The sequence below is a fragment of the Mustelus asterias genome, chromosome 2 (genome assembly GCF_964213995.1).
Source record: "Mustelus asterias chromosome 2, sMusAst1.hap1.1, whole genome shotgun sequence".
NCBI lineage: Eukaryota > Metazoa > Chordata > Chondrichthyes > Carcharhiniformes > Triakidae > Mustelus > Mustelus asterias.
This window is the reverse complement of record NC_135802.1, coordinates 49,668,650-49,740,738: the sequence shown is the minus strand read 5'-3', so window position 1 is coordinate 49,740,738 and position 72,089 is coordinate 49,668,650. Positions and strand designations below refer to the sequence as shown.

Genomic DNA, 72,089 nt, shown 5'->3' with positions numbered 1-72,089 from the left:
AAAACCACAGCCACTACCATCTAGAAGGACAAGTGCAGCAGGTACCTGGGAACGCCACCACCTGGGGATTCCTCTCCAAGCCACTCACCATCCTGACTTGGAACTATATCGCTGTTCCCTCATTGTTACTGGGTTAAAATCCTGGAACTCCCTCCCTAACAGCACTGTAGGTGTACCTACACCTCAAGAACTGCAGCAGTTCAAGAAGGCAACTCACCACCACCTTCTCCACAGCAGCTAGGGATGGACAATAAACATTAGCCCAGCCAACGATGCTAACATCCCATAAATGTACAAACAACAATTAAAAGATGGGCTGCCCTTCTACAAAAACTGCTGGAAACTGAAGGGGGCAAAAATGGTATGGGAAAAAGGAATCAGAATTGTACTGAGTAACTAGCTCAAGCAGAGAATTGGAGAAAGCGCTGTAAAATGCTATGATAGTCTGGCTCAGAAAGGGGAGGCGATGGCCTAGTGATATTATCACAAGACTATTAATCCAGATACTCAGCTAATGTCCTGGGGACTCAGGTTCGAATCCCACCATGGTGGATGGTGGAATCTGAATTCACTAAATAATATCTAGAATTAAGAATCTGATGACCATGAAACCATTGCTGATTGTTGTAAAAACCCATCTGGTTCACTAATTCTTTAGGGAAGAAAATCTGCCGCCCTTACCTGGCCTGGCCTCCTTATGACTCCAGAGCCACAGCCGTGTAATTGATTCTCACCTGCCCTAGAAGGGCAACTAGGGATGGGCAATAAATGCTGGCCAGCCAGCGACACCCATGTCCCACAAATGAATTTTTAAAAAATGAATCCTTGCCTCACAGCTATTGTGAACTTCTGAAAATATTTATAAGCTTTATGCTGATGCAAAATCCATTACAGCAAATACAAAACATTGCAGATGCTGGAAATCTGAAATAAAAACAGCATTTGCAAAGAGAGAAAAAACTTTCATCAGAAGCAAACATCAGCTGAATGTATTACATTGAATAGACTTTAGAATGGATCTACATTATATTAAATTAATCTTTCTCTACACCCTAGTTATGGCTGTAACACTACATTCTGCACCCTCTTGTTTCCTTCTCTATGTATGCTTTGTCTGTATAGCACACAAGAAAAAATACTTTTCACTGTACACTAATACATGTGACAATAATAAATCAAATCAAATCAAAAATGATACATATCTCAATTTGAATATTTCCCCTTTCAAGATAACTGAAAAACAGATTTTCATAATGGCCCTAACTACTCTTTCGGCAAACAGTTTTCAGCTGTGATTTTAAAGCTAGATATCTATTCAATAAGATTTAGATCACATTTAACCATAGCTTTTTGACTAAGCAAGTACATCACACTGGGAGCTTTTTGAAACATTACCCCCCTTAAATGTGATTTGTTTAAATTCTTGAAGCAAGTGATCTTTTTTGAAGATGTGATGCTATTGAAGGTGTTCAACATCTTGCAGCAACTTTCTTTATGAGAATTCTCTGATCTGGCTCAAACTATCCAAGGACATTAATACAAAATAAAGGTATTGCATTAATTTAAATGATCAAAAAATTTGAGTTAATTGTGACAGCCGACAATTTTGTTGAAAATGGATTAAACTCGTTCATAAATTATCTCATATACAAAGAACAAAGACCAAAGAAAATTACAGCACAGAAACAGGCCCTTCGGCCCTCCAAGCCTGCACCGACTATGCTGCCGACTGAACTAAAGTCTCCTACCCTTCCGGGGACCACATCCCTCTATTCCCATCCTATTCATGTATTTGTCAAGATGCCCCTTAAAAGTCACTACCGTATCTGCTTCCACTACCTCCCCCGGCAACGAGTTCCAGGCACCCACTACTCTCTGTGTAAAAAATCTGCCTCATACATCTCCTTTAAACTTTGCCCCTTGAACCTTAAACCTGTGCCCCCTCGTAATTGACTCTTCAACCCTGGGAAAAAGCATCTGACTATCCACTCTGTCCATGCCCCTCATTATCTTGTAGACTTCTAATCAAGTCGCCCCTCAACCTTCATTGTTCCAGTGAAAACAAACCAAGTTTCTCCATAGCTAATGCCCTCCATGCCAGGCAACATCCTGGTAAATCTTTTCTGTACCCTCTCTAAAGCCTCCCTATCCTTCTGGTAGTGTGGCAACCAGAATTGAACACTATATTCCATGTGCGGCCTAACTAAGGTTCTATAAAGCTGGAACATGACTTGCCAATTTTTTAACTCAGTGCCCTGGCCGATGAAGGCAAGCATGCCGTATGCCTTTTTGACTACCTTCTCCACCGGCATTTCCACTTTCAGTGACCTGTGTACCTGTACACCCAGGTCCCTCTGCCTATCAATACTCTTAAGGGTTCTGCCATTTACTGTATATTTCCTAACTGTATTGGATCTTCCAAAATGCATTACCTCACATTTATCCAGATTAAACTCCATCTGCCATCTCTCCGCCCAAGTCTCCAACTGATCTATATCCTGCTGTATCCTCTGATGGTCCTCATTGCTATCCGCAAATCCACCAACCTTTGCGTCATCCGCAAACTTACTAATCAATCCAGTTACATTTTCCTCCAAATCATTTATATATATTACAAACAGCAAAGGTCCCAGCACTGATCCCTGAGGAACGCCACTTGTCACAGCCCTCCATTCAAAAACATACCCTTCCACTGCTACCCTGTGTCTTCTAATACCGAGCCAGTTCAGTATCCATCTTGCCAGCTCACCTCTGATCCCATGCGACTTCACCTTCTGCACCAGTCTGCCATGAGGGACCTTGTCAAAGGCCTTACTGAAGTCCATGTAGACAACATCCATTGCTCTACCCTCATCAATCATCTTCGTCACTTCCTCGCGAAACTCGATCCAGTTAGTGAGACACGACCTCCCCTTCACAAAACCATGTTGCCTCTCACTTATACATCCACTTATTTCCAAGTGGGAATAAATCCTGTCTCGAAGAATCCTCTCCAATAATTTCCCTACCACTGATGTAAGGCTCATAGGCCTGTAATTACCTGGATTATTCTTGCTACCTTTCTTAAGGAACAACATTGGTTGTTCTCCAATTCTCTGTGACCTCCCCTGTAGCCAGTGAGGATACAAAGATTTCTCTCAAGATCCGAGCAATTTTCTCCCTTGCCTCTCCTAGTATTCTGGGGTATATCCCATCAGGCCCTGGGGACTTGCCTATCTTACTGTTTCTCAAAACCCCAATACCTCCTCCTTTTTGATCTCAAAATGACTCAAACTATCTACACACCCTTTCCCAGACTCATCATCTATCAAGCCCTTCTCTTTGGTTAATACTGATGCAAAGTACTCATTTAATACCTCACCCATTTCCTCTGGCTCTATGCATAGATTCCCTTCCCTGTCCTTGAGTGGGCCAACCCTCTCCCTGGCTACTCTCTTGCTCTTTATATATGTATAAAAAGCCTTGGGATTTTCCTTAATCCTACTGGCCAATGATTTTTGGTGACCTCTTTTAGCCCTCCTTACTTCTTGCTTAAGTTTCTTTCTACTTTCCTTGTATTCCACACTTGCGTCGTGTGTTCCCAGCCTCCTACTCTTGACAAATGCTCCCTTTTTCTCTCTGACTAGGCTCACAATATCTCTCATTATCCAAGGTTGCCAAAACTTGCCATACTTATCCTTCATCCCTATAAGAATGTGCCGGTCCTGAACCCCTATCAACTTACACTTGAAAGCTTCCCACATGCCAGTTGCTGATTTGCCCTCAAACATCTGCCCCCAAACTACATTCTTCATTTCCTGCCTAATATTGTTGTAATTAGCCTTCCCCCAATTTAGTACCTTAACTTGAGGACTACACTTATCTTTATCCATCAGTACTTTGAAGCTTACTGAATTGTGGTCACTGTTCCCGAACTGCTCCCCTACTGAAACGTCAACCACCTGGCCAGGCTCATTCCCCAATACCAGGTCCAGTATGGCCCCTTCCCTAGTTGGCATATCTACATACTGTTTCAAGAAGCTCTCCTGGATGCTCCTTACAAATTATGCCCCATCCACGCCTTTAGCACTAAGTGAGTCCCAGTCAATATAGGGGAAGTTAAAATCTCCCACCACAACAACCCTATTACTTTTACACCTTGCCAAAATCTGCCTACATATCTGTTCCTCTATCTCCTGCTGGCAGTTGGGTGGCCTGTAATAAACCCCCAACATTGTGACTATGCTTTTCCTATTCCTGAGCTCTACCCATATTGCCTCGCTCTATGAGCGCTCTGAGGTGTCCTCCCTTTGATATTTACATATATTACATACATATGTGCATAAATAGTTCAGAGCATATTTCAATACATTAATACATCTAGAAACCTTCATAATATTTTCCCACTCTCTCTCACCTGTAAGCTAAATCATGTGACATTTTATTCTTGTATGACTGGAAGATGTTTAGGTCCAGCACAGCTCCTTCCCTTGTTGGACCTTCTACGTAAAGTTCTCCTATGCATATTTCAAGGAATCTACTCTATTCAAGCCCCTAACACTATGTATATCGTAGTTAATGTTGGGGAAGTTGAAATCACCTTATTGTTATGGTTTATACACACCTCCGCAAATTGTGCACATATTTGCTCTTCAACATCCCTCTGACTATCTGGGAGTCTATAATAAATGCCTAACAATGTGGCTGCCCTTTTTTTATTCCTAAGATCTACCCACAAAGCTTCATTTGATGCCCCCTCCAAGATATCATCTCTCCTTACTGCAGTAACTGATTCCTCAACTAATTACACAATGCCTCCTCCTCTTTTACCCACTCCCCTGTCTCGCCTGAAGATTCTATATCACAGAATGTTGAGTTGCCAATTGTGTCTTTCTTTCAACCATCTGTGATGGCCACTATATCACACTTCCATGCATCAATCATCACCCTAAACTCATCTGTTTTACCTGCAATACTTGTGGTGTTAAAGTAGAGGCCATCCAGCCTAGCCTTACTCCCTTGATACTTAATACAGCTGCACTCCCTCTGACTTGTTTGTTTTACTGTATGATTCTGTGCCCTTATTCTGCTAACAGTCCAGCAAAAGAGCAAAAATATCAAAGGCGGGATTCTCCAATCTTGTTCACCCCACTCAGCCAAAACCCCATTCACTGCAGTGGGACTGGAGAATCCCAGCTGCGGGCGAGGTTGGAGGTTCCCGGCACAAGCAAATAGTGAGATGCAATATTGGCCTTACCTACCTTAACCCTACCAGAAGTTTCCATTGAAGAGCTCAGCTCCACCATATTTCTCACATGAAGCATCCAAGGTTCTGATTTAATTTAATTTTATTCGTAATTTTTAATAGACGTTTTTCTGTTAAAACATTGGAATTGGTAGATGAAAAATGACTAACATCAATATAGTTTATCTTTTACCATTCTGGTAGATACCAATAATGGAGCTGTTGACTAAATATAACAATCAATCTCCATCAATTAGTCTACAACAGACCCAGAAATGACACCAGGAAATCTCCTGTTGCGGAGGACCTTGAGAACTAAAGGGTTCAGAATCATCTTTTTCCCTCTAAGCAAGCTACACTTACCAGGGACCAATTTTCCCTCAGAAGGTGGAACTCAGGTGTTGGGAACCTGAATTGACTTCCCACCTCTGACTCCAGATTACTAGGAAGCACAATTTTGCCGGCTCCAGACCATAATTAGCCTCGATATGGGTCTGTCAATGTTTATACAACCACTCTCAAGTATTTATAAACACATCAAAAAAGTTGGATTGCATCCAAGAGCCCATAAATCCTGCAAATAAACAGTTTGACCTTATAAAATCTCAGTAGATATATAAACTGAAAACATAACAGCAATCAAAAGTGCTTAAAAATTACTTACCTTTTAAAACTCTTCCTGCCTCAATGCAGCCAGTCTAAAACATGACAGTTGCTGAACCCAGCAGTCTCGCATAAAATCCAAATACCAAACTGTTATTTTCTGGAAGAAATGTATTTAATTTGTATTCAAATGTATCAATACTAGCTGCTTTCACCATCTCCTCTGGCAATCTGCTCCACTGATTAAAAATGCACTCACTGCAGATTATTTCTGCAGATTGGTTTTGAATTTACTCCCCTTCAGTTGCAAGCCACTATCCTCTGATTCTACTATCTATTTAAGCTGAAATACCTTCTCAGGGTCTACAATACCGAGTCCCAGTAGAATCCTAAAAGTTGAAATCAAATTACCTCTAACCTTCTCTTCCAATGAGATCATGCCCAAATTTACATAATCATGCGTCATATAATCCAATCCCTCCATCACCACATTTATTTTGTTTGCTGTCTCTTATATTATCTCAATAGTTGCAATATTGTTGTTGTACTGTGGTGTCAGGCACTGAACGTAGTATTCTAAGTGCAGCCCACCAATGATTTGTATTGTGGCAGAATTATTTCACTATTTTGGCTTATTTTTAAAAATTCTTTCATGACACAGACACAGCGTTGGGCGTTGTTCTTGTTGATTTACGAATGCACCATTGAACATCATCCAGGAACACAAACAGCCATTGGAAATGCTCTTAGTCATCTTCCTTTGCTAGAAATGGGTGTAATCCCTACACTGCCTGAGGAGATAAGGGGGGAGTTCTCCAGCTGCGCTGATCTAAAAGCCAGAAATTCCCGCTAACTGTCAATGGGATTTCACATTATCCGCAACCCGCCTGCTAAAATTCCAGTGGCGCATGGGATGGGAGAATTCTGGTCAAGAATAGCCATGAATCTTCTAGACATCTTGCCAGTATCAGCTCAACAGATTAAGTACTGGACTAACAGTGATCCATGGTTGTTGAAGGTGAAACAGATGATATAAGAAGATATTAAAGCAGATGACCAAAAGCTCAGCCCCAGAGTCTGTTTTAAAGATCATAGAGTTATAGGCCGGGATTCTCCCAAAAAATTCTAAGTGCCAAATTCACGTTAAAAACTGGAGTAACTCCCATTTGTTTTTTTTAGCAGGATTTTCAGAATGAATCTCCCACACCCTGAGCACTGCAGAGTGCCTCAGAAAGATTCACGCTGAAAATCAGTGGGCGGGGCCTATTCCCGCTGGAGATGTTGGCAATATAGCGCTGAGCGAGCCATTGCGCGTGCGCGGATCTGACATAGTGGAGATCTACACATGCCCCGCACTGCCAGCCTCCCGATTGTTGGCCAGTTCAATCGCTGGCCAGTCCTGCGACCCCACATCACTGGCCTTCACACCTCCCATCCCCCAGTCGCTGGCCTCCCGGATGATTCCGTGCCACCCCTAATGTCCCCTATCCCCACCCCAGCCAGCCCCGATATTCCCAACCACCCCCCCACCGGCAGCCCTAATCTCCTTGCACCCACCCCCCCTCCCCCCCACCACGGCAGTCCTCCCCCCCTCCACCCCGATGGCCAGCCCTGATCACTTCCTCCCTCCCTCTGCCCACAATCCCAACCGCAGAGTGGCAGCAAGACCTCCCCCATCCCCACCGATCTCCCCCCATAGGTCCCCAAAGACCCTGCTCCCTTCTGGCCCCACCTCCTTGGTACTGCCTGATGCCAGTGGGCATTGCCACTTTTCCCCTTGGGCAGTGCCAGGGAGCCAGGTTGACGCTGACAGGGAGCACCCCCTCATATCCGACCTCCTGGGGGAGGACTCAATGATCCCTCTTCCCTCCAGCGAGGTCGCTCTCCCCGTCAGTGGGGAGCTGTTGTAAACCTCGCTAGAGTGAACCATTCCTGCCGGGAGTGGGAGAGGCTAGCAGAGCCAGGCCCGCTAATTATATTAAAATGGCGATTATAATATTTAAATCAGCTCTGTGCCAATTTCCGGCGTGGAGCTGATGACGCCATAATTCCTGGGCCTGGAGACAGGCGGAGGCCCTGGCCGAGCGGGGAGCCCATTAAACGGCCTCTACTGATGTCTTCTAGCCCGTTGCACTGCTAGAGCAGTGCAGTGAACAGGGAGAATGACTGCCATAGAGTTTTACAACACTTCAGCGCATCATGTACATACCGGCCATCAAGCATCTATCTATTTGAATCCCATTTTCCAGCACTTGGTGCATAGCCTTGTATGCTCTGATTTTTCAAGTGCTCATCTAAATGCTTATTAAATGTTGTGAGGGTTCCCACCTCTACCACCCTTTCAGGCAGTGAGTTCCAGATTCCCACCACCACCTGGGAGAAAAGTTTTTTCCACGAATCCCCTCTAAATCTCCTGCCCCTTACCTTAAATCTATGCCCTGTATTTATTGACCCCTCTCTTAAAAGGAAAAATTCCTTCCTACCTATGTCCCTCGTAATTTTGTATATCTTGATCAGGATCCGTTCAGTCTGCTCTGCTCCAAGGAAAGCAACCCAAGCCTAACCAGCCTCCCTTCATAGCTGAAAGGCTCCAACTTGAATCTCCTCTGCACCCTCCAGCACAATCACATCCTTTCCATAGTGTGGCAACTAGAACTGCAACAGAACTCCAGCTGTGGCCTATACAGCTCCATCATAACCTCCCTGGCCTTATATTCTGCGCCTTGGTAAATAAAGATAAGTATCCCATATGCCTTCTTAACCATCTTATCTACCTGTCCTGCTGCCTTCAGGGATCTCTGGATATGCACCCAAAGGTCCCTCTGGTCCTCTGTACTTCCTAGTGTCCTACCGTTCATTGTAAATTCCCCTGCCTTTTTAGTTTTCTCAAAAAGCATCACCTCACACTTTTCAGGGTGAAATTCCATTTGCTATTGTTCTGCCCATCTGATCAACCCAACTGTATCATCCTGTAATCTCTAAGGCTTTCCTCCTTGCTATTTATCACATCCCGAATTTTTGTGTCATCTAAAAACTTGGCTGATCATACCTCCTACTTTCAGGTGTAGGTCATTAATGTGCACTACAAACAGCGAGTTACCCAGCACTGATCCCTGTGGTATACGACTGAACAAGATTTCCAGTCACAAAAATGACTTTCGACTTTCACCCTTTATCTCCTGCTAGTTTTGAATCCAATTTGCCAAATGGTTCTAGATCCTATGGGCTCTTACCTTCTTGACCAATCTTCAATGTGGGATCTTGTCAAAAGTCTTACTGAAGTCAAAGTAGATTATATTAACTGCATGGCTCTCCTCTACACACAAGTCACCTCCTCAACAAAGTGTCTTTCGGAGGAAAGCGGAGAGGTTTAGCGAGGGAATTCCAGACTTCAGGACCTTGACAGCAATTGTTAATTTAAAATTTAATATTCATTTGTTTTTGTTACTTACAGGTAACCCTCCATACCTTGGTGTGCATAACAATGAACCCATGGAAGTCCATGGGTGCCAACGCATGGAACCTGAAGAGAGAGGAATATGGGGCACAGGTGGATGTCTGGAGTTAGCTTGCAGATCAGCAATGATCTCATTGAATGGTGGAATAGGTTCAAGGGATTACTCCTGTATCTATATTTCCATATTCTATGCCATTTGTAACTGAGCATGGAAAAGAAACACAAAAAATAGTGGAAACAGGAAATGAATACACTTGAAAGCCCTTGAATATACTATTCTCCCAGTAATTCAATCACATTTGAACTAAAAAATCTATAATTCAAATTAAGCCGTCCAAATAATAGAGGAAATCTAATACTGGAAATTTAATCAGATAATTTGAATGATCTGACTAATGCAGAGGCATTCACAGTTTAGCTCTGAGCATAGCTTTCATTTGTTCAGTCACATGCCTATTTTTCCTAACCAATGTTTTCAGCTTTGGTTCAATGCTATCACGCAAATCACAGTCAGATTTCCATTGGCTCAAGCTCCACTCCACTTCGCACGTATTTCTCAGTTTGACACTTCACTGTTGTACTGAGAGAATAGTTTGCTGTTGAAAGTACCACCTTTCAGAAGTTAAATTGAGATTGAATATTTCTGTTCGGTCCGTGACATTAGAGAGCAAGTGAGTTTACCTACTGTGACCTTACGTTGACATACTTCGTTGCTTGTTGAAGTCTTCTGGGACATTGCAAGGCTAAGAAAATTTGGCATGTCCGCTATGACTCACCAACTTTTACAGATGCACAATAGAAAGCATTCTCTCTGGTTGTATCACAGCTTGGTATTGATCCTGCTCTGACCAAGACCGCAAAAAACTACAAAGGGTTGTGAACGTAGCCCAGTCCATCATGCAAACTAGCTTCTCATCTATTGACTCTGTCCACACTTCCCGCTGCCTTGGAAAAGCAGCCAGCATTATCAAGAATGCCACACACCCCAGACATAATCTCTTTCACCTTCTTCTGTTGGGACAAGATACAAAAGTCTGAAAACATGTACCAACTGACTCAAGAACAGTTTCTTCCCTGCTGCCATCAGACTTTTGAATGATCCTATCACATTTAAGCTGATCTTTCTCTACACGCTATCAGTAATTGCAACATTTTAGTCTTCATCCTATCCTTTCCTTCCCCCCATGTACTCTATGAATGGTATGTTTTGTCTGTATAGCTGGCAATACTTCTCACAGTATCCCAATACATGTGACAATAATAAGTCAATTCAATCAATTGAATTCAAAAGGAAATTATCTGGAACCTCTTTACATTTTGTAACACAAAATTTAAATTTCATCTGCCCCTTTCACCAGGAAGATTACTTCCTCCTGAAGTCTGTTGCTAGCTTCCTCTTTGCTACCTTTATGAGTTTTGTTATCAGCAAACAGTGAAATTATTCCCTGTTGCCAAAGTCCAGGCCATCAATATATTTTATTCATCTGGTTGAGTGGACAGCATGCTTGAGGGGCTAAATTACCTTCTGCTTTTCCTAATGTCCATATGTTCTTTAACAGTACTCCTTCTCTGTGGTGGCTCTAAGGGGGAAAATATTGTTCGCATAAGGTCAAGCAGTCCTGCACATACGTGGGCTGATTCTCCAGGCACAGACGGTGTCATGATGTTTGTCCAACAATCCTTATTGATATTATTGATGAAATTTATGTGGGCTGCACAGATAGTTGACCTGAGGTGCTGCCTAACCCAAGGAAATTGAATGTGCACTCTGCCACTTGGAGCTATGCTATTCAAACACATTTTCTGCCTGAATGCTTGAACATTTCTGACTTTCAGCATAAGTAATTGTGCACAAGATATCTGATGAGTGTACTGAGGAGTGTAAGTTCTAGGTATTATTTGAACTTAAATTCTAATTGTGTTCATTTGAGTCTTTAACCATTTAGGCAGCAGGAGGTAGTTCGGTTCAGTAACACAGGAAATCTTTAATAAGTTGTAGATGAATACTTATCTTACCAGCATGCTATGGCTCTCGCTTTCTGGTTCATCTTTGGATATAGATTGACATATGGTCTCTGTTCGCTCCCTGAAATTTCTGCTTCTCTGTGGACAGCAGGCTCTTGCTGTGTAACTTGGTCAGTGAAAGATTCTGCTTATTAATTCATTCCAAGCCACAATCCACAGCAGACTTCAGTGCTGCAGCTGGGATGTTGTTGGGGTCAGTAACATTTGCTGCGTCCAGTCACCTTATGATATCAGGTGAAGTGAATTGAATTGGTTCAACGCTGGCATATGTGATTAGGGAAACCTTAGGAGGCCAAGATGGGTTATCCATTTGACATATCTGGTTGTTGGTGGTTGCGAATGTTTCAGCTTTATTTTTGGGCTCGTACTCGGCTCCTTCATCATCGAGGATGGGGATGTTCGTGGAATCTCCTCCTCCCATCTGTTAGAACCATAGAATTCCTACAGCGTAGAAGGAGGCCATTCAATGACCATCCATAGGTTTTTTTTGTCCCTGTTTGGTCTGATACCATGAGACCTCATTTTGCTCGTGGAAGCCCAGGGCCATTCCCTCCCATTCTGCCCTTGAGACAAGACATATTAAAGGGTGATGAAAGAATCTTGAAAGTTGGTGGTTGGGATCATTTTGTGAGTATGACTCATCTGTGGGACAAAACCCCAGGATCTTAGTGAAGATGCTCCCAGGTTGACTGGGCTGAATGCATCTCTGTCATCCAAGAGGTGGATGAGGGTAAAGCGGTTGATGTGGTGTATATGGATTTCAGCAAAGCGTTTGATAAGGTTCCCCATGGTAAGCTTTTGCAGAAAATACGGACACATGGGATTGAGGGTGATTTACTGGTTTGGATCAGGAATTGGCTAGCTGTAAGAAAACAGAGGGTGGTGGTTGATGGGAAATATTCAAGGATCTGTTTTGGGGCCACTGCTGTTTGTCATTTTTATTAATGACCTGGATGAGGGCGTGGAAGGATGGATTAGTAAATGTGCGGATGACACTAAAGTCGGTGGATTTGTAGACAGTGCGGAGGGAAGTGGCAGGTTACAGAGGGACATAGATAAGCTGCAGAGCTGGGCTGAGAGGTGGCAAATGGAGTTTAATGCGGAAAAGTGTGAGGTGATTCACTTTGGAAGGAGTAACAGGAATACAGAGTACTGGGCTAATGGTAAGATACTTGGTAGTGTGGATGAACAGAGGGATCTGGGTGTCCATGTGCATAGATCCCTGAAAGTTGGCACCCAGGTTGATAGGGTTGTTAAGAAGGCGTACGGTGTGTTAGCTTTTATTGGTAGAGGGATTGAGTTTCGGAGCCAGGAGGTCATGCTGCAACTGTACAAAACTCTGGTGTGGCCGCATTTGGAGTATTGCATACAGTTCTGGTCGTAGCATTATAGGGAAGATGTGGAAGTGTTGGAAAGAGTGCAGAGGAGATTTACCAGGTTGTTGCCTGGTATGGTGGGAAAGGCTGAGGGGCTTGAGGTTGTTTTCGTTAGAGAGAAGGTTAAGAGGTGACTTAATAAAGGCATACAAGATGATCAGACGATTAGATAGGGTGGATAGTGAGAGCCTTTTTCCTCAGATGGTGTTGGCTAGCACGAGGGGACATAGCTTTAAATTGAGGGGTGAGAGATATAGGACAGATGTTAGAGGTAGATTCTTTACTCAGAGAGTAGTAAGGGCGTGGAATGCCCTGCCTGCAGCAGTAGTGGACTCGTCAACATTAAGAGCATTCAAATGGTTATTGGATAAACATGTGGATGATATTGGAATAGTGTAGATTAGAGGGGCTTTAGATTGGTTCCACTGGTCGGCGCAACATCGAGGGCCGAAGGGCCTGTACTGTGCTGTAGTGTTCTATGTTCTATGTTCTAAGTCAAAAGACTAGATTGGTGGTGCATTTGGCTTTGCGTGTGAATATAAACCATAGTCAGGAGCTATTAATATAGAACACACAGAGTCAATAGAAGGATTTAAGTATTAAAACCATTGTTTATTACAGCCTTGAAAGCATTTCTGTGTCATCTAACATTGTTTTATTTGGGGATGAGGTTACTTCCCATAATAGTAACGGCTAAGTCAATAAATGCAGGTTCAATTATAAAAGTAATTAATCTAACAAAAAGGTTTGTATTTTATTATTGAACTAATTTGTATTAAAATTTCCCCATATTGATCACAAATATTACATTTTCAGTATGACAGACATCAGTAAAAATAGTCCAATACAAAAAAATATCCATAAAAGTGATCATCTGTAAAACATTGCAAGTTCATAGCTGCAGTATTTGCCATTTAAAAAGATGCAGCACAGCTTTACTACATTAAAGGCACCTACAAATGAAAGTTACTTTCACAGTACATTGCATCTTAGAGAAATGTGTTTTCTATAAACATTTCTACATTGGCACAGAAATTATCACCACTTAATCAGTTTTGCATTGTTCAGACACTATCCACCTATAAGTGCTCAGCCTATGAAAAGATTTTAGCGACATTACAAAAAAATGGAAGATACTTAATATTTTAGAGTGGAAAACAGAATTATATATTAAAAATAAACTTTCTTCCAGTGGTAGTTTAAAGTGCTAATACATTAACAACCATCACTGAGTTCGAATTCCACACCAAGCTCCACTGAAGGTACAGATATCCACACAACAGAACTTAAAGCTGTACACTACTGCAAAATACCGTGCATTGGTTCAAATTCTGCTACAAAAAGAAAAATTCAATCCGATTGATTGACTAAATGTCTTTTGAGTATCCACTTAAAAATTGCAGAGTTTTCCCTTCAATATTGCCCAAGTATAAAAGACAATGGGAATCCCAAATGTTCATTGATAATGTCAGAAAAAAGGACAGAGCATAAAATTTGAGATAAAAATCATTTTCCCTAAAGATGGTATTAAACACAAGAAAAATTAAATATCAATATTTCTCAATATAGAAAGAGCAGAGCTGCCCTAATTCCCCAAAATAGCTACTTCTGGTAACGATTAAAGTCTCCGAATAAATCATTTCCTTTCTGGTCTTTCCACTCCAGTTATTACATTATTTTATGATCAAACATGTGTCAAACTTCAACATTGACGAGTAAAAAAGTTTTGTTTTCATTTGTATATACAGAGGATGATGCAATCTGATAACATTTGCAACATTTCAATGACCAGTATGCATGCTGACTTCTAAATATTTTAAAAGAAACACCTAAGTTGTCACAATTGTTGCATAGGAAGAAAGGCAATTCTCACAATACGAGAATGAAGCTTTCTATATTTAAACAATCCAATAAAAAACATTCAACAAAACAGAAACATGACAGAATGTGGGGCTTTTTTTAAAAAAAGTGCACTAAAGTTATAGGTATCACAATATGCAATTGCCAGATCCGCTCATTTGCACTATAGGATCATCAGTGATCTTCGGGTGCACAGTCCTGTCTTTCAGCAGTAGCTTCATTGTCCATGTCATCAGTGTTAAGAGTGGAATCAGTTTTATATTTTGACTTCCATTCCCATCCGCGTCGAATTCGACCTAATCTTTTCGCAAGGCATGGGGACAGAAATACTGTTTTGCACAGCAAAACTACAATGGGCAAGAAAACTGCGATTATAAATGTTGGAGGCGTGTACCAGACGAAGTACTTCAGCTCCACCCACTTTCTCCAGGCATACACCAGAGCATGAAGAGTACACAGGAATAATGCACAATATCCCATCTTTGACTGCAACATAGAGGATACAAAGTTATAAAGTGCTATTTAAAAGCCTTTTGACACAAATATCAATGAGCAAGTGTCACCAGTATGTAACACAAAACAGAAACACTGCTCCAAAGAGAATCATAATAAGAAAAACATCAGTTCCTAAAAATTCAATCTATATTACACAAAATAGCTAATATTCACACAAAGGGTTGTGAATCTGTGGAATTCCCTGCCCAGTGAAGCAGTTGAGGCTACCTCATTGAATGTTTTTAAGGCAAGGATAGATACATTTTTGAACAGTAAAGGAATTAAGGATTATGGTGAACGGGCAGGTAAGTGGGGCTGAGTTCACGAAAAGATCAGCCATGATCTTACTGAATGGCAGAGCAGGCTCGAGGGGCCAGATGGCCTACTCCTGCTCCTAGTTCTTATGTTCTTATTAGTTTTTACTTATTATATCAATTTGCATTGTTAAACCCATGAAGGTGCCCAAACACAACATGTGCACAATTATTTTGAGTAAGCAACTTTAGCAATTCAAACAGGGACCATAGAATCCCTACAGTGCAGAAGAAGGCCATTTGGTCCGTCGAGTCTGCACCAACTCTCTGACAGAGCATCTTACCCAGGCCCTATCCCACATATTTTCCCCACTAATCCCCCTACAAATATTGGGACACTAAGAGATGATTTAGGAGTGCCAATCCACCTAACCTGTAAATCTTTGGAGTGATGAGGAAACTGGAGCATCTGGAGGAAACCCAAGCAGACACGGGGAGATTGTGCAAACTCCACACAGTCACTCTGGCTGGAACTGAACCCGGGTCTCTATTGTTGTGAGGTAGCAGTGCTAACCACTGTGCCACCGTGCCGCGTATATAAAAACAGCCTACGTGATATTATCCAACAAGGCTTTTAATTGCACCCTGCCATAATTGACTCACATCCTACATCACACCTGATCTTGAACATCAATCATTTTTGCTCCAAATCTGCTGTCTTTCTCAGTTGGCCAACTTCTTCTACTCTGAGGAGGATACTTGGATCCCCTATCTCTTTGTAAATACACTTTTAATTGGAAACCCAGCAGAATGATGCATAGTCCAACTCATGCTCCTCACCCCATAGCTGTGGTGCTACACACGGATCATTTTGTACCTGTTAAAACGTACCTGTATACACTGGAATTCTCTCCAATTCAATGAATTGCTGACAGAAGGAACTGAAGTCACGGCCAATATGGCAAGAATTGCAAGGCCCAAAATTCCCAGTGAAACATAAATTTCCATTCTCCAGACATCATCCTCAATCCAGGCGGTTTCTTTGTTTTGTTTCACCTATTAGACCACGACAAAAACATCAATATGCCATAGTTAAAGCACAAACTGCTGGAAATACTCTGCGGGTCAAGCAGCAGCTGTGGGGAGAAATAGATCTGGGACGGGATTTTCCAACTGCGCTCACCCCAAAACCGGAAAGTCCCCCCGAGGTCAACAGACTTTTGCATGGTCTGCCCCTCGGCCCACTACGATTCCTGTGGCGGGCGGGACGGGAAAACTCCCCCCTTGATTTTTCATCTGTTTCGCTCCACAGATGCTGCCTGACCTGGTTCAGTATACCCAGATTTTCAGCAAAATTACTTGTAATTTAAAAAAAAATCAAAATTAAAAGTTTTTATTAAAATTTAAATTCCTTGTTCCATAGGATTGCAGGCTAGCTATATAAGCTCTTTCAAAGCAGTGTAATTATTCAATTCATGTTCTGTTAATGAGGGCAACTCCTGCCATAAATTTGGGATCTGAGTGCCACTTCTTAACCACAGACCATGAACTAATGCCATATGACAAAGGGCAGCCGAACGTTTTAATGTTGAGGACTTAAATAAAATGGCAACAAGTAAAACTTTTAATAACAACACATACATAGGGCCCTATTTTACCATTTTCATTCTAAGTGCTGGCGGACTTGAATCTGGGAGTGTTTCAGATCCAACTTTTCGACCCATTCTCCAGTGCCCCCATATGCACTCTGCCTGAAAAAACAGCAGCGATTCTGAATCGCGCTGCACAAGCCTGTGATCGGTGCCTCCAACTGCGCATGCACAGTAAAAAAAATACAAAAATGCTCCCCTGCCACAAGGCTCCCGGGCCAGATAATGCCTCCCCCTGGCCCCCGCAGACATTGCCCCACCTCCAGAACATTACTGACCCCCTTATCCCCCCACTACCCAGACCGATTGCCCCCCTTTCCCCCCACTGATCATACGCAGAGTGGCAGTGGACCCCCTCTTCCCCCTCACTGAGCAGAGGCAAACTGGCAGCAGACCCCCCTTCCCCCCACCGATCACATGCAGAGTGGTAGCGGACCCTTCCCTGCGCCCCCCCCCCCACCAATCTGAGTGGAGCCACCTGACCACCTCCCTGCCCCTCCCCCACTGATCTGAGTGGAGCCATTTGACCCACCTCCCTCTCCCCTCCCGATCTGATGGAGCCATCTGACCCTCCCCTCCCACTGATCTGAGTGGAGCCATCTAACCGACCTGGCCCTCCATGATCTGAGTCAGAGAGCCATCTGACCCACCTCCTTCCGCCCCCCCCCCCCCCTCCCTCCCTCCCTCCCCCGCCACCGCCACCGATCTGAGTCAGAGAGCCACCGGAAGCTCGGAACCTATCTCCTCAGAAGCTGGAGCGCCCGAATCAGACCGTTGCGGACCATGAGGGTGGTGGTGGATGGAAAATTTTCGGACTGGAGGCAGGTTGCTAGCGGAGTGCCGCAGGGATCGGTGCTTGGTCCTCTGCTCTTTGTGATTTTTATTAATGACTTAGAGGAGGGGGCTGAAGGGTGGATCAGTAAATTTGCTGATGACACCAAGATTGGTGGAGTAGTGGATGAGGTGGAGGGGTGTTGTAGGCTGCAAAGAGACATAGATAGGATGCAAAGCTGGGCTGAAAAATGGCAAATGAAGTTTAACCCTGATAAATGTGAGGTGATTCATTTTGGTAGGACTAATTTAAATGTGGATTACAGGGTCAAAGGTAGGGTTCTGAAGACTGTGGAGGAACAGAGAGATCTTGGGGTCCATATCCACAGATCTCTAAAGGTTGCCACTCAAGTGGATAGAGCTGTGAAGAAGGCATATAGTGTGTTAGCTTTTATTAACAGGGGGTTGGAGTTTAAGAGCCGTGGGGTTATGCTGCAACTGTACAGGACCTTGGTGAGACCGCATTTGGAATATTGCGTGCAGTTCTGGTCACCTCACTATAAGAAGGATGTGGAAGCGCTGGAAAGAGTGCAGAGGAGATTTACCAGGATGCTGCCTGGTTTGGAGTGTCGGTCTTATGAGGAAAGGTTGAGGGAGCTGGGGCTGTTCTCTCTGGAGCGGAGGAGATTGAGGGGAGACTTAATAGAGGTTTATAAAATGATGAAGGGGATAGATCGAGTGAACGTTCAAAGACTATTTCCTCGGGTGGATGGAGCTATTACGAGGGGGCATAACTATAGGGTTCATGGTGGGAGATATAGGAAGGATATCAGAGGTAGGTTCTTCACGCAGAGAGTGGTTGGGGTGTGGAATGGACTGCCTGCAGTGATAGTGGAGTCAGACACTTTAGGAACATTTAAGCGGTTATTGGATAGGCACATGGAGCACACCAGGATGGTAGGGAGTGGGATAGCTTGATCTTGGTTTCAGATGAAGGTCGGCACAACATCGTGGGCCGAAGGGCCTGTTCTGTGCTGTACTGTTCTATGTTCTATGTTCTATGTCTGTTTCACGCCGAATCTGGATGGGTGAACGCGGTGGTAAAGGGGAAATGCTGGTAAGTTTGGGCGTGCTGCCCAGTAAGTCAATTTAAATGCACACAAATGCATTTACATTGACGTCGCGCCCATTTCGGGCATGGTCCCAACAGCGGCCATTTTCAGCCCTTGGTAAAGGGGGAACGGGCACAGAGGTGGACTTGGATCATGCTACTTGCCTCACGCCCGACTTTACCAAGTTTTCGCGCCCAGAAACGGGTGCAACTTGATGGTAAAATCGGGCCCATCATGTCCAAAGACAAAGTAGATGAAAACTTTGTGCATTATTCCTCAAACTCTGCAATTCTGCTCATCAAGTAGTACACGGTACAAACGGTGTCATAGTGGTTAGCACTGCTTCCTCACAGCGCCAGGGAACCAGGTTCGATTCCCGGCTTGGGTCACTATTTGTGTGGAGTTTGCACATTTTCCCCTTGTCTACGTGGGTTTCCTCCCGGTGCTCTGGTTTCCTCCCACAGTCCAAAGATATGCTGGTTAGGTGCATTGGCCATGCTAAATTCTAGTACCCGAACAGGCGCCGGAGTGTGGTGACTGGGGGATTTTCTCAGTAACTTAATTGCAGTTGACTGTAGGCCTACTTGTGACTAATAAACTTATATTTCAACTGTATCAAATTGAAAACCTGCTTCAGTAAATTGAAAATCAATCAATGTGTGCCTCTAGCTTTCCAAAAATGCATTCTCAAGAGCCCCTGAATTGCAGAACCTAACACACCTTTTATATATTCATTAATAAACATGTCAAAACCTTCGCTGCTCCAAAGTGAATTACTTCAGGGTATGTAATGCACAGCTGACAGCAAAATAATAGCCCCACATGAAATAAAGTACTCTTAAAAAAACCCACAACGTGCCAGGGCCCTTCCTTCCCAAGTTTAATTGTAATCCTGAAGTTCAGAAGACAGTTAAACAATAAAGCTACATCCTTTGTGATTTGTTCGCCTGAAAATGAGTTTAGCATCAACTGTTAGATGAAATTTTTGCTTGTTGAAATTATTTAATGTGGACAGTTTAGAACTTGAGTTTGCTATATTAGTTCATAAGTATGCAGCTGTTACTTGGATCAGACTTTCATCAAAGTCACTTCAGCAACTCTTATCAGGCTTCTGGGCTCAACCGACAAGTATGAAAATCTGATAGTTGTCACAGTCAGGACGAGGACTATTGTAACGGAGAAAATTTATGGTTTTTTATGGGGATTTGAAAATCTAGCCCCAAATCTTTTCCAGTCACCTGTGCGTGTAGGGTTGGATGCAGGCATGCTTTGAAAATAGTGCACTCGCTTGAGTGGATGGTGGGGATCGGTCTTCTGATGCCTCCAGGATGTGCTGCAAATTTCAATGTGAGAGCTGGGGGAAGATCTAGCAACCTCCTCCCGCCACCGCCAGTTTAACTTGCCTTTAGACTTGTTGGTGAGTTTGTTCTTGGGCTGGAAAGGGACAGAATGGCATTTTCAAAGTTGAGAATGGGAATAGATCTAGGACATGTTAGTGCACAGATGGAGCCATTGTTGCTGCTGATTTGAAGCTTTAGGAATTAAGGAAAAGGGAAAGTCAAACTGGTTGGTTATTCAGGTGGTGGAACCCTCACTTAAGCAGGGCAGGAAAGTATCTGACAGCTGAGCATTTGGGCACTTGTTTGAATCATCAGGCCTTTGGCCCTTTTGCTCCTTTGCTCCATTTGCAAGATAGTGGCAAGTCCAGTCATAGCTACCATCTGCCTTTGAAAATCATGAGTTCAGGGCCAGTTCCTATCTCCAGGTAGAGCTAGTCCCGCTACTTGTGTACAACTTGTCTCCAGCCCGATTAGAAATTTTGCGGCACGGTGGCACAGCGGTTAGCACTGCTGCCTCACAGCTCCAAAGACCTGGGTTTGATTCCCGGCTTGGGTCACTCTCTCCGTGTCTGCATGGGTTTCCTCCGGGTACTCCGGTTTCCTCCCACAGTCCAGAGATGTGCAGGTTAGGTGGATTGGCCATGCTAAATTGCCCCTTAGTGTCAGGGGGACTAGCTAGGGTAAATGCAAGTGGTTATGGGGATAGGGCCTGGGTGGGATTGTGGTCGGAGCAGTCTCGATGGGCTGCATGGCCTCCTTCTGCACTGTAGGGATTCTATGATTCTATGAAAATAGCAGCATGCGAAATGATCCAGGGCAAAAACAGAAAATGTGGAAAATCTCAGCAGGCCTGACAGCATCTGAGGGGAGAGAAGAGAGTCAACATTTCAAGTCTGGACGACCCTTTGCCAGAGCCGCTGAAATGATCCAGGAGTTTGGTTCCTGACACTGGATTAAAAATCCTGTCCTTGATCTTTCTCTACTTATCAATGGAAAAGTAATCACTTGTAGCAGCTATGTTCATATTGTTTTCCACACTCCAATTTTATTCTTTAACTCATTTATTCAGTGGATCAATTTGTTGAAGTGTTTTACTTGGTTTGAATTTCCCCTGGTTACAATTACCAGCACTTCTAGTCCCTCCAGTGTACCATCCTGTATCCTGCTTATTTGTACCATCCTGTATCCTGCAAGAGCTTATTTGTACCGTGCACTATTTCATGCCTGCTATAGATCCTCACTTTTTAAAACTCAACAAGGTTAACTATTCCCTCCAATAAGAAGCATTTGTCTATCAGTGTTCTGATCAAGACTGGCCAAAGCATTGAAGTTCAGGGTTCAACTATCAGAACAGGAATCCAACAGCACTGGCAAGGAAGGACACTTGGGTGGGCACCCCATGTTAGGAAGGGGGTGAGCTCCAGAAACTTCTAAATTGATGGTGTGGTGGTATCACTCAGCTTGTTAATCTGAAACTATATCAAACATGGATCACACCAAATCATTCCATGTACTTGCTTGTTAATCACCAACGTAAATGCATTCTGCTATAAGAGGGGCTCAGCACAAATGTTATTCAAAGGGCCAACAACAACTTTCAGGTGAGCTGCCTTGACTGCTTCTGTTGAGTTCGTGGAAGTACTGTGTTGTGTCTTTGGTGGTTTTATTTTAAGAAGTGGTGCTTAAAATCAGGGAGGACTCAGTATTACTGCCTGAGATATGGGGGCTTTGGTTGCAGCATAGCAGTGAGATGGAGAGAGGCTGCACAGAGTGGAAACTTAATAAAGGGGAAGGAAGTGGAAGGTTCTACACAAAATGCCTTCGCCACTAATGGGTTTAAGGGAGCACTTTTCCTGCATACACCTGACCAAGGAACAGTTCCTGAGGCAACTCAAGTTCAATGGTGGTGATCAATAAACTGAATCACTGACTACAAACCAACCTGGAGCCTCACACCACGGTGGGGACAATCCTGCCAGCAGCCGGGAAAGTCACCGACACCTTAAATTTGTGTGTCAGGTCTTTGCAAGCAGGAGCGGGAGAGGTCTCCAACATTTTCTAATGCGCTGTTTGTTGCAGCATCTACTCCAGTTGAGAACAGTACAGTGTCATCCCGTTTCACCCTGCTGATCATCCTGAGTGAAAAGACTTTGGCAGAATTGCAGGAACCCTAACCTTGCAGAGCACCATCGATTGCATGCGGGTGGCTTGATAGATCCGACATGGCAATGGGGAGAGCTCCTGTAACCACTAAAGACTATCCTTTCCACTATCCAATAATAACAGCCAACCACAAGAACCTTCTCATTAATATCTTTATCCAAAAATACATCCAAGTACACAAACAGAAACAAACTATTCACCCTTCTGCCTCTCATGTAGTGCTACCTGTGGCTAGGGTATGGCTAGCTATCGATATTCGCTGGCGGAGTGGGAGTAAAGACTTCAAAGAGCTTTTAGGAGCCTGGCTTCTAACTAGACCATTTCAGCATGTGCAATTGCAGACTGGGCTGATTGGTTGAGAGGCAACATCAAAGGTAGGTAGCAGTCGGTACAGCACAAATGCTGCCACCCTCAGAGGACAGCAACTTCATGCTCCACAGTGCCAGTGCCACCCTTATAGGGCAGCTTCTCCACAATCCTAGAATGAACGTCATGTGGACTCAAAACATTACCTCCGTTTCTGTCTCTACAAATACTGGCAGACTTGCTGAGTTTTTCCAGCATTTTCTGTTTTTGTCCCATAATGCGAGTAATCTGTTGGAGGACAGATTGCTGGACTGTTGCTTGAGCCGGCAAGAGATTCACAGCCATGAAGGCAACAGTTGAACATGTGTGGCAGCAAGCATGGATCCCATGACCTCCATCGCAGCTCCCACTGAGAGGTCGTGTGGCCTCTGCCCAGGTTGCAGTGGAGGCTGAGACAGCAGCCCCCCCAATGAGCCATCCCAGTTAGATCTGCTAATGCTGTCAGCGAGTTGGCCACCACTCCACTCTAGAAAGCATGGTCTCCAAGGTCTGCACAACGTCTTCTACCATATTGGAGCTATATGCGCCTGCATACTTCTTGACAGTGACAGGAGGCAGTCTTGGGTGTCCACCGATGCATCAAGTGTCTCAATGTGCATGCTCAAGAATTTTCCTGGCAGCTAACCCATCAAAGTACTCCAATAAAAGCAAAATACTGCGGAGGCTGGAACTCTGAAATAAAAACAGAAAATGCTGGGAAAAACTCTGCAGGTCTGTCAGCATCTGTGGAGAAAAAAAGACTTAACGTTTCGAGTCTGCACTGTTATCTTCTCTCTCCACAGATGCTGACAGACCTGCAGAGTAGGTCCAGTGTTTTCTGTTTCCATCCAAGTGCTCATCTGAAAGTCATCCACAATTGCCCCTGGATTCATCCTACCACCCGGGCAAAGAGTACCTGCTAACAATTGATTATTTAAAAAGGTAGGAGAGAAGGAAATACTTGCATTTATATGGCACTTTATCACATCTCCGTACGTCCCACACCACTCCAAAATTCTATTAATTCATTACTTTTTTGAGTAGTACAGTAATAAAGATATCCATGCAATATTGAGTTGAATATATGATAGGTTGTGTCGAGCTATAAAATATTCATTAACTTCACAATTCAGCGTCCAATTGAACTTGGTCAAGAACAAAGCTAAGGATGATGACAGGTCACTTGGCTCAGTAGGTTCAATGTTTTACAGAAGCAGAAAAAATAATATCTGGATAGATTTCAAAGCTGTATGAGTGAATCCTCCAAACTAATGCACATTGCAAAAAACTGCATTTGAGATAAGGGACTGGTACAGATTAACCTGAAGTTAAACAACAAATTACAGTATTGCAGTGTACACAAGGAATTTTCTGGATACAGTATTGTTAATGATTTATTTGATGGTGGTAGTGGTTGGGACAATGTTATTGGAGCGATAATCATAGAATCGCTATAGTGTAGAAGGAGGCCATTTGGCCCATCGAGCCTGCACTGACCAAAATCCCACCCAGGCCCTATTCCCGTAATCCCACATATTTACCCTGCTGATCCCCCTGACACTAGGGTCAATTTAGCGTGGCCAATCAACCTAACCGCACATCTTTGGAATGTGGGAGGAAACTGGAGCACCCGGAGGAAATCCACGCAAACACGGGAGAATGTGCAAACTCCTCACAGTCAGTGACCAAGACCGGAATTAAACCCGGGTCCCTGGTGCTGTGGGGCAGCAGTGCTAACCACTGTGCTGCCCAAAAATGCATTGTAACCATATTTGAGTATGTCCAAAATATTCAAAAACCTGCAAATTAATACTGGAGTTGGAGATGAAGTGATAGTTTGCAAAGCTAAAAGAATTGCAGGTGAGTTTTCTGAGAACAGGTGTTTCTGAAAATGAGGCACACTGCAGCCCGGGAGCACAATTTAAAGATCTAAAGCAAGCTAATTTGAGAAGACTAGAACTAGGAAGAGAAACTGGGAAATAAACGACAAAGACATGAAAGCAGCAGGAAATGTTCAAAACAGAGATATAGAAACTTCAAGAGAAATATATATCTCTAAAACAACACGATGAATGAGTCAATAATTAAATGCCATGGATGAATAAAGAAATACGAGGAAAAATGGTAACTGAAATAAAAGAAAAACACCCTAAGTACATAGACAATAAAGAAAGTGACAGAACAGAATCCAGGCGGATTTTCTGGCCATGCTCGCCCCAATACCCGAAAACACACCCGAGGTCAATGGACCTTTGCATGGTTTGCCCCTCGTCTGCTATGATTCCCGTGGTGGGTGGGATGGGAATGTTTTTAACTTTAAGTATTATTGTCACAAGTAGACTTACATTAACACTGCGAAACTTCAGACTGGAGACTAGTTACCAGCGATGTACCACAAGGATCAGTGCTGGGTCCTCTACTATTTGTGATTTTTATAAATGACTTGGAGGAGGGGGCTGAAGGGTGGATCAGTAAATTTGCGGATGACACCAAGATTTGTGGAGTAGTGGATGAGGTGGAAGGCTGTTGTAGGCTGCAAAGAGACATTGATAGGATGCAGTGCTGGGCCGAAAAATGGCAGATGGAGTTTAACTCTGATAAGTGCGAGGTGATTCATTTTGGTAGGACAAATTTGAATGCGGATTACAGGGTCAAAGGTAGGGTTCTGAGGAATTTGGAGGAACAGAGAGATCTTGGGATTCATATCCACAGATCTCTGAAGGTTGCCACTCAAGTGGATAGAGCCGTGAAGAAGGCCTATAGTGTGTTAGCGTTTATTAACAGGGGGTTGGAGTTTAAGGGCCGTGGGGTTATGCTGCAACTGTACAGGACCTTGGTGAGACCACATTTGGAATATTGTGTGCAGTTCTGGTCACCTCACTATAAGGATGTGGAAGCACTGGAAAGAGTGCAAAGGAGATTTACCAGGATGCTGCCTGGTTTGGAGGGTAGGTCTTATGAGGAAAGGTTGAGGGAGCTAGGGCTTTTCTCTTTAGAGCGGAGGAGGTTGAGAGGCGACTTAATAGAAGTTTATAAGATGATGAGGAGGATAGATAGAGTGGACGTTCAGAGACTATTTCCTCGGGTGGATGTAGCTGTTACTAGGGGGCATAATTTTAAGGTTCATGGTGGGAGATATAGGAGGGATGTACGAGGTAGGTTCTTTACTCAGAGTGGTTGGGGTGTGGAATGGACTGCCTGCTGTGATAGTGGAGTCGGACACTTTAGGAACTTTCAAGCGGTTATTGGATAGGCACATGGAGCACACCAGAATGATAGGGAGTGGGATAGCTTGATCTTGGTTTCGGAAAAGGTTTGGCACAACATCGTGGGCCGAAGGGCCTGTACTGTGCTGTACTGCTCTATGTTCTAACTGTGAAAATCCCCTAGTTGCCACACTCCAGCGCCTGTTCGGGTGCACTGAGGGAGAATTTAGCATGGCCAATGCACCTAACCAGCACTTCTTTCGGACTGTGGGAGGAAACTGGTGCACCCGGAGTAAACCCACGCAGACATGGGGAGAACGTGCAGTCTCCGCACAGACAGTGACCCAATCCGGGAATCGAACCCAGGTCCCTGGCGCTGTGAGGCAGCAGTACTAACCACTGTGCCACCTATTGAAGCTATAGTTATAGCTATAGCAAACAGCTATTCTGTTCTTAATCTCTCTGGGTGGAAAGCTCACCCCAGAGAGATTAAGAACAGAATCAAAACATCAATTTGGAAAACCAAGAGAAATTAGAAAATGTAAATATCAAGGAATATATATTAAGAAAAGTAATAATAGACACACAGAAAAATCAGGATAGAACTAGTATACTAAACTCTCAGATAATGGCAGACATATTAAATATGTATTTGACTCAGTATTTACCAGGGAGATGAAGGAGGTAGCATGCTGTTGGAGGAAGGGATCAAAAAAAATATTTAAGATGGAAATGAGGGAGATATTTGATAAACCAAATCGAACTTAGGATAAAACCTTAGTCTGGATGGATTGCATCCACACACATTTAAAGTTAGGAAGTGATAGTAAAAGCACAATTCCATATATGCAAAAATTATTTAGAAAAAGGATGTATATTTGTATACTGAAAAAAGGAAATAAAGACCAAATGCAGGGAATGATAAACCAACTAGCTTAGTGTCAGTGGTAGGAAAGAAAGTTGAATTATTGCACAAAGATGTAATAAGAAAAATATTAAAGAGAAGGCAACAGGAGTAAATCATAATACTGTTTGATGTGTTGACAAATAGCTAAACCAAATGCTGAAGACAGATCGGAAAGTAAATTGTGAAGAGGAGAAGAAGGTTACACAGGAACAAAGATAGGTTAAGTGAGTGGGCAAAGATCTGGCAAACAGAGTATAGTGTGGGAAAATGTGGCAGGAAGAATAAAAAAGAAACTTATTATTTAAATGGCGAGAGATTACAGAGCTCTGAGGTTCAGAGGGATCTGGGTGTCCCAGTACATAAATCACAAAAGGCTAGTAGTACGTAGGTACAGGAAATAATTAGGAAAGCAAATAGAATGCTTTGTTTTATTGTGAGGAATGGATTTCAAAAGTAGGTAGGTTGTGCTTTAGTTGTACAGGGCACTAGTGAGACCACATCTGGAGTACTGTGTACAGTATTGGTCCCCTTACTAAGGAAAGATGTAAGTTTGTTGGAAGTATCAGAATCACAGAATCCTACAGTGCAGAAATGGCCTTTCGGCCCATCGAGTCTACACCGACGCATGAAAGGCCCTGATCTCCCCACCTGATCCCACTTGCCAGCACTTGGCCCATAGTCTTGAATGTTATGGTGTGGCAAGTACTCATCCAGGTACTTTTTAAAGAATGAGAGGCATCCCGCCTCCAACACCCTCCCACTCAGTGCATTCCAGACCGTCACCACCCTCTGAGTAAAACAGGTTTTCCTCAAATCCCCCCTAAACCTCCCATCCCTCACTTTTAACTTGTGTCCGCTCATAACTGATCCTTAAACTATGGGGAAGAGCTGCTCCCTATCCACCCTGTCCATGCCCCTCACAAATAGTTCAGAGAAGGCTTACTAGACTAATACCTGGAATGGGCAGGTTGGCTCATGAGGAAGGGTTGGACAGGTTATGCTTGTATTCACTGGAGTTTAGAAGAGTAAAAGGCGACTTAATTGAAACCCTTAAAATCCTGAGGGGTCTTGACAGGGTGTGGTGAGGATGTTTCCTCTTGTGGGTGAATCTAAACTTAGAGGTCACAGTTTAAAAATAAGGGGTAGCTCATTTAAGACAGAGATAAGGAGAATATTTTCCTCTCAAAGAGTTATGAGTCCTTGAATATTTTTAAGGCAGAGCAAGATAGATTATTGATTAACAAGGGTGCAAAAGGTAATCAGGGGTAGGCAGGAATGTGGGATTGAAGTTACAGTCAGATCGACCATGATATTATTGAATGGGAGAGCAGGCTTGAAGGGCCGATTGGCCGACTTCTGCTCCTAATTCATATGTTGAATAAGAGCAAGCAAAACTCAAAAATCCATTCAATCCCGGTACTGAGGGATCTATAAAATTAACAAATCACAGTGCAAAATATAAACAGGGATTTGGTTAATCAATGCTATAAATTCACAAACTGATTTTTAACCTGGGACTGGATCCACTTATGACCAATTAACATTATTAATAAAACAATGAGCAACATCATCATGCTTTTGGGGTAATCTGTTCTGATATTAAACTACCTACAAGAATTGGAAGTGGAAAGTATCTGGTTTATTGATGAACAAGGTATTTATTACACATAATTGAGACCAACGATTTTGGAAGAATGGGGAAACACAGCAAGGCCAAATACAAGAGTATCTCATATCTGGTTTTGCAAAAACCAGACTTGTCTGAAAAACCAAACATTTGCCATGCATCAATCTTAATCGAAAATAACTTACTTGGACAATTTGGCTATTGGACAATATTGACACAGTTATTCCCTTTGCTGTTTGTTGTACATTGGTCTATTTCTGCACTCAGTGTCTTGACCCTCCCAGCTTGACCCAAGTCACCTATGGTCTGACTACCCGCCCCCAAATCTGTTACAGCCTTGGTCCTGAGGTTGTGGATTTGGGACACTGTACCTGTATTGTTCTTTTGCATCTGGAACTGTGTTGAAATCCAATATCCTTTATTGACCAACACTGCTGTGTGAAATGACTGAACAGTTGTGGGCATAAATGGACAACTTCATTCATACAAGCATTAAGGATGCTTGGTAAAAAATTATGTTAGCACAGTAATCCCAGTCTTGTGAGACTGGGTGACATTTTTATTAATTTTTGACATTACTGGCTATCAAAAGCAGGAATGTGTTCTACTTCCCAGGAAAGCCCTTACCTTCATAAGCATGGGAATTTACAAAATAGAAACAGCATATAACAAAAATAATTATGCTAGCAGTCTTGCTTATCCTTACCTGTTGATATGCCCAGTTGAGTAATTTGTATCTGTAGGATCTTCTCATAGGATAGCACAGACTGAAGAATGCATGTAGCACAGCATAAAAGAAGCTGAGGAGTCCTAGTTGTTTCCGCACTAACATCCAGTGAGCTAGCCATTGAGGAAAACGTCTATATTTGGTACCATAATGGAGCTGGAAAGTGGCTGCCAAAATTCCTGGTAAATACACTAAAGCCAAAAGTGTAATGGCAACCACTGGCAGAACTTTGTTCATGACTAAAATGGGAATTTTATAAAATACATTTTTGTTTTCAGTGATATAGGGATGAATGATGTCCCTCAGTAAAGTATATGTGAAAACAACAATGGACAGCCCCCCAGCTAGCTTGACCGGAACGTGCCAGAATGGGAAAAGCTTCAGTTGTCTATCTAGCTGTGACGGATATTCAAAGTCATCAAAAGGTGGGTGATTCGGCAATGTCACATTTCCTTTCGCTAGCCTGGAATTCTATGACAAAAAATAGAGTTTGAATCAGTGAACAAATAGAACTACTTGATTTGCAAACACAGCATATTCCGTTACTTCATTCTACACGCATTGAACTTCAATAACTGGGCACATTCTACCCTCAGCTATCCACCTTGAAAAAACTATTCTTTACTGTAAAGCAGAAATACTCATTCCAAACATCACATGCTTCCTTCTACCTAATGCAACCTACAATTGCGAGTGATAGAATGGGGCAACCTTGGAGAGAAGTAGTCAATCAGAATATTCAATTTGATTTGATTTGATTTGTAATTGTCACATGTATTAACATACAGTGAAAAGTATTGTTTCTTGCACGCTATACAGACAAAGCATACCGCTCATAGAGAAGGAAACGAGAGAGTGCAGAATGTAGTGTTACAGTCATAGCTAGGGTGCAGAGAAAGACCAACTTAATACCAAGTGAGTCCATTCAAAAGTCTGACAGCAGCAGGGAAGAAGCTGTTCTTGAGTCGGTTGGTACGTGACCTCAGATTTTTGTACCTTTTTCCCGACGGAAGAAGGTGGAAGAGAGAATGTCCAGGGTGCGTGGGGTCCTTAATTATGCTGGTTGCTTTGCTGAGGCAGTGGGAAGTGTAGACAGAGTCAATGGATGGGAGGCCGGTTTGCGTGATGGACTGGGCTACATTCACAAACTTTTGTAGTTGCTTGTGGCCTTGGGCAGAGCAGGAGCTATGCCAAGCTGTGATACAACCAGAAAGAATGCTTTCTATGGTGCATCTGTAAAAGTTGGAGAGAGTCGCAGCTGACATGCCAAATTTCCTTAATCTTCTGAGAAAGTAGAGGCGTTGGTGGGCTTTCTTAACTACAACGTTGGCATGGGGGGGGACCAGGACAGGTTGTTGGTGATCTGGACACCTAAAAACTTGAAGCTCTCGACCCTTTTTACTTCGTCCCCATTGATGTAGACAGGGGCATGTTCTCCTTTACGCTTCCTGAAGTCGATGACAATCTCCTTCGTTTTGTTGACATTGAGGGAGAGATTATTGTTGCCGCACCAGTTCACCAGATTCTCTATCTCAGTCCTGTACTCTGTCTCATCATTGTTTGAAATCCGACCCACTATGGTGGTGTCATCAGCAAACTTGAAATTCGAATTGGAGGGGAATTTGGCCAGACAGTCATAGGTGTATAAGGAGTATAGTAGGGGGCTGAGAACACAGTTAATGCTAACAGTCAGAGTTGCTAAATATCCTAAAGTAATTTACATGGTTAAGGACATTACATGGATATTAAACTGATGAATGTTTGAAAGGAAATTTCCACTCAGCACACTTAAATATTAAATTACACAGAAAAAGGCTAAAGAATCTCCTTCATTGTTTCTGTACAACATATGCTCTCATCATCCTCCTCCCTAACAAATAAGCAATGAAAACAGAAGATGCTGGAGTTACTGAATAGGTCAGCCAACATCTGTGGTGAACGAGAAACATGTGGGGTGATTTTTGCACCTCTGTTCACTGGCGAGATCTTGTTTCCTGCTTCTCTATGTCCCTTGCCGATGACATAACGAGGTTCCCACCCACAGAGGGTGAGAACCTCGCTGTAATACATTTTAATGAATTACATTATTAGTGAGCCCCCCATTCCCCCCGCCACAACAGCCTTCCTCACTTATTATTCATAACTCATCGACAGGACATCACATCGGTGAGGTTTCCAATAGGTTTACAAAGGTGTGAATCAGTTAAGGGTATCCCCTTGGGGATGCAAAGGTCAGTATAGCCCCTGGGGGAGAAGGAATGGTGGCGCAGGTTGGCACTGCCAATTTCACCGTGCCAACCTGTCTGTGCCAGGGGGCAGTACCTGGGCAGACCCTCTGAGGAGCCCCATTGGTGGCTGGAGTGGGGGAGGGGGGGGCATTGCTTGTGCCGTGGTGGTGGGTGGGGGGGGTAACTGCCCACAATGTTTGTGAGGAGAGGTTCTCCATGTCCTTGGGGACGGTGGCATTTACTTTCTGTGCCGATCGGGGCACCTTTTAAAGATGGCACCCCGATCTCTGTGGAGCCGGCCTTGTCTGCTCTATCAGGCCTCAACCCGCCAGACTGACGGCGTAAACCCTGCTCACCGATTCTTTTTCTTCTGAGTGCCAAAAAATCCGGTCTAAAAATTTGGCGTATCTGGAGAGCTATACACTGGTTTTCAGTCAGACCTGACACCGAAAATATTTAGAAAAATTCCACCTAAGAGTTAGCAGGTGGAATTTTCCCATCCAGTCTATGGTGGGTTTTGTCGCAGGCTGGAGCGGAGAATCCAGCGGCAGCTAGAAAGTCAGAAACATGTCAGCATAATAACAATCTGCAGTTCTTCCAATGGCGGGTCAATTATCCTGCTGCCCGGTGCTGTGAATTAACATATCATGAATGCTCAGTAAAACAGCTGCTCACTGGAATCTCCTCACGCCTTTCAATCATGCATCATGCCAGCGGGAAATTACTTTGTTCTCAAGCCTATTTGAAAAGGAATAGCGTGCACAAGTCAAACCTCAGTTCACTTGTGACTTCAATGTGAGTGTAGCGTACATTGCCGAACCACCATAGGACACCGCAGTGCTGTAGTCCTCATGCAGGCCTCCACTTTCAGAGACTGACCATAGAATCTATTAAATCCCTACAGTGCAGAAGGAGGCCATTCGGCCCATCAAGTTTGCATCAACTCTCTGAAGAGCATCTCCAAAGGTCCATAGGTTTTTTATAGTCATAGAGGTTTACAGCGTGGAAACAGGCCCTTCGGCCCAACTTGTCCATGCCCCCCCTTTTTTTTTTTAAAACCCCCAAGCTAATCCCAATTGCCTGCATTTGGCCCATATCCCTCTATACCCATCGCACCCATGTAACTATCTAAATGCTTTTTAAAAGATAAAATTGTACCCGCCTCTACTACTACCTCTGGCAGCTTGTTCCAGACATTCACCACCCTCTGTGTGAAAAAATTGCCCCTCTGGACACTTTTGTATCTCTCTCCTCTCACCTTAAACCTATGCCCTCTAGTTTTAGACTCCCCTATCTTTGGGAAAAGATATTGACTATCTACCTTGTCTATGCCCCTCATTATTTTAGAGACCTCTATAAGGTCACCCCTCAGCCTCCTACGCTCCAGAGAAAAAAGTCCCAGTCTATTCAGCCTCTCCTTATAACTCAATCCATCAAGTCCCAGTAGCATCCGAGTAAATCTTTTCTGCACACTTTCTAGTTTAATAATATCCTTTCTATAATAGGGTGACCAGAATTGCACACAGTATTCCAAGCGTGGCCTTACCAATGTCTTGTACAACTTCAACAAGACGTCCCAACTCCTGTATTCAATGTTCTGACCGATGAAACCAAGCATGCCGAATGCCTTCTTCACCACTCTGTCCACCTGTGACTCCACTTTCAAGGAGCTATGAACATGTACCCCTAGATCTCTTTGTTCTGTAACTCTCCCCAACGCCCTACCATTAACTGAGTAAGTCCTGCCCTAGTTCAATCTACCAAAATGCATCACCTCGCATTTGTCTAAATTAAACTCCATCTGCCATTCGTCAGCCCACTGGCCCAATTGATCAAGATCCCGTTGCAATCCGAGATAACCTTCCTCACTGTCCACTATGCCACCTATCTTGGTGTCATCTGCAAACCTACTAACCATGCCCCCTATATTCTCATCCAAATCATTAATATAAATGACAAATAACAGTGGGCCCAGCACTGATCCCTGAGGCACACCGCTGGTCACAGGCCTCCAGTTTGAAAAACAACTCTTTACAACCACCCTCTGGCTTCTGTCAAGAAGCGAGTTTTGTATCCATTTAGATACCTCACCCTAGATCCCGTGAGATTTAACTTTATGCAACAACCTACCATGTGGTACCTTATCAAAGGCGTTGCTAAAGTCCATGTAGACAACATCAGCTGCACTGCCCTCATCTACCTTCTTGGTTACCCCTTCAAAAAACTCAATCAAATTTGTGAGACATGATTTTCCACTCACAAAGCCATGCTGACTGTCCCTAATCAGTCCTTGCGTCTCTAAATGCCTGTAGATCCTGTCTCTCAAAATACCTTCCAACAATTTACCCACCACAGATGTGAGGCTCACTGGCCTGTAGTTCCCAGGCTTTTCCCTGCAGCCCTTTTTAAACAAAGGCACAACATTTGCCACATTTCATTCAGAGCTTCACAATACTGGCGCCTAAATCCTTCTTGTCTTCAATGTTTCAATTCAGTGAGAAGGCAAAAGGACAAATGAATCCAGGGCTCAATGCTGCCTCTGTCAGAGTCCTAAAGCAAAGGAGGAGGTGCAATAGAGAGAAGAGATACCAAGTGAAGCTCCAGCAGCTGGCTCTGCCTGAGGGTAATGGTCAAAGGGAGAGATCCAGACAACAGAGGCGACTTGCTCGACTTATTGTAGAAAACTATCCCATTTACAGAATGAGAGACAGGCAAAGCCAGGCACGTCTGCACTTGTCCGATGATCTGGTACATCACATATGTAACACTCTTCATAAAGACCTGGTGTCCTGTGAGTTTGGAGGCTATCACCCACCAGTGATCACTGTGCTCAATTTCTTTCCTTCTGGGTCTTTCCAGGGCTCATTAGGGGACCTGTGCAACATCTCTCTGATCATAAAATAAAGGAGATCACAGATGCCCTATACGGGAAGACCCATCATTATGTCAGGTTTGCTCTGCCAGTTCAGGCTTCCCAAAAGGACAGGGTGCAATAGACAGCACGCATGTGGTTTCACGGGGTCTCTGGCAACAGTCCCTAATGTTTATAAACCACACGGGCTACCATTCCATCAATGTAGAACATACTGCACGTTTGTGCATGGTGTCCTGGAAGTTGCCATGATTCCTACATTCTGAATCACTCCCAGGTTCCTAAGATGTTCGAGGGGCCACTACATCTGCAGCGATGGGTGCTTGGGGATAAGGGATACCCACTGAAACGCTGGCTGCTGACACCAGTGTGTCACCCTGAGTCATTTCGAGGAGAGGTTTAACATTGCTCACAGCTCCACACACTCCCTTATGGAGCAGGTCATTGGGCTTCTGTAGATGCATTTCAGATGCTTGGACCATTCAGGTGGCTCACTGTAATACACTCCTGATAGGGTTTCACTCATAATCGCAGTGTGTTGTGCCCTTCACAATCTGGCAATGCAAATAGATCATGTGTTCCAGAAGGTGAACTGGAGGAGGCTGACAGCTCATTGGATGATGAAGATCTGGAGGTCCAGGAATCTTCAGAGGCTGCTGAGGATCAGTATAAGTGATCGCTTCTCGGCCTTTTGGCTAAAATCAAGTGTAGTATGGATTGGATGCTGTACTTGGTTGAGGTCATTAGGTTACATTGAAGCTTCATATGTTTCATATGAAGCAATTTTTAAAAGCGGCATATGGGCCTTTTGGCTAAGATGCAAATGAGCTCAAGTCTTGGATGAGGTGTTGCTTTGCTCCTCCAATCAGCTTGGCTCATGTAGATCAGGCCCAGGACAGGGCAATTTGGTCGCTTGCCCTGTCTTGTCAGCCTGGATCGGAAATGTCTCAACTTGTTGAGACTCTGAATTGGATTTGATTTGATTGAATTGGAAAAGTATGAAAAAAAATAAGTGCGATGATTCCATGCAGGAAGGAAGACATGCCTGTGACACTTTAACAGCTGACAGGTTCCAGGAAGAGTAAAGTTAAGTGAGGGGCAGATGGCCACATCTCTCCTGGTCCTCAATACCATTCCCTTTCATCGCAGGGGATGTCCAACCTCTCGCAGTGAGAATGAGTCCGGCATTCACACTTTCATGCTCTGGCCTCATGAATCGCCAATCCATGATCTCTGCTTCGTTCTGTGGTGTCGTGTGAATGCCCTCGTTCTGGGAACTGAGTCCTTGAGGAATGAGTGATGTGAAAGGAGACTTGACGCTTTCACCACCAGGCAATGATGCAAACCTTGCTGCGACCGAGATGAGAACCTGCCGAGGGATCTCCTCCTCCTGCACATGTCTTAATCTTCTGTCACTACCACTGAGGAGACACAAATACCGCTAGAATATCAGTGCTGATGAGCTGCCCTCACTCAATAGTGTTCCTTGTGAAAGAAGGGTTAGAAATACTTACATCTTATACTGCAAATAAAGACTGAAACACATCTCCCTGACATCACACAAGCTGTAGAGGCTGGGTAAACTGAGATTGACATCCCATGAATGTTAATCTCACAGTGGGACACTATCACTGACTGCGAGGATCGCTAAACCTCGACCTGAGAGGATTCCAATGTAGAAAATCACAACCCCTTCAGTTGATGAAAACATTCACATAACAATTAAATGTATTCACAAAACTGCAATTTCATTACAGTAATATGAGGCGGCACGATAGCACAGTGGTTAGCACTGCTGCTTCACAGTGCCAGGGATCCGGATTCGATTCCCGGCTTGGGTCACTATCTGTGTGGAGTTTGCACGTTCTCCCTGTGCCTGCATGGGTTTCCTCCGGGTGCTCTGGTTTCCTCCCACATTCTGAAAGACATGCTGGTTAGGTGCATTGACCCGAACAGGCGCCGGACTGTGGCGACTAGGGGAATTTCACAGTAACGTCATTGCAATGTTAATGTAAGCCTTACTTTTGATGAATAAATAAACTTTAATAGCATACACCCATGACCCAAAAGTAACATCAAAATTTCAAAACTTTTCTAACCCTCCCACTATGCCTGGGTGCAGTCCCAACATTCGCAGCCGAGGTGGATACAGCCTGCTGTAACTGCCATGCCCTGATATCTGTGATGACTTTGGTGAATGTCCTCTTGTGGCTCAAGGCCTGGAGGACCCCAGTCCTGATAATGATCTTTTGTTCAGGAACAGAAGTACCCCTGGCAGCCTGAGCAGTTGGAATGGGTGGGGTCACAGGCAGAGGGGACTGTGAGCAGCTGCACATGTGTCCTGAGAGGTGCCATCATTCGCAGTCAAAGAGCCATTTGAACCTAACGACCCAGTGATTAAAGCAAAAATAATGCAGGGTTTTGGAAATCTGAAATAGAAACATTAAACCCTGGAAGTTTTCAACAGGGCAGGCTAAAAGTGGAGAAGAAAATAGAATTAATATTTCAGGTTGATGACCTTACAGGTCAATGATCTTTCATCCAAAAGGACATAAATTGGTAGCATAGTGGTATTGTCACTGGAAGAGTAATCCAGAGACCCAGGGCAATACTCTGGGGACTTGTGGTTGATTCCCACCATAGCAGGTAATGAAATTTGAATCTAATAAATCTAGAATTTAAAAAAATAGTCTAATGATGACCATCAAACTATTGTTGATTGTTGTAAAAACCTATTTGATTAACAAATATCCTCCAGGGAAGGAAATCTGCCGTCCTTACCTGGTCTGGTCTGGCCTACATGTGACTCCAGATCCACAGCACTGTGTGGTTCTACTCTTAAAAGTCTTCTGAAATGGCCAATCAAGCCACTCAGTTAGGGATGGGCAACCAATGCTGGACCAGCCAGCGATGGTCACATCCCATTAATGAATAAAAAAACAAGTGACAAATTCTTGATTCCATCTCCTGCAAGAAATACGTGGCCATTACACTGTGCCTCCTCATGGCAGCAGTCAAGATCAGGAATTTAACTAACTGTGTTTGGGAATAGAAATATTTAGAACCAGTGTTTCACTAATCTACGCTATTGTCCAGTGGTGCTCAGAACATACTTTGCCTGTTGATCAATTAACTTTTCCCAATCTCTCATTAAAAATATTGTTTTTGTGACGTGCTAACAACATATTTGTGAAGTACAATAAATGTAATGTACCGAACAGTAGAAGATATGCCACCGAGGCACAAAGGAGACAATAGATCAGATGTCCAAAAGGTTGGACAAAGAGGTAGGTTTGAAGGAGCATCTTAAAAGGAGGAAAGTGAGGTAGCGAGGCGGGAAAACATTGTGAGGGAATTCCAGAGCTTAAGACTCAGATGTCTGAAGACATGGGCACCAATAGTGGAGTGATTAAAATCAGGGGAGCACAAGAGGTCAGAATTAGATGAGTGCAAATATCTCAGAGAATTGGGGAACTGGAAGAGATTACAGGTATAGGGAGAGCAAGGTCATACAAGAATTTGAGAGTCTGAAAATTAAGGCATTGCTTGACCAGGTGCCAATAGAGGGGGGTGAGCAGAGGGGTTAAAGGAGAACAGGATTTGGTGCAAGTCAAGATATGGACTGCAGAGTTTTGGATGACCTCAAGTTTACAGGGAGTGGAATGTGGGAGACCTGCCCAGAGCATGATGGAATACAGGAACAGAAATCTACCAGGAAGATTTCAAACATGGAATTTTGTGACGGTGACAAGGTCTTGAGAGAAAAGGGAGGTTGGAGATGAAACAACAATTTGCAAGGACTTCAGAATGAGGGATTTGATTTTTTTGAGATAATGGCAAATTCAGAGATAGAGAACTGCTAACAATATTGGTGGGGTATTGGGAATGGGTTTGACGGAGTGGGAGGTGGCTCTCTTAAGATGAGCTCTGAGAGGTCATGAGGGAAGATTAAAAGAGAGACTAGAGAAGTTTGCAACTTAGGGGCTAGGGCAGGGAGAGACACTAAAGGATGTTTGGTCAGTTGGGCTCGTGGAATGGAGGGAGGAAGTAGAGGCAGCTGATTGGATTGTCTCAATGTTAGTGACAAAGAAGTCCATGAACACCTTGCGCTTATTGTTGGAGCTGAGGATGAAGAAGATAGGGAAGGGAGCTTTAAGAAGATGGTTATCTTGAGAGAAAAGAAACCAGAGGTTATCTCAACATTTCAGGATGATCATGGAATAGAGAGTACTTTTAACAGACAAAAACAGGACCCAACAATGCTCTATGGGGTCCAGTCAGATGGCAATGGATGGGTAAATCAGTTGTCCATCAAGTATTCTAGTCACTTTACTTGGCCTGGCCAGAAAAAAATCAAGGTCTTTGGAGTACTGAAGGGATGTTAAAGATAGAAAATTATATTTTTCCATTTTATTCATTCCTTCCCTTCCCCCAGCTCTGCACTTGCTGAAAACCTGTGATATCACTAACATTTTCTCACTCTCCGCAGAGGTTGCCGTGCTTGCTGAGTATTACCATAAGACCATAAGACATAGGAGCGGAAGTAAGGCCATTCGGCCCATCGAGTCCACTCCACCATTCAATCATGGTTGATTTCAACTCCATTTACCCGCTCTCTCCCCATAGCCCTTAATTCCTCGAGAATTACCAGCACTTTTTGTTTCTTTTCAGAATTCCTTCATCATTTTGTCTTTAAGTTATTGCCAAAACTTGTTCCAGTGTGCCCCTGTCACACACCCAAAGCTTTGGTTTGGCAGATTTTACAAGATAACGAAAGATTGCTTGAATGCAGGTCAGGTTGTGCTCAAAAAATATCAACTGCTTTCAGGTGATTCAGAGGAGTTGGTCGACTGTACAACTTGACATTATTTATAGTCTCAGTAAGTAACTCAAAATTAACGCATTTACAACAGAGCACTATATTTTTCTTCTTCCCTCCTATTAAAATCATAACAGTTCAAATTAAGTTGCTCACTAGAATTAGACTTTTGGATGGAAACAGAATTAGCAAATTGTGGTTAAAAAGACAATTAGTAAATGGTAGTTAGTAAATAGTTAGTTAAACTGGCAGTACAATGGCACAGTGGTTAGCAATGCTGCCTCACAACGCCAGGGACTCTGGTTCGATTCCCAGCTTGAGTCACTGTCTGTGTGGAGTTTACATGTTCTCCCTATGTCTGTGTGGGTTTCCTCCAGGTGCTCCGGTTTCCTCCCTGAAAGACGTGCTGGTTAGGTGCATTGTCCATGCTAAATTCTTCCTCAGTAGTACCCGAACAGGTGCCAGACTGTGACAACTAGGGGATTTTCACAGTAACTTCATTACAGTGTTAATGTAAATCTACTTGTGACACTAATAAATAAACTAAACTAGTAAATATTAAATCATTAAAAACTGTTGCCACAGGCATCAGAGATGAGGTTTGGCAGGTTAAAGGGCTTTAGACCTCTTTAATTACAATGGGCAGGATTTTAAAACTTTTAAAAGTTTCCTTAAAAAATTTTTAAATACACATTTGCTACATTGCTATAAAAGTATCGATCATCCAGATCTTTTAAATTGTCAATAGTAGAAACTGTAAGGATTTATAACCACCATCTTTTGTAAATAAATATTGTGCAATTGAAAAAATAGATCAAACAGAAAGATTTGTTTCAAGCAATGTTTCCCTGGGGTTCAGCTGTTGCAGATTAATGGTTGTCTGAGCTCTCAGCCAAGCCTTACTATGGATCAGGTGGAGGAACATAGCTTGCCATGGCCGTGGCATAGGTGGACAAGGGCTGCTTTTTGTCAAAGTTATAACAAAAATAAAACAAAGTCCTAGAGTGCTGCAATAGGCCTTTTAATCAGCCCACCTCAGCATCCAGCAACCCTTGTAGCCGCTACCGAACTCTTTGCGGATGGGTCCACCCACCTTAGGAGCAAGTGCCTGGAAAGGTAGACCACTTACATCAGCCCTCTCCAGAACATAAGAACATAATAACTAGAAGCAGGAATAGGCCATCTGGCCCCTTGAGCCTGCCAATAAGATCATGGCTGATGTTTTCGTGGACTCAACTCCACTTACCTGCCCACTCACCATAACCCTTAATTCCTTTACTGTTCAAAAATTTATCTATTCTTGCCTTAAAAACATTCAATGAGGTAGCCTCAACTGCTTCACTGGGCAGGGAATTCCACAGATACACAACCCTTTGTGTGAAGAAGTTCTTCCTCAACTCAGTCCTAAATCTGCTTCCCCTTATTTTGAGGCCATGCCCCCTAATTCTAGTTTCATCTGCCAGTGGAAACAACTTCCCTGCTTCTATCTTATCTATTCCCTTCATAATTTTATATGTTTCTATAAGAACAGATGTTCTACCTTTCCATGCACTTTCTCCCAAGGTGGGTGGGCCAAGCTGAGGAATTTCCCGACTCCCGTCACATATAAAAAAGATAGGATCAAGAAAATCAACAAACATTCAACCATTTGGATTCATCAAATAAGATAGCAAGACAAGTTGACAAAGCTATTGAAATGCATATGGAATCTTAGTTTTATAAAATTTGCAGGTTAGGTGGATTGTTCATGCTAAATTACTCCTTAGTGTCCAAAAATGTGTAGGTTAGGTTGATTAGCCATGGTAATGTGGGAGGTTACAGGGATGGGGGGGTTGGCCTGAATAAGATGCTCTTTTGGAGAGTCAGTGCAGATTTGATGGGCCAAATCGCCTTGTTCTGCACTGTTGGGGTTCTATTTTTATAAACAGAGGAATAGACTTCAAAAGCAAGATGTTATGTTAACCCTCAAATCATCAGCTGGACCTCAGCTAGAGTATTGTCCCAGCTCTACAGTCGGCAGTAAAGGAATGACACTCACATTTACTATGCTGAAAGCTACCCACAGAACTTTCCTGGGCTTCTGAGCCAAGACTTAGATCAGATCCAGCACAGTGCCCCATCCAAGGGCACCTATGGTGTGCAAAAACAACAGCATGACTCTTTAACTAATCACTTAAGAGTCAGGAATCTAAAACAGGAGGTATGCATTATATTTAGAACATGTACAAAAATGGAAAGAAAGATAGGTTTAAGAAAGCAATAAAGTATTATTTTGTTCAACTCCAAAACCCGATGGAATGCGACTTCACATTGCCAAACCTGCCTCTTTGGCAGCATTGATGACTTACTCAAAAATCACATATGTGTGCTTAGTGGTTGTGGGTTGGTGTTGGGGGCGGGGGGGGGGGGGGGGGGGGTGTTGAGGTAGCAGGAGTGGGCAGTGGTCTGACAAAAAGTGTTTTTACACAGTATGTTAACAACTGGAGTTTACTGTTTGACAGCAGATTCACATTCAATAGTAAGTAATTTTTCAGAGGGAACTGGAAGGAGAAATAATTTGTATCATTAGTGACAGACAGCATGGTTTTGTAAGAGGGAGGTCGTGCCTTACAAATTTGGTGGAGTTTTTTGAGGAAGTGACAAAAACGGTTGATGAAGGAAGGGCCGTGGATGTCGTCTATATGGATTTCAGTAAGGCATTTGACAAAGTCCCACATGGCAGGTTGGTTAAGAAGGTTAAGGCTCATGGGATACAAGGAGAAGTGGCTAGATGGGTGGAGAACTGGCTTGGCCACAGGAGACAGAGGGTAGTGGTCGAAGGGTCTTTTTCCGGCTGGAGGTCTGTGACCAGTGGTGTTCCGCAGGGCTCTGTACTGGGACCTCTGCTATTTGTGATATATATATAAATGATTTGGAAGAAGGTGTAACTGGTGTAATCAGCAAGTTTGCGGATGACACGAAGATGGCTGGACTTGCGGATAGCGAAGAGCATTGTCGGGCAATACAGCAGGACATAGATAGGCTGGAAAATTGGGCGGAGAGGTGGCAGATGGAGTTTAATCCGGATAAATGCGAAGTGATGCATTTTGGAAGAAATAATGTAGGGAGGAGTTATACAATAAATGGCAGAGTCATCAGGAGTATAGAAACACAGAGGGACCTAGGTGTGCAAGTCCACAAATCCTTGAAGGTGGCAACACAGGTGGAGAAGGCGGTGAAGAAGGCATATGGTATGCTTGCCTTTATAGGACGGGGTATAGAGTATAAAAGCTGGAGTCTGATGATGCAGCTGTATAGAACGCTGGTTAGGCCACATTTGGAGTACTGCGACCAGTTCTGGTCGCCGCACTACCAGAAGGACGTGGAGGCGTTAGAGAGAGTGCAGAGAAGGTTTACCAGGATGTTGCCTGGTATGGAGGGTCTTAGCTATGAGGAGAGATTGGGTAGACTGGGGTTGTTCTCCTTGGAAAGACGGAGAATGAGGGGAGATCTAATAGAGGTGTACAAGATTATGAAGGGTATAGATAGGATGAACAGTGGGAAGCTTTTTCCCAGGTCGGAGGTGACAATCACGAGGGGTCACGGGCTCAAGCTGAGAGGGGCGAAGTATAACTCAGATATCAGAGGGACGTTTTTTTTTTACACAGAGGGTGGTGGGGGCCTGGAATGCGCTGCCAAGTAGGGTGGTGGAGGCAGGCACGCTGACATCGTTTAAGACTTACCTGGATAGTCACATGAGCAGCCTGGGAATGGAGGGATACAAACGATTGGTCTAGTTGGACCAAGGAGCGGCACAGGCTTGGAGGGCCGAAGGGCCTGTTTCCTGTGCTGTACTGTTCTTTGTTCTTGTTGATTATGGGAAAAAAGTGAGGAGCGGACTAATAATTAGTTAAAACAAAGCAGTTGTGGGCACAATGGCCTCCATCTATGCTCTGGGAATGTATAATTTTATGAAATAAGCTTATTAACATGGCATTTAAACTTTCTCCTTTTCTGCCAGTGATTTTTTAAATTAAGTACTTTGGCCGATTACACATTTAGTTCAATCTGTGGTAATTTTTAATTAACATTCGAATTTTCCTCTGCACTTCCAAATTCCTCTTTGGAAAGCATTGCTTCATTTAGTAGTGGTTTGAAATCCATGTTAAATTACTTCTTAAGAGAAAGACTGAGTGACAGCTTTGCATTCAATTAAGCAGCACCATTTCAGCAGGAACTTTGGTACAAAAAAGCTTTGCCAGTTGCCAGCTTTCTCTCCTGATTATCCCATTACAAGTTAAAAATGTGAGTAAAAATATTAATATTTTTAATGGTTTTCATAGAATCCCTACAGTGCAGAAGGAGGCCATTTGGCCTATTGAGCCTACACTGACAATAATCCCACCCAGGTCCAATCCCCATAACCCCATATATTTAGCCTCCTAATCGTCTTGACACTAAGGGGCAATTTAGCATGGCCAATCAACCTTACCTGCCCATCTTGGGAATATGGGAGGAACCCGACCACCAGACACGGGGAGAACGTGCAAACTCCACACAGACAGTCCCTGGCTGTGAGGCAGCAGTGCTAACCACTGTGTTGCCCCAAAAAAGGTAGCTTATTACAGTTCTTAAAAAGGAAAGGAAAAGCAGTCCTTACCACAGATAGAATAATATGGAGGTAAACATATGATTAGAATTTTAAAAAAGTTATCCATTTTAAAGCCACCACAAAACTGAGTGCTGGCTAGCATGCACATTTCATGAGGTTTAAAACCACTACATGAATATCCGAATTGAAAACATTCAATGTCTGGGCTTAAATGAGATATTTTACAGGGAACATATAAACATGCGGTTTAAACAAAGAATCTACATAAATACGGATGCGAGTGCCCCGTCTCAGTTTATACGTCATCCTCTGTCCAATCCTTCACCCAATTGTACTGCCAACTGGACCTTATGTGAGTCCAACATCCTCCCTTTCCTGAAAATTCCAATTCAAGTGTTGATCACTCCAGCTTTGAAGTTTATTTAAATGCCAGTTCAAAGTTTATGCTTTGGCCTATATCCACTGTTCTAATGGTCTTGGATTAATCAGAAGAAGTGGTGAGTGATCTGTACAGATGGTAAGGATTATGATCTTGGCAACTCAGGCTACACAAGTACCTAAAATCTACATTTATATGGCTCTTGTACGTCATTTTAAACTTTACAAACTATAGTCATCATTCTAGTTTCATTGAAAATTAATTTCTTCTGGCACATGAAACAGCAAAATAACAAAAAAGTGACCCCATTGCTCTCACAGCTTTTCACATAATACTTCACTCCCAATTTTATATTACCTATATGTTACATTAAGATTAAAAATATACCTTAAACATAGGGCAGCAGGGTAGCACAGTGGTTAGCACTGCTGCCTCATAGTGCCAGGTACCCGGGTTTGATTTCCACCTTGGGTAACTGTGAGGAGTTTTCACATTCTCCCGGTGTCTGCATGGGTTTCCTCCAGGTGCTCCAGCTTCCTCCCACGCTCCAAAGATGTGCAGGTTAGGTTAATTGGCCATGCTAAATTGCCCCTTATTGTCCAAAGATGTGTAGGTTAGATGGATTGGCCATGAGAAGTGTGTCGGGTCATGGAGATAGAAGGGGTGAGTGGGGGTGGGGTGGGGTGGGGTGGGGTGGAGGTTGCTGGGAGGGATGCTCTTTCAGAGAGTAGGTGCAGACTGGATGGGTTGATGGCCTCTATTTTGCACTGGATGGATTCTATGTTCTTTATATTAAAAGCTGTTCTTACAAAGATTTGCATAATTTCTCACATAATCATGATTGCATCAGAAGCACGGGGTGGGGGGGAATTACTACATGCAGAAGAATCAACAGGACCTAAAGTAGGGTCATGGCTTTTCAGCGCCAGTGACAGTATCATGGTGTCGGCATGGTGACGCAGTGGTTAGCACTCCTGCCTCACAGCACCAGGGGCCCAGGTTCAATTCCAACCTTCAATGACAGTCTGAGTGGAGCTTGCAAGTTCTCCCCGTGTCTGCATGGATTTCCTCTGGGTGCTCCAGTTTCCTCCCACAGTCCAAAGATGTGTGGTATGTACACTATGACTCTCACCAACTTTTACAGATTCATCATAGAAAGCATTCTTTCTGGTTGTAGCACAGCTTGGTATGGCACCTGCTCTGCCCAAGACTGCAAGAAACTACAAAGGATTGCGAACGAAGCTCAGTCCATCACTCAAACCAGCCTCCCACCCATTGGCACTATCTACACTTCCCACTGCGTCATAAAAAGCAGCCAGCATAATTAAGGACCCCACGCACCCCGGCCATACTCTCTCCCACCTTCTTCCTTCGGGACAAAGATACAAAATTCTGAGGACATGTACCAACCAACTCAAGAACAGCTTCTTTTTTCCCGGCTGCCATCAGACTTTTGAATGGACCTACCTCGCATTAAGTTGATCTTTCTCTACACCCTAGCTATGACCGTAATACTACATTCTGCATTCTCTCCTTTCCTTTTCTATGAATGTTTTGTCTGTTTAGCTCACAAGAAACAATACTTTTCACTGTATACCAATACATGTGACAATAATAAATCAAATCAAAATGTGCAGGTTAGGTGGACTGGCCATGCTAAACTGCCCCTTAGCGTTCCAAGATTTGTAGGTTAGGTGGATTAATGGGGGAAATACGTAGAATTAGGGGGATAGGGCCTGGGTAAGATGCTCTGTCAGGGAGTCGGTGCAGATTCCATGGGCCGCATGGCCTCCTTTTACACTGCAGTGAATCTATGACCAGTCTGCAGTTATTTGGCTGTGAAGGTTTAAATGCATACGCTTTCTGCTACTATAAATGAGGCTTAGAACCCTTAACATTTCTCAAAACACTTACACTGTATCATTAGAGAATTTGGAAATTTTAAACAAAATGATAATTATTGCTATGGAAAAGGATAAACGCTCCCTTGTCAGTAATCTTCATAATGACCTGTTCAAATCATGTCACAAGAGATTTTTGCATAGAAATGTAAAACAACTCAGTAAACAGTACTTCTTTAAAAAAACTTTTTTTTTACCATTTTCACGTTATTTACGCCACTTGTTGACAGTTCCATTGCACATATTTCATCCCCATTATTGCGCGTGGGATAGGCACTCTCTATATCCATCAGGAGTCACTGTTAGTACCTGGAACAAACAGCAAAATAATATGCGGAAATAAAAACAGAAAATGCTGGATAAACTCAGCAGGTCTGTGGAGGGAAACAGAATTAACATTCCGAGTCTAAAATGATCCTTCTAAAGATTAGAATTCTGCTACTGCCCATAAAGAATGTACAATACCGGAATTCTAGCACAAATCTAAACCTAGAATAAACTTTTTCAAAGGGCACGACCTTAGCCAAAATAGGAGAAACAACAGCACAAATATAACATTAAAACAAGTCAAGGTTAAATATTTGTATACAGTTTAATATCCAATACAAGTGGAGAGTGGCTAGAAGCAACACTACCACCAGCCGGACCATCCGCACCGACTCTCCCATTCATGGGTCTACCCCGACTTGTTTCCTTTTAAGCTGCAGCTATTCAGACCAATGCGCTGCTTCGGGCAATTCACGTTGCAACCTCCAGGCACAAACTAGCGGCGAAAGTTAGTGCAGGGACCAGGGAAGCATTTAATGAGTGGAAAGCTGCTGCCCCGCACCTCCTAAACTGCTGTGAGCCCAGATCATGGAGGCGATGGTCTGGTGAAGGGCACCTGAACAAGTCGCTGCTTCCTCACCTGGTGGTCATATGCCCCGTGCCCGTTCCCGCTGCCACTTCACCCGGCTGGCCCGCCACTCACTCTCTGCAAACACCGCCCCCTCAGCATTTTGATTGGTCCCGAGATCCTGTCAATAACACCCACCCTCCTGGGGTACGTCACTCATTCAGTGTGACAGTGCAAATTGCAACACCAACCAATGGTGACAGGTTTAAATCAAATACTTAAAAGAGCTAATAAGTGCTCTCCTTCTGAGTGGATCCACAACCGTAAAAAAAACACACACCGAGGCTAACTTAAATCGAATAAAATAGCATTTCCAGATGTGATAATGCACACCAGTCCCCTCAGTGCTCAGTGGAGTGAAACATGAGTCCACGTTGCAGACGGGGGATGACACCAAACTACTTTCACTGGAATAACTGATATCTAGCAACAGAAAGTTGAGCTATTGACACTGCCAAAACTAAATGTGATCACACTTAAGGAAGGTTTGAATTAAGAATTCAATATCCTTCAGGGTTTTGATAAATTAATCCCTGAGAAATTGTTTAACAAGTTCCCAATAACAATAATGAGAGAGCAGAGAAATAGGGCACATATCTCAGGAAACAACTCTTAAGTTTGTACAAAGCACTGACCTTGCCCTATCTGGAATGTTGTGTATAATTCTAGTCACTGTATTGTGAAAAAGACACCCAGGTATGGGAGCTGGTAAATTATGCAATTGGGTTATGATGAGAATATGGCAATTTTTAGACTGGAGAATAAAGATTCAGGATAATCTGATAGAGGTATTCATTTATCTTAAAGATCGTAGACAAGGCGGAAGTCAGAATTCAAGATACTTACAAATTCTATAGCAAGAGGACATAACTCCAAACTGTTAAGATGGAGAGTGACAAAGTTTCCATTTAATTACTTTATAGAAGGTGGAAAATGATATGATAATTCTTTGACAGAAGGCTCATTGACTAGACTGTATTGGTCTTTTCCAGTCCTGGACTCCTTCATTCAGAAGGGGAGGGTGAATAAACAGGTTTACACGGAGGATGGTGTCAATTTGGAATAGACCTCACAGGGGAGCAATCATGCTGAAAATAGTGACCATTTTAAGAGTTGGAGAGACATTTGATGGAAGACCAATTAAGGAAAGTTGTGAAATGCACGTTCTGTTTATGCACTCAGGGAGTCAACCAGATTGTTCATTATGTTCCAGTGTTCAGTAGAATGATCTGGTGCCCAGAACTGAACAGTAGCACAATGGTAATGTTAGTGCTTTAATTCTTTAGATATGCAAGTTCAAATCCTACTACATTGAGGGGTTAAATTGACATTTAACTGCCCTCTAAAATGGTCTAGCAAACATGTTGTATCAGACTTCTACAGAAAAAAGCACCGTGGGTGTACCTACATCACATGGACTCCAGTGGTTCAATTTTCAAGGGCAGTTAGGGATGGGCAATAAATCACATCCCAAGAGCAAATTAAAAAATAGCTGTATTTTAAAGTTACATTCGCCTAATTAAATAAATCTGGAATAAAAGTGTCTACCAACAATAGTGACCCATGGTCATGGAGATAATCACAGAACAGATGGGAAACTGTTCAATCTACACTGCCTCATCCAAAACCAAAATCATTTCAGCCTCAGCCATTGAGCTTCAGAATACAGATGATGCTTGTGTGTGTGCTCACTCAGAAACTGAGCTCCAATTCATTGTCAACTCCTTTCACAAATACCCAGAAAACATAGGTTCTCATTCAACCAGCTCCCACAGCAAAATACCCATTGAGTAAGATCACCGACAAGATCCTAGAAAATGTAGACTATTTTCTGTACCTTGGGAGCCTCCTCTTAATGAAGGCAGACATAGACAACAAAATTCATCACCACCTGCATGGGTTTCCTCTGGGTGCTCCGGTTTCCTCCCACAGTCCAAAGATGTGTGGGTTAGGTTGGTTGGCTATGCTAAATTGACCATAGTGTCAGAAGGACTCGCAGGGTAAATATGAGGGGTTATGGGAATAGGGCCTGGGTGGGATTGTGGTCAGTACAGACTCGGTGGGCCAAATGGCCTCCCTCTGCACTGTATGGATTCTATCACCTCCATTGTGACAGCAAATGTCATGGTTTACTGGGCAGCTTCTATACGCTTCATAGACTTGGACAATCTACAGCAGGCACCTCAAAGCATTGTAGAAGTACCCACAGTGGTGCTTTTGCAGCATTCTCCAAATCCAATGGAAAGAAAGGTGATCCAACTGCTGTGTCCTCTCCCAAGCCAACATGCCCAACATCAAGGCGCGAATCACTCATGATCAGCAACATGTCATTCATATCCCTGACACCGGACTCCTGAAGCAACTGGTCTACTCTAAACTCGCTATGAGACTCCCAATAGGACAGCGGATATATTTTAGGGATGTTCTCAAAGCATCCCTGGAGAGATCAAAACTGCCAGCTGACTCATGGGAGTCCCTGGCCTGTGACCAACCAAAATGGAGAAAGTTTATTCAGGAAGGCACCAAACACACATGGAGAAACTTTGTTGGGCATACACAGAATTTAAACCCAGACATCGAAGAGCATGCACAAGCCTCCAAAACTTCAACTGCTCGACACTTCAAGCATCACCTGCTCCACATGTGTCAGTCTGCAAACTGCATAATTGGACTTCTCAGTCACATCAGAACTCATCAAATTGCAGTGGAAGCAAATTATCACTGACACTGGTGGACTGCCTAAGAAAATATGTGGCTCCAGACCCAGAGCAATTGGATTGACTCTTAATTCCCCTTTGCAATGGTTTAAAAAGCCACTCAATTGTCACCGCCTCCTTTTCAAGGGCAATAAATGTTGGTTTTGCAAGTGATACTCTCACCTCATGACTGATAATAAATCAAATAAAAAACAAAAATTAAGCAAGGGTTATGGCCAAAATTAAACACATAATAAAATAATGTAATTAAAAAATGCTTCTCATTATAGTAACTGTCACAGAGCCAAATGTATGCCTGACCTTATGTTATCTGCTATTGCAGTCAGTATATAACGTAATTACTTGGATTTCACAAAGAAGCTATTCATTCAATTTCATAACTTGAGGCTGCCATTTCTGAAAAGAAATTATGTTTTATTGTCATTTCTCCTGAAGGTTAATCATATCATAATTATTTTGCATCTTAATTCATATGTGCCTCTTCAAAATTAGGGTTGAATCAAAATTAACAGGGAAACCATTGACCAATACTATCACGTTTCATCTGTAAAAATCATAAATCAGGTCCTTTTCTTCCAAGGTAGGGTAATACAATTAAGGATAAGATGTTTCTAAATTAGTAATAAAATGTCAAGTTTAAGAAATGGGGGAGGGTAAATCTGTAAATCTTTTTAAAGACTCTTAATCATTTGTAATTTAAAAATATAATAGATTTATTACACATTTCAGGTTTGCTTAGATATCACTCAAGTTAGTTTGAACAGTCTCTGCCTTAAGCAGACACATGCTCCTCATGATCAGAATTTTACTTTTACTCTCTAATGTTCAGACCATTGCCTCTCAAGGATGAGAGACAAATGGGGATATAGTACAAAGAAAAGTTAGGATGATTAAAAATGGCAAAAAAAGCAAACCTAAAGGCTTTGTATCTTAATGCACGAAGCGTTCAGAATAAGGTAGACGAACTGATGGCGCAAATCGAACTAAATGGATATTGTGCCATTGTGTATATTTAAGGCAGAGATAGATAGATTTTTGATCAGTAAGGGAATCAAGGGTTACAGGAAAAGGGCAGGAATGTGGACGTGAGGAATATTGGATAACCTATGATTCTATTGAATGGCGGAGCAGGCTTGAGGGGCTGAATGGACTACTGCTCCTGCACCTTATGATTTTATGGGGTAGGGGGTAACATATTAGCTTGGATAGAGGATTGGTTAGCTAACAGGAAACAGAGGATAGGGGCAAATGGGTCATTTTTGGGTTGGCAAAATGTAATGAGTTGAGTGCCACAGGGACTGGTGTTAGGGCCTCAACTGTTTACAATTTATATCAATGACTTGGATGAAGGGACCAAATTTATGTTTGCTAAATTCGCCGATGACACTGTAAAGGGAAAAATACAAGGGGGGCACACTTTAAAATGGCAATACAAGAAAGCACACTCTAAAATGGCTGCCTGGCACATAACGGGTTAACTGGGAAAGAGGCCAGAAAAGCAGACACAGGCTCCCGCTGTTCAGAAATCATGTCAAGTCAAAACCTAACAGACAAGCCATTTCCAAATTACAGACAGTGACTCACAGCAAACAAACACCTCAGGAAGCCAAGCCAAGGGTCAAAACATCTTTTAAGATAAGGAAAACCCGAAACAAAGAGATTAACGTTAGAGGAACGCGGGAAATATGAATGCGAGGGAACCGATTAGCACCTGAACGAAACGAAACTAGCCATTGATAGATATAGACATAAGGAGATGTACCCATTCATAAAATGCTAAATGTCTATACCTGTTTGTACTTATGTAAACATGAGGAAATGTACCCATTCATAAAATGTTAAATACTTGTACTCACTTGAACGATGTGATAATGTTCGAATCACCGGTTTACCCATTGTGTAAAGGGTATAAAAATGAACCGCTCCCGACATACTAGTGAGAAAAGGTGTTCTACGAACATGTGCCTTATCTCCCGGAGCTCCGTTTAATAAATTGTATTTTCTGAATCTCGAAGTCTGACTACTAGTGGATTTTTCCCACAACAACACAAAGATAGGTAGGAAAGAGGCCATAAGAGGAGACTTCAAAGGGGCATAGATAATGTAGTTCTGTAAGGTCTGTTAAATCAACGACTGCATGAGGGAATTTCAACAAATGGGAGATTTATGAATAAACATACAAACTCTCATTAATACGCCTACTCTGCCTGAAGTCTCAGGTAATTCTGCCAAGCTCCACCCCATTTCACTCCAAGTGACCACAGCTCGGCCTACATTCTCCCCATTTAATTTGGGTGTCCGGTGGTGTGAGAAGTAACAGTGTACGCATATAACTATGTACAACTAAGTACGTGCAAACAGAACAATGAGTTTACAGAAGAGTACAACAGTCTGTACAAACAATGAAACACCAGTTTGGCTCTTGCAGTTGGTGCATAGTCTGTTGGGTCCATTTGTGCACTTGAACAATAGAACTCCAAATTGGCTCTTGCAACTAGTGCATAGCCCATCGTGTGTCCATTGAGTGCTCTCCTCCCGCTTCTTTCAGAATAAGTTGGTGGAATGGCAGAAGTTCAATGGACAGAATGACTTTAGTCAGTCCAGACAGTTTAAGATGTGAGAAAGTCCCAATGCCGCACGTTGGGCTTGCTCAAGCATTCAGAATGTGTATAGAGACCAACAGGTGTAGCTGGGACTGTTCTATTGTTAATATGCGTGTTGTGGTGGGCAAGAAAGGCACATCGCTCGTGTGGTGTGAAGGTCTTGGACATGTTACGCAGAACTCCAATGGCATCCAGGTTGTGTGAGGTGTGTGGGGCCTGAGGTCCAGGAAAAGTGGTCAATCTGAGTGATCAGCTGCTGGTGGTGGCCCGGCTACTGGCAACAGGTGACGGCGATTGTGTATATACTGGTCACCATTGGAAGCCATCATGTAGCTGTTGGGCTGTAGGGCCTTGTTGTTGATCACTGCTAAAAGATCATAGCCTTGTGTGGCCTGCAAAGAGACTTCTGGTCTGGTGCTTAAAAAGTTTATTTATTAGTCACAAGTAGGCTTATACTAACACTGCAGTGAATTTACTGTGAAAATCCCCTAGTCTCAGCACTCTGGTGCCTATTTGGGTACACTGAGGGAGAATTTAGCATGGCCAATGCACCTAACCAGCATGTCTTTCGGACTGTGGGAGGAAACCGGAGCACCTGGAGGAAGTCCACACAGGCACAGATAGAATGTGTAAACTTGGCACAATCACCCAAGCCGGGAATTGAACCTGGGTCCCTGGCGCTGTGAGGCAGCAGTACTAACCAGATAGAGGACCTATTGCATGGATATGTTTGTCATAGTATGTCTTATTATTTACTATGTGCTGTAACAGTGCTTCATGTATGTTGGGTACAAGTTCTGGTGCAACATTGCCTTGGAGGTTAGAATTATGGTCCTGGTGCTTCTAGGGAAAATCTGTTGAGTTGACAAGGGCAGTCCCTGTTGGGGAAGATTACGCAGGCTTAGAATTGTAGCATGGGAATCAGTGTTACCCCGTGCACACTTTTCTAGAAGATGTTTGGTCCAACATACAGCTCTCTCAGGGAGCCCATTGGACTGTGAAAATAGACGGCTGCTTGTTACGTGATGAAAATCCTAAGTGGAAGCAAAGATACGGAATTCGGAAGAAGCAAATATTTAAAGGTACAAGGTCAATACATAGTCTGACAATACCACCTATTTTCACCATGGCTGCCATTGCCGAAATCCAATCTGTGGCCTCTTCCACTTGGGGAATTATGCCCATTTCTGTCATCTGATGCAGCTCATTGATAACCTTCTCTTTCATCGCAATTGGTAACCTTGGTACACATATTGTTGGTGAACAAGTCGTCTAGCCTCATGTGGTATGTAACAGGTAGCTTGCTGATTGACAGTCAAAAGTTTCACTGCAGCTTATCATCTCTGGGGCTTGAAGTTGCACAGCGTGGGCTTCTGGGCAAAGTTGAATGACCCCTAACGAGATGCAATCCTGGAGTCCCGGTAGTGGCTTGAGATTTTGGGCCACAATGTGGGAGTTGACGTTTCCCTATATGCAGTGAAGTGTGGCCATGGCCTCAGTGGTGATTGTCTGTCCACTGTTAACCACAAGGTCGGACTGCTCGTTGGGCTCCAGTGTTGCCTCCATTACTCACAGTTTGTTTCTGGATAGAACATTGCACTTTGCCCTTGCGTCAATTTTGACTTTTAACTTGGCATTGGTTGAGATTATCTGTAGTGAACATTTCTCCTTTTTGAGTGGCCAATTCCACACCTTTGCAATATAGCATGGATGATTGCATTGATGATGACATGGTCATTTCATTCTGATGACACTGTAACTCATTGATCCCAGTTGCACACCTGTCCATGGGATAGCAACTGGCATGGGTAAGTGCTGGCATAGGAGTCTGCAGCATTTGGCGAAATGATTCCACTTGCCACAGTGATTCCACTTTTTTCCAAAGGTGAAACATTGTTCCCTGTTTGAAGGGTGCTGGTTGCTGCAGTTAGTGTAGGGTGCCCCCTGAACTAAAAATACTTTTGTGTCCTGCCGAAATGGTGCTGTTTCCCACCAAAATTAGTTATGCAATGTTCTTCAGTTGCGCACACAGGCTGCTGGCTGCCGCAGTTGAAGCAGCTCCCCCCTGTACTGCACATACTTCTGCTTCCCTCCTAAACCGTGCTGTTTTTTAAATTCATTCGTGGGACATGGGCATCGCTGCCTGACCAGCATTTATTGCTCACCTCTAGTTGCTGTGGCTCTGGAGTTGCATGTAGGTCAGACCAGGTAAGGACGGTAGATTTCCTTCCCTAAAGGACATTAGTAAACCAGAGGGTTTTTCCGACAATCAACAATGATATCATGGTCATCAGTAGATTCTTAATTCTAGATATTTTTTATTGAATTCAAATTACACCATCTGCCGTGGCGGGATTCAAATCCGGGTCTCCAGAACATTAGCTGAGTTTCTAGATTAATAGTCTAGCGATAATACCACTAGGCCATCATCTCCTGTCTCCTGCTTGAATTCTCTGTTCAATCACTTGGAACGCTTGTTTGTAAGACACATTTCTAAAGCAGACTGTAAAGTCAGATCCTCTGTCTCAGTAGCTGTTTTGGGAGTACATTGTTCTCTATGCCCCCTACCAACCGATCTCTAACTAATTTGTTAGTAAATGCTCCAAATACACATTTTTCTGCTAAGATCTGTAATGTGTCTAGATAGGATTGGATTGATGAAACAGTTTCTGCTTATTCCTAGAATATGTGGAGGTCTAAAATTATGTTTTTAAGTAGGAGCGTATTTATTTGAATTTCTGTAGAATAATTGCAGGGTCCACTTTATGTTCTTCTAAATTTAATTTAAACAATCTAAATTTTGTGACTGCTTGAGACCTGCTAAGTTCAGCAGAGTATAAGCTTGTACCTTTTTGGTTTTTTCAGACAGCGCTGCGCCACAGAGGATGATCCATTCCTGCTTCAATCTGTCCAACTTGAACACCATGTTCTCATCAAAGACAAGTGGGTCAATGTTTCAAAGTCCCTGTGCCAGACTGCCAGCCCTGACACCATGTAGTTCCGCGTGGTCCATGAAATCAACCTCTCCACAAGGGACTTTAAAATAAACAGGAGATTTATTAACTAAACATACAAACTCTCACTAACACACTTACTCTGCCCGAGGTCCCGGATAAAAGAGCATAAAATGTTATAGATTGCCTGGACAGTTTGTTGCTTTGGCTCCCATTTTATAACTGGGTGCAAAGAATCTACAGATACAGCAGTTGCGCCACTGTGAAATGTATGTGAAGTTTGCCAATTCTGTCGCAAAGCTAATGGGGAGGCTGTTATGAGGATTGAATCAACTGAGTTAACTTTTCATCATGTTCCTGTATCTAGTGTGGAGTTGAGATCGACAAGGGTTCCTTCCTCTGAAAGTTATTCAGCAGTCTATTTCCGAGATGCATGTATATAGGACAGAATCAAGCGATGTAGTTACAGAACAGGCTTTTCGTGACTCACACATGAATAACTGACACTGGGCAAGCAACAATGGTTAACTACCCAGTTGTATGACAGGGAGTCAATGAGAGCATGAGAGAAAAATTGGAGGAGATAATTGTTAAGAGTAAAGGTCAGCCTTACAAGATCAAATTCCACATTCAATAAAAACATCTGTATACTGCAATTTTTCACCATAGTTACTTAAGATCAGATTCCATTTCTTCTTTCCCATAGCATGATCATTTGCAATTGTGTGACTGAGTGAATAGAAGTTCCATGATTATATAACACCTCTATTTATTAAGTAAAGGAGAATGAGAAACTTCTTTAGTAACTCGCAGAGAGAGCATCATGGAAGGATCAAGCAATGTAAACATAGTGCAGGAGCAGAGAAAGTAAGTGAGCATCGCAAAACAACCAGGGTAAAAGAGTGAATATGTGTGTTGCAAGAGGGCTGGGATAAATAAAACAAATAAACTTAAATAAATGGGGATGTGGTGGAGGAAGATTGGAAATGCAGTAGTGATAGGGGAACAGACAAGTGTTTCTGTGGCCTCAGATGTGATTCAAAGATGGTGTGTTGCCTCCCTTGTGCCAGGGTCCAGGATGTCACTGAGCAGCTATGATTGGCATTCTTGGGGTCTTCCAACTGCTTTTGGAAAACAGCAGTCAGGGGGCTGTTGGGTCTTGTGAGAGCCTAGACGGAATGAAGGAAACTAAAAGAAGGAAAAGAAAGGAAAAGTAAAGAAAGCAAAGAAGGAAAAGAAAGGAAAAGAAAACAAAACAAAGAAAAGAATGAAAAGAAAAGAAAGAAAAAGGAGAGGAAGGAAGGAAGGCAGGAAGGAAGGAAGGCTGGAAGGAAGGAAGGAATGAAGGAAGGAGCAAACAATCAAACAAATAAGTTTAAAAAAGGCTCTTGCTGCCTTCTTGCAACTTCCAATCTGAGAGACACCCAGGCATGAGGCCAGCTTTTAAGCAGATGAGTTCCCTTGAGCGAAGACATAGGTAATTGTGGAAAAAGCTGTAAGAACGGCCCCATCTGTCCCATTACCATGGCCCCTGCAGTTGTTTCAAGTGTAAGGCTAAGACTGTCTGGGATCTTACTTAAATCTGATCTCCTACCCAGTCGGGTGGTGAAGAGGCAGCAGTGCTTTGAGGCTCTAGGCTGATTTGAATTTGGCAGCTGAAGGGTACATGACGAACAGGTGCTCTGATCCAACTTGCTGCACTTCAGCCTCTGGAATAATGACAGAAGCCAGAAGTAAGTGATTACTTACTTCAGCTTCTTCAGGAGGAGGGGGAGGGGGCAGGTATGGAGAGTGCGATGCCGAGGTGGGTAAAGGCTAGGTTGGGGGCAGTTCGCAGAATTTTAGTCAAACCAGGAGAATACGCCTGCTTCTTCTGCCTTCACATAATTTTTTTAATGATCTGACTGTTTCTTAAGTAAAGTAAAAAATAAAGTAAAGTTTATTTATTAGTCACAAGTAAGGCTTATATTAACTCTGCAATGAAGTTACTGTGAACTTCCCCTAGTTGCCACAGTCTGGCGCCTGTTCGCGTCAATAAGTCTAACCAGCATGTCTTTCAGATTGTGGGAGGAAACCAGAGCACCCGGAGGAAATCTACGCAGACACGGGGAGAACGTGCAAACTCCACACAGACAGTGACCCAAGCCAGAAATTGAACCTGGGTCTCTGGCGCTGTGAAGTAGCAGTGCTAACCACTGTGCCACCATGCCGTCCATCTTCATCAGATTCTTCATCAGATCTCCAGTACTCACAGGGAGCTTTGCAAGCTCCATTCATGTACCCTTTAAAATTGCAATCAATATCCTAACCGCCTCAGTAAGACCCCGATTTGTGTGAGTGAAAGCACTATTTCTCTCAGGCGGGTGCTTTGGCCACCCAATGATAGGCCTCTGAAAAAGTTACAGCTGGTCGTTTATCAGTGTTAAGGGGATGGATGGTAAGGTTTTTGTTTGTTTATTGATTAGTGTCACACATAGGCTTACATTAACACTGCAATGAAGTTAATGTGAAAATCTCCCAGTTGCCATACTCCGATGCCTGTTTGGGTACACTGATGGAGAATTTAGTATGGCCAATCTTTTGGGCTGTGGGAAGAAACTGGAGCACCCAGAGGAAACCCACGCAGACACGGGGAAAACATGCAGACTCCGCAGAGACAGTCACCCAAGCCGGGAATTGAACCCAGGTCCCTGGCACTGCGAAGCAGCAGTGCTACCTACTGTGCCACACTGCTGCCCAATTTTGATCCTATTTATACACCCTTATCTCCAAATAACAATAATTTTCCCAAATGAAGATGCCATGCCATGTGTAAGGAAACCCAGAAAATCCCAAGTCAACATCAGACGTTTGTGTTTCACCATTACAGATTTCCTCTATGGTTTCCTTATTTCCCAGGATTTTTAAAGAATTTATAACGTATGTTATTGCATGTAATCTAATACATAATAAAATATTATTTTTTAAACTTGTACAAAGGGTTAGAAGTAATTTCGCAAAGTCATCCAATTCAACAGTCAGATAGCGTTTTTAAAAAGTGTTGCTTTGTCTGCTAAATTATTGGCCTTCTCCATGCCAACAGCACCACCATCTGTTCTTGAGCAGAATAGAAGTAATTGGATTCAAATTATTGCCAATGTCAGGTAGCAGAATGTTCCAGCAGGACATACTCTAATGAAAGAGAAAGGTGAGAAAATGAAAAAAAAAACAGAGCAGAATATAATACAAGAATACACAACACATTCCCACATGGAATGGAATGGCTCAGAAATATTCAAGAGACAGGCAAGCTGTGAAGCTGAGGTATTGCCACAGGTAGGTTTGAGGTTTTGTCTAATTGACAAGGTTGAGATTGGCCAAAACTGATCCATGCCCCTCTGCTATCTTGGTACAGAATAAGATCTCAATGCATCTTTAATTATGTTAGGTCAATGGCAACTTGATGCGCCTATTTTCAAGGCATCCAGGTAGTGAATGCCTCTGGATTCATCGAAAGGTGTTTCTGTTTTCCAGCGGGTCTCTGACTTTGTGCATTTATAGTAAGGGTCTGTCTTTCTCCCTTAAGTGCTAGCGAAGAATCAGAGTAGGCAAGTTTTACAGATGAGCGCCTCTGTGAATATTGTTGCTTCAGTGGTTGGGACAGGTGTATAAACCAAGAGAATAACCTTTGTGTTTAACCAACACAGAACTATTCCCGGCAACCTCTTAGATGTTTGACATGTGTGATATGGGTGGCACAGTGGTTCGCACTGCTGCCTTACAGCGCCAGGGACCCGGGTTCGATTCCAGCCTTGGGTGACTGTCTGTGGGGAGTTTGCATGTTCTCCTCGTGTCTGCATGGGTTTACTCTGGGTGCTCCGGTTTCCTCCCACACTCCAAAGATGTGCGGGTTAAGTTGATTGGCCATGTTAAATTGACCCTTAGTGTCGGGGGGCGGGGTTATTGGGTAAAATACTTGTGAAAACAGGGATGGGCCTCGGTTGGATTGTTGTCGGTGCAGGCTCAATGGGCTGAATGGCCTCCTCCTGCATGGTAGGGATTCTATGGTCCTACAGTTAGCTGGAAAAAGGGTATCTTCATTGCACTAACTCCAGTGGAAGCTGTTTTAAAATATCCATGGATTTCAGTGTTTGTACAGTAATTGGATTAAGACCAGACAAATATTATTACTTATCTGAGACACCGTTATTCAGCAATCTTTTGAAAAATAGATGAAACTGGGAGGAACGGTAGCACAGTGGTTAGCACTGCTGCCTCACAGTGTCAGGGATCTGGGTTTGATTCCTGGCTTGGGTCACTGTTCGTGTGAAATTTGCACATTCTCCCCGTGTCTGCGTGGGTTTCCTCCGGGTGCTCCGGTTTCCTCCCACAGTTCAAAGATGTGCAAGTTAGGTGGATTGGCCATGCTAAATTGCCCCTTAGTGTCAGGGGGACTAGTTAGGGTAAATGCATGGGGTTATGGGGATAGGGCCTGGATGGAATTGTGGTCAGTGCAGACTTGATGGGCTGAATGGCCTCCTCTCTATTCTAAGACAGGAAAGGCTCACACCTGGTGAGAATGGTGATGTGGATTATAACCAAAAACTACGAGTATAGCCACTCCAGCAGTTGTCTCCAGTAGACAGCCTATTCAATCTAAATAAAAATCAATAAAAGATGGTGTAAAGTAAAATAATGGTATGAATTGTTTGGTGCCTTATGGTGTCCACCAGTTGGCTCAGGAGGTGAGCAGATTGCAGGACCTCCTTGTGGACCTTCTGCTGGGTCTAGATGAAGAGACCATTCACTGGCAGGATGGTGTGATGTGCAGGATTCACAGAGTGTTGTCAGGGTACCAATAGACAAGGTTCATTAGATGGCCATTGGTATGCCTGAAGCCTTCCATGACCAGTGGATTCTGCATGATGCCCATTGTATTATTAATTAAAAAACAGAATATGATTTAGTTCAGTTTTTATTTTGCATTCATCTTAGTTTGAATAGATATTTGTACTAATGGTCTATCAATGGAGGCTTCCATGTGAGGGAGCTACTTGTGTTGATGCTTTTAGCCTGGTGACCTGGTCAAGTTGAACAATCCCAACAGCTGACTTCCAGTGAACTACTGGATACCATAGGTTAAGTTTTGTCAACATTGAAGAAATCCCACCACCAGCATCAGAAGTGGGAACCAGCCCTGTACTGGCAGAACAGACCTGTGGACCATTGTGACGGAGGACGGGGATGAACACCATGGAGCAGAAATAAAGGAAGGCTCTCCAATCTCCTGGGTACCCTCCAGGCTATATCTGGCACATAGGACAGTCCCGATTAGGCCAAAATGCTGGTGGGAAGGGATGTGGCCGTTTAAGTGGTTTAATTGACTTCCCAATGGATGGACAATTTGCAGATGTTCCACAACTGGCAGTATGCCATAGTGGTGGGCAGACCTTGAACCCTCACCTGATGCCTTCCCTCGCCATATTGCCAGTGGTGACCTATCAGAATAGGTCTGAGAAAATTCATTCCCATGTCTTTATACTGAATGAGGGAACAGAACATGATCAGTAAAGCACAGAAATGACTAGTAAAATAATTTTATTATCATTATGATTTATGGTAAAGAGATGTTACTATGATCTGTGAATCTCCACAAATTGCTGATTGATTTGTGCCACTCCAATGTTAGTCCCACCAAAACCAAAAAAAATCATCTCACCATGAATCTCGCTGCTTTGGGTCAGAAAGGCTGTATTTAAGCCCATATCAGTTCATCTCACTGCAACTGCTTAGAATTGATTTGATTTATTATTGTCACATGTATTGGTACACGGTGAAAAGTATTATATCTTGCGCACTATACAGACAAAGCATATCATTCATAGGAGAGGGTGCAGAATGTAATGTTACAGTTATAGCTAGGCTGTAGAGAGAGATCAACTTAATATAAGGTAGGCCCATTCAAAAGTCTGATGGCAGCAGGGAAGAAGCTGTTCTTGAGTTGGCTGGTACGTGACCTCAGACTTTTGTATCTTTTTCCTGATGGAAAAGGTGGAGGAGAGAATGTCTGGTGTATGTGGGGTCCTTGATTATGCTGGCTGCTTTTCAGAGGCAATGGTAAGTGTAGATGAAGTCAAGAATGGGAGGTTGGTTTGTGTGATGGATTGGGCTACATTGACAACCCTTTGTAGTTTTGTGCGGTCTTGGTCAGAGCAGGAGCTATACCAAGCTGTGATACAACCAGAAAGGACGTTTTCTATGGTGCATCTGGGAATCATAGCGAACACACTGAATTCCCTAGCCTCCTGAGAAAGTAGAGGCGTTGGTGGGCACTGTAACGTCAGTGTGGAGGAATCGGGACAGGTTGTTGGTGATCTGGACACCTAGAAACTTGAAACTCTTGACTATTTCCACTTTATCCCCATTGATGTAGACAGGGGCAACCCTGTAATTGGTAATTCATGTCACAACGATCCTGTTGTGGTGATACAAACAGGGCCTAGTTTTAAGGCTGATAAAATTGGATATCCTAAATTAAAGAATTGGACATATTGAAATCAGACACAGTCAAACCTCGGGCAGGCCAATTGTACAATACACAAACGTGTCTGGGCCTGACCCATCAACCACCCATCAAAGGTCGTTACACTCTACTTGAGACTCAGCAGGAGATCATGGCACCTCATTGAAATGCATCGGCCTATTGTTAGAAGCGCAGATCGAGCCAGACTTTCTGTCACCAAGAGTTCCTGTAGATACCTTATCTGATAACAAGTTCAACAGCATGGAGATGGACACCTGGGGGGCGGACCCTAGTGTCCTGTCAGGCAGACATCAAGAAACCCACTGGGTATTGGAACCCCCTCCTGGAACCTCATTGGCCGGAAGCCAGAGAAGTTTCTGGAAAGGCAAGCAGGCTGGGGGATAAAGGGACACACTTCAAGACACACTGCAGCGAAGACTTGACAGAGGAGACGGCCGTGACCATTCAGAAGACTGACCAGAGAAGGAAGGAAGGAAGAAGTGGCCATCGAGACTCACCTTCGTGACGACGGACCAGAGGGACTCAGAGAATCGGACCTGCAGTTTAACCAAACCATCTTTACGGGTAGTATACTTGAATCTGCTGGGGTATCCTCTTGTTTTATGTGGGTAATTTAAGGGTTAATAGTGTTATTATTAATAAATTTGTTGAACCTTTACTTGTGTTTGTCCTTTGTCCATCTTGCAAATAAGGGCACCGGGGTAAAACCTTGGAGTAGTAAACTGGTTGAAAGTATCTGAGAATTAACAGGTACAACACTGTCAATGACATGATTTATGGTGCTGACATGCCACTCAGGAAATCTAGAAAGGGAACATAAAACTATAGTTTCACTTCTACAGATCGTAAATTCTTTCTAGAAGTTATTATAATTTGAATAAATAAAAGCAAGTAACTGCACATCCTGGAATCTGAAGGAAAAAGTGAAAATGCTGGAAAATCTCAGCAGTTCTGACATCATCTATGGAGAGAGATCAGGGTTAACATTTCGAGTCTGGATGAGTTTGTCAGAGCTAAAAAGACTGGAAATAGGATGACATTTATAGTTTTGTGGGGGGTGGGGCTGGAGCAGTAGGGGCTGGATAGAGGTCCAACAATAGGTGGAGGCCAGAGATTGATGTATGCTGCAGACAAAAAGACAAAGGAAATGAAAATGGTGGTGATCATAACTAAGAAGAATGCTGATAGTGGCCATTAAGAGATCAGAATGTGTAAATGGCAGAACAAAGGTAAACAGTGTGGAAAAGGACAATCTAGTGGGGTGAGGGGAGGGGAGATAGTAGTAGGGGAAAAAAGGATGGAAAGTGGGATAAAAAAGGGGATGGAAAAATGAATGGAAGAAATGATAATAAATTGATAGAAATAAAAATTGGTGTGAAAGTGGAGGAGAGAGTTCACAGTCTGAAGTTGTTGAACTCAATCTCAAGTCTGGAAGGCTGTAGTGTGCCTAATTGGCAGATGAGGTGCTGTTCCTCCAGTTTTCATTGGCGTTCACTTGAACATTGCAGCAGGTCAAAGATGGACACCTTATGGATTGCTTTTAGACCAAGAAATGGAACCTCTCCCTCCCGTTCCAAATTGTTAGACAAGCGTTGACTTTTCTAATCTGTTTATCCCTGTGCCAAACCCCATATAGCTCGGGTAGTAATCTTGGCATTATTACCCATGAGATCCTGCTTTTAATTTAGCACCAAACCTCTGATGCTCCTTAATAAAAGCAAATTACTGCGGTTGCTGGAATCTGAAACCAAAAGAGAAAATGCTGGAAAATCTCAGCAGGTCTGGCAGCATCTGTAAGGAGAGAAAAGAGCTGACGTTTCGAGTCCAGATGACGCGACAAATGGTCTCTCCTTACAGATGCTGCCAGACCTGCTGAGATTTTCCAGAATTTTCTCCTCTGATGCTCCTTTAGTGGGGCCTCTTTCCTCATCTTTCATAAATTGCATGTTTTGAGCACACAGCCAGATTCACCCCCCTCCACCCCTTAGCCCACTCTTGCCTAGATTGTTTTCCATCCACTTGAAGATGTCCCTGATTGCCAACTGTGTTGGCAACACATCTTTTCAGGACTCTTGATCCTGACTGTAAATAATGCTCTCGAACCCTCTAATTTTAGAATCCCTTACACCTACACTCTTACTACCCTGCACTTCCTCCACTTGGATAGCCTCCTGTTTAGATGGCTGCATGATGCCTTGATCAGCCATGGTCTTTCACCCTTTCCATAGTGTCCCAAATGAGAGGTTGACAATACTGTACCTTTTAATTCTCAGGTTTTAGAAAGTTGTGGCGTAAAATAACAATGACCTGAAGGCTAATTAAAACAATTAACACTCTCTCTGGCCTTGGTACGCCAATGCATCCTGGACCTTGTCAATGAAGCAGATCCAGCAGAAGGTATTTCCTGACCTGGGCATTGAATGGTCAAAGATTAATAAATGTGGGGCATTCTCTGCAATCTTTCTCTAGAACGGCACAGTGTTTAGCACTGCTGTCTCACAGCAAGAAGTCTCACAACACCAGGTTAAAGTCCAACAGGTTTATTTGGTAGCAAATACCATAAGCTTTCGGAGCACTGCTCCTTCGTCAGATGGAGTGGAAATGTGCTCTCAAACAGTGCAAACAGACACAAAATCAAGTTGCAGAATACTGATTAGAATGCGAATCCTACAGCCAGCCAGGTCTTAAAGGTACAGACAATGTGGGTGGAGGGAACATTAAACACAGGTTAAAGAGACGTGTATTGTCTCCAGACAGAACAGCTAGTGAGATTCTGCAAGCCCAGGAGGCAAGCTGTGGGGGTTACTGATAATGTGACATAAACCAACATCCCGGTTTAGGCTGTCCTCATGTGTGCGGAACTTGGCTATCTCACAGCACCAGGGACCTGGGTTCAATTCCGGCCTTGGATCACAGTCTGTGTGGAGTCTGCACATTCTCCCTGTGTCTGCGTGGGTTTCCTCTGGGTGCTCTGGTTTCCTCCCGCAGTCCACCAGAGTGTGACGACCACGGGATTTTAACTGTAACTACATTGCAGTGTTAATGTAAGCCTACATGTGACCAATAAGACCATAAGACATAGGAGCGGAAGTAAGGCCATTCGGCCCATCGAGTCCACTCCACCATTCAATCATGGTTGATTTCAACTCCATTTACCCGCTCTCTCCCCATAGCCCTTAATTCCTCGAGAAATCAAGAATTTATCAATTTCTGTCTTGAAGACGCTCAATGTCTCGGCCTCCACAGCCCTCTGTGGCAATGAATTCCACAGACCTACCACTCTCTGGCTGAAGAAATTTCTCCTCATCTCTGTTCTAAAGTGACTCCCTTTTATTCTAAGGCTGTGCCCCCGCGTCCTAGTCTCCCCTGCTAATGGAAACAACTTCCCTACGTCCATCCTATCTAAGCCGTTCATTATCTTGTAAGTTTCTATTAGATCTCCCCTCAACCTCCTAAACTCCAATAAATAAACTTTAACTTTTAAAAACAGACAGGCACGCTCCTATACATCAAGCTCTTTTTTAATGTGCAATCTTAACTATAGATGACACTTGGTGGAACTTGAGGGTGGCACGATGGCACAGTAGTCAACACTGCTGCCTCACAGGGTCAGGGGCCTGGGTTCAATTGCAGCCTCGGGTGATAGATTGTCTGTGTGCTGTTGGCACATTCTCCCCATGTCTGCATGGATTGCTTCCGGGTGCTCCGGTTTCCTTCCACACTCCAATGATATGCAGGTTTAATGGCCTTGATGAAGGGTCATCCAGACTCAAAACGTTGGCTCCATTCTCTCTCCACAGATGCTGTCAGACCTGCAGAGTTTCTCCGGCATTTTCTGTTTTTGTTTCAGATTCCAGCATCCGCAGTATTTTGCTTTTATCTGCAGTTTAGGTGGATTGGCCATGCTAAATTGCACCTTAGTCTCAGGGGGATTAGCTGGGTAAATGCGCGGGGTTAGCGGGATCAGGTCTGGGTGGGATTGTTCTCAGTGCAGGCTCGATGGGCCAATTCTGCACTGTAGGGATTCTATGAAATGCTCTTCCAGAGCTGCTCCCAATCCCCATGCTTCCATGAGAGGAGGAGGGGGTAATCCAGGCGTTTCCGTGGATATGAGTGAAACACCGCCATTGATTGGGCAGGGAGCGCGTGACTGAGCGTTGGGGCTGCAGAGGAAGTTGTTGCAGCGGAGGCTGTGTGTGTCTGTTGGAGGCGGTGTCTGCAGGGAGATGAAGCTGCTACGGCTCTGCAGAGTTGGCCTGTTGGTGCTCGCTGCGTTGACAGGTACCGCGGTTGCACCGATACACGCTCAGTGTTCGGTGGAATGGTAGGTTCCCCGTGATGTGAGTGTCGCTACTGACTGTGTTGGTGGATGTAACAGTTTTGTATGTAGCCTTTCTGTGTGTGTGTGCATTCGGGAAATAAAACTCCCTGAGGCAGCCTGCTCGCAGTCTTGTGACTGACTTTTCAACTGATCCTAACTTTATAAATTATACTCAGCTTTTTGGATTATGGTACCAGGCCCTGATACTCCATGTTTAGGGGAAGGTGGGACGTGTTCAGGCAATAGTTTGGCTTACGTAATTTTCTCTTGTGTTGGTTTATTTCATAATCACGACCCCAAAAACCATTTCTTCATTGTGTAAAGCGTTTTGATCTGTTCATACAAATCCCAGTCTTGAATGACACTTAAATAATTGATCACCTATTTTCACCATGTTTATTCTGTAGGACATTTGGAATTCCTTGCAAAAGTGTCTATCTCGAATTAGTGACCCAAATTAAAGCTTGGAAGACTGCTGATAATTGTGCTAATGGAGGAGAGAAGTGTTTGTACACAGTAAGTACAAAAGTACAGTAAGTACGTCTTATGTTTCCATTTAGTCAACAATGAATTAGGAATATGAGTAGGCCATTCAACCCACCGAGCTGCTGCTCAATTGTAGCCTCCACCTGGTTTTCCTTCCAAGCCCCTATACCCTTAGACTCTTGATTGACAAGGGATTCAATTACCCTGCCTTCACTGTGCTCTGGGGAAGAGAGAATTCAGTAAGAAGTCTTACAACACCAGGTTAAAGTCCAACAGGTTTATTTGGCAGCACAAGCTTTCGGAGTCTCGGGCTCCTTCTTCAGGTGAGTGAAGATTGTGTTCACAAGCAGGACGTATACCCCTGTTTGTGAACACAACTCTTCACTCGCCTGAAGAAGGAGTCTGAGACTCCGAAAGTTTGTGCTGCCAAATAAACCTGTTGGACTTTAACCTGGTGTTGTGAGGCTTCTTACTGTGCTTACCCCAGTCCAATGCCAGCATCTGCACATCGAAGAGAGAATTCAACAGAACAGATTGCTCTCAAGTGCCCATTGTTCTTAATTTGCCACCTAAGACAATGCATTTGATAGGCTTCGACTGTCATAGAATTCCTACCATGTAGAAGAAGCCATTTGGCCTGTCGAGTCTGCATCGACTCTGACACAATACCTTACCCAAGCCCTCTCCCCTGCCCTATCTCCGTCACCCCACACATCTCCCATGGCTAACCCATCTAACCTACATATTTTTGGGACACTAAGGGGCAATTTAGCATGGCCAATAATCCATCTAACCACATCTTTGGACTGTGGGAGGAAACCAGAGCACTCGGAGGAAACTCAGGCAAACACTGGGAGAATGTTTGGAGTTTGCACAATCAGTTAACCAAGGCTGGAATCGGGTCCCTGGTGCTGTGAGGCAGTAGTGCTAACCACTCCGCCATTGTTCTGCCCTTACCATAGTCATGGTCGTAGCCATCTTGATCCTGGTATCGCTAATGGCAACATAGCAAGCAGCATAGGTTGCATCTGAAACAGTAATCTTGACTCAATTTTCCCCACCTGCACCTAACCCTGGAGGATCTGAAAAATGTTTAACACCATATTGGCCTCAAAATACTGAAAACAGGTCTTGATGATATGTTTGCAATATACAAGTAGTCTTTTACCTATTATAGATTCCTTTGATAAATTGGGCAGGTCTGAATGAGCCCTGTTCTGCTCAGGATGTCATGATGTGGAGATGCCGGCGTTGGACTGGGGTAAGCACAGTAAGAGTTTTAACAACACCAGGTTAAAGTCCAACAGGTTTATTTGGTAGCAAATGCCATTAGCTTTCGGAGCGCTGCTCCTTCGTCAGATGGATATCCATTCCATCTGACGAAGGAGCAGCGCTCCGAAAGCTAATGGCATTTGCTACCAAATAAACCTGTTGGACTTTAACCTGGTGTTGTCAAAACTCTTACTCTGCTCGGGTTTTCCAGGCATGTGTGCCAGAGAAATCAAAAGATTAGTAGTTTTATTTTTAAGGTTGATTGTGGGGCTAGAAGGAACAGATGTGTTCCCATTCTACTCTACTCCAAAGCACCATTGTTGATCTGTCATCGCTCCTTTTCAGACGGTCAGTTCAAGAGACCTTGCTGAGATCAGGAAGCCTAACACATCTGGGGACAGCTGTTCTAGTATCTAGTTAGGAAACGAGAAAAGTTGACCACAGAATATCAGTTAGGTGATTTCTCTCCAACCACTCAATCCATTTGACACTTGCCTTTATTTACTTGAGTTGGCCAGTATTCCTGTGTCCTCTTTTATTCTTTGTAAACATTGCGTGGCTTAGAATGTTATATTAAAGATGAATGTAAATTTAAATTGTTATTGTAATGCATACTTACACGGTTTTTTGAGAGCTCCTTTTTAAGTGTGGTAGAAAATGTTAGGATACTCCTGTAGCTTTAAGAAAGAAAATCATGGATTATCTTCTGTAGTTACCTGTTAGATTAAATGATGCTCCTGATATTTTTTCTGTAGGCACTGATTGTTGATGAAAGGTCATTGACCCTGAAAAGTTAACTCTATTACTTCGCAGATACCCCGACTCCCGGACGTGCTGAGTATTTTCCATTATTCGCTACCAATTTGTGTTAATTTTGCCTCCTCTCATAGCTGAAGTCTGCAAATGAACATTATATTGTTGCTCAGCACACCACTCCAGTGCACAAATATGTCGATAACCTTACATTCAAACTGGTTTCCCCCTTGGACAATGGATCCTGCAAAGTCTCCGTAAGTAATATAATTACATTTCTATATTTCAAATTTTATTAGCCTCTAACAAAGTTCCTTACACAAGATGTTTTAAGTCCGTATTTTGTCTGTCTTGCCCATATAATATCATCATTAGCTTGGTAATTAAATTATTTGAATTTGTAACATAATATTCAGTATCCCTTTAGAGTATTGTAGATATTGCATTCCATCTGGGTATGATCTTGTTTGGTCCACCAACTGTCTAGTCAACAGTACTTTCTGTATTGAAAATAGAAATGAGAAAAAAATGTTTTTAAAGGGGTGAGGGAGAAGAAAAAAAAGTGAAACTTTAACGTCACCTAAACTATGCAGACATTTCAAGAGTTTATTACTGTAATGTTTGGGTCAGTGACACATTGCACTAGTTGTAAAACTACAAAATGGGGCAATGGTCCTGTTTGTGCTCCTATTGGCAGCCTAAGGATTAAGTTGACAGTTTACTCATACCTTTACTGGAGAGACTCCATCTCTGAACCTCTTCTCACTTTTAAGGAACTTCTGAAAACCTACCTCTTTGACCAAGCTTATGGTCATCTTTTCTTATCTTCCTATGTGGCTTGATTCGAAGTTTGTTTGATCGCTTCCTTGAAAGGCAGTGGTGAAAAGCCACACTAGAGGCGTTATGTACCATGCAGGTTGCTGTTGATAACTTCCCAAGATGTATCTTTCTTGTCCATTCTGATTTGGATTTTGGCGCATGAGAAATGATGTAGTTAGCAGATGTGAATGGGAGAAAGTGAGAAAGTAACCAGACGAAGGTGGATGGGTGAGAATGTTGGGCAGATCAGTAGCAGTTACAATCCGATCTCCGTTTGTACATGTTGAGCAAACAGTGAAAGAAGGTACTCCCAGATGGTAGGTTTTTTAATGAAAGAAGCACAGATACCCACTTCTTGAAATCTGTACTTGAGAGGTGAGCCGTCATCTTAAATACATAGAATCCCTACAGTGCAGAAGGAAGCCATTAGGCCCATTGAGTGTGCACTGACCACAATCCCACACAGGCCCCATTCCCGCAACCCCACATACTTACCCTGCTAATCCCCCTGACACTAGGGTCAATTTAGCATGGCCAATCAACCTAACCTGCACATCTTTGGACTGTGAGAGGAAACCGGAGCATCTGGAGGAAACCCAGACAGACACGGGGAGAATGTGCAAACTCCACACAGACAGTGACCCGAGGCCGGAATTGAACCTGGGTCCCTGGCGCTGAGAGGCAGCAGTGCTAACCCTTGTGTCACCGTGCTGAACCACTGAGTGCAAAATGAAAAGCTTTGATAGCATATCTCTTTTCAGCAGTACTCAAGTTCTAGACTATTAAGTGACCATTTAAGAGTTGTTAGACTGTTATGACAACCTAATTGTGTCATTAATGTGGTTTTGGGGAAGAAACTGTGCCAAGTTAGATCTATACATGACTACTGTCCCTTGTTATGTGCATAGCCCTTGAAGCACTTGGATTACATGGGACAGACAATAAATACTGTCTTACTTGCATCCCAAGAACGGATCCTCATTGACTGGTCTCCAAAACTGCATGTTTAAAGATTATAAATGTTAGGCATGTGAAAGACACTAGGGGCCATAACTTCGGACTTGCATTTTGGATGGTTCCCAGTGCAGCGCAGTTGCCCAGAGGAAGTTAGCGCTCATGTTTAAGTTCCTTCATGGCCGCTTTTCTCCTGCTCTGTCATCTCCCCTCAAAAGAATTTGGCATTACTTCCTTTTAAGAGGTGGTAGTAAATGAAATATGAAATTGTTAGCTAAGGAAAATGGTAGATATTTAAGCAGAATTTGGGAATTTTATAAAACTGCTCAAGGTAGGTGAATTGTCGACTGAAACGTGAAAGGAGAAAGCCAAATTAAAAATGGATTTAGTGAACGAGTCCCCAATATCATAGAGCATGGAAACAGGCCCTTCGGCCCAACTTGTCCATGCTGCCCTTTTTTTTAACCACTAATCTAGTCCCAATTGCCTGCATTTGGCCCATACCCCTCTCTACCCATCTTACCTGTGTAACTGTTCAAATGCTTTTGAAAAGACAAAATTTTATCGCCTCTACCACTACCTCTGGCAGTTCGTTCCAGGCACTCACTACCCTCTGTGTGAAAAAAATGCCCCTCTGTACTCTTTTGTATCTCTCCCCTCTCGCATTAAACCTATGCCCTCTAGTTTTAGACTCCCCTACCTTTTGGAAAAAGATATTGACTATCTAGCTGATCTATACTTCTCATTATTTTATAGACCTCTATAAGATCACTCCTAAGTCTCCTACGCTCCAGGGAAAAAAAAGTCCCAGTCTATCCAGCCTCTCCTTAGAACTCAAACTATCAAGTCCCACTAGCATCCTAGTAAATCTTTTCTGCAACCTTTCTAGTTTAATAATAATCTTTCTATAATAGAGTGACCAGAACTGTACACAGTATTCCAAGTGTGGCCGTACCAATACCAATGTCTTGTACAATTTCAACAAGATGTCCCAACTCCTGTATTCAATGTTCTGACCAGTGAAACTAAGCATGCCTCCCAGAAACACAGAAAATAGGAGCACTTCAGCCCTTTGAGTCTGTTCTACCATTTATTACGATCACGCTAATCATCCAACCTGTTCCTGCTTTCGCCCCGTATACTTTGATATCTTTAATCCCAAGAGCTATATCCAACTCTTTCTTGAAAACAGTGTTTTGGCCTCAACACCTTTTCTGTGGTAGAGAATTCCACAGGTTCACCACACTCTGGGTGAATAAATTTCTCATCTCAGTTCTAAATGGTCTATTCTTTATCCTTAAACTGTGACATCTGGGCTCCTCCAACATCGGGAACATTCTTGCATCTACCCTGTCTAGTCCTGTTCGAATTTTATAAGTTTCAATGAGATCCCCCCCGAATTCTTCCAAACTCCAATGAATATAATTCTGACCGAATATCTGAACTGAATGTCCTTTTCTTCACCCAGAGTAGTGTGTTATTTTGTTCTTGGTTTTGGCGCGATGGCAAATTTATTTGTGATTTAATTAAGAAAAATCTGGTTCTGGATGTTGATGGCATGTCCTTTGGCCATCCTTAGTTGCCCCTGAGATGGTTGAACTGCGTTCTTTTGAGGTTTAATACATGGGCTGCACCGTGGTTAGCGCTGCTGCCTCACAGCGTCAGGGACCCGGGTTTGATTCCCAGCTTGGGTCACTGTCTGTGAGGAGTCTGCACGTTCTCCCTGTGACTGCGTGGGTTTCCTTCCACAGTCTGAAAGATGTGCTGGTCAGGTGCGTAGGCCAAGCTAAATTCTCCCTTGGTGTACCTGAACACGTACCGGAGTGTGACGACTAGAGGATTTTCACAGTAACTTCATTGC

At 43.3% G+C, this 72,089-nt stretch overlaps 2 protein-coding genes across 5 annotated transcripts in view; one reads left to right on the top strand and one right to left on the bottom strand.

Moving 5' to 3' along the window:
- Positions 1 to 13,276: 13,276 nt before the first annotated feature.
- LOC144507673 (STEAP1 protein-like) lies at positions 13,277 to 62,202 on the bottom strand. 4 transcript variants are annotated; one of them, XM_078234860.1, is made up of 5 exons: positions 62,121 to 62,202; positions 46,129 to 46,240; positions 29,121 to 29,612; positions 16,186 to 16,350; positions 13,277 to 15,031 (listed from the first exon to the last, which is right to left on the bottom strand). In XM_078234860.1, the coding sequence occupies exons 2-5, from the start codon at positions 46,219 to 46,221 to the stop codon at positions 14,720 to 14,722; spliced, it is 1,062 nt and encodes a 353-aa protein (XP_078090986.1). In that variant the 5' UTR covers positions 46,222 to 46,240; positions 62,121 to 62,202; the 3' UTR covers positions 13,277 to 14,719. The 4 variants fall into 4 exon arrangements, with proteins under 4 accessions (XP_078090986.1, XP_078090967.1, XP_078090976.1 ...); XM_078234841.1 differs by lacking the exon at positions 62,121 to 62,202 and adding an exon at positions 46,839 to 46,921; XM_078234850.1 differs by lacking the exon at positions 62,121 to 62,202 and adding an exon at positions 46,523 to 46,812 and having other exon boundaries at positions 46,129 to 46,232.
- Positions 62,203 to 65,592: 3,390 nt separating this feature from the next.
- The window catches only part of LOC144507667 (uncharacterized), a 9,807-nt gene continuing 3,310 nt past the window's right edge, over positions 65,593 to 72,089 (top strand). The window contains exons 1-3 of the mRNA XM_078234827.1: positions 65,593 to 65,947; positions 66,352 to 66,460; positions 68,593 to 68,712. Coding sequence (XP_078090953.1) covers positions 65,850 to 65,947; positions 66,352 to 66,460; positions 68,593 to 68,712 — 327 coding nt within the window. The 5' untranslated portion in view covers positions 65,593 to 65,849. The remainder of the gene's footprint in view (positions 65,948 to 66,351; positions 66,461 to 68,592; positions 68,713 to 72,089) is intronic.

Excerpts from the sequence above, each read along its gene's own strand:
- LOC144507673 (XM_078234860.1), bottom strand. The coding sequence starts at position 46,221 with ATGGATATAGAGAGTGCCTATCCCACGCGCAATAATGGGGATGAAATA. Across the intron at positions 29,613-46,128 it reads GCGTAAATAACGTGAAAATG|AATTCCAGGCTAGCGAAAGG; the intron begins GTAAAAAAAAAG and ends TTTTTGTCATAG. Across the intron at positions 16,351-29,120 it reads TCAACTGGGCATATCAACAG|GTGAAACAAAACAAAGAAAC; the intron begins GTAAGGATAAGC and ends GTGGTCTAATAG.